Here is a 69,036-nt window from a genome sequence, read left to right as displayed (position 1 = left end):
ATCAAAATTCTAAAGATGGACTTAAATTCCACGTTGCATTGAGTTTTCGATTTAATATTATATTTGTCTTTTTACAAACTTGATGTTGATAAAGATGGTGAGTGTATTATTCTTAATTTTATATAATTAATATGCATTTTCTGGAGATAAAATGTTTAGTTTACAAAAATATGGTGACTTGGAAGGTTTTTATTTTTTGAAGAAACCCTCAATATGTATTTTTAAGTTAGGGATTAAGTGTACTCAAAATTTTTTAATACAGATTTTGTAACATTAAAAATTATTGAAGAGTCCAATTAAAATAAGCAAAAGAAGATAAAGAGAAAAAAACAGTTAATGTGTCGGTTCCTGGTAACCGTTCTCTCTCTCCTCCGTAGAGTCTCCCTCCGGTGTCCCCGATCGTGGCTAGTCTACCGGTTTTCCATCTGGAACTACTCCCACGATGTTGGATGGGATTATTGGGAGTTGAGATTCTACCCATTATCAATTGCTCCACAAACTATTCAGAACCTCCCTTTTTCCGACAATTACTCAAATTAACTGTTTGACAGTTGCAATCTTCCTTCTTTATAACCAGTGTCGGATTTCAATGTTTCTTCACTCAGATTTCTATCAATTTTTTCTTCAAATATTGCTATTCACCTTTTCTCAATTTTTCCTTATCCAAATGGCTGATGTTAACATGCCCGCGGTTGGTGCTTTTGAGATCCCGGTGAATCTCTGTAGCCAGGCAACGAGAGTCTCCCAATCAAGTTTACTGGTGCGCCCTGCAAATCCACGAAGACAGAATCTCCGCGCGATGATCCGCTTCTTCCCTCGTCTTTGGGGGATGGATAACTCGGTGACGGGTCGTGTTGTGGAACACGGTTGGGCCCAGTTCCTGTTCCAATCCAATGAGGCGTTACAAGTGGTGTATCGTAGGGGTCCTTGGAGTTTCAATGATTGGATGGTGGCAATGGAACCATGGCAACCAAATCTTCCTTCTGAAAATCCAACCTCAATTAACTTTTGGATTCAAATCCGAGGCATTCCCCTGCAATACTTCACACCTCCAATGGTTCGTTACATTGCAGAGACTCTAGGTCTCGTGGTTGAAACAGAACTAGAAGATCTCGCTGGTGGTAATGCTGAATTTGCTCGTGTGTGCATCCAATGGCCCCTTGATCAGCCTGTGGTTTTCAACGCAACTTTCGTTTTGGCAATGACTGGGCGATGGTCTCTTTCCGGTTTGAACGCCTGAAAAACTACTGCTTTCGATGCCAGTCCTTACGACACGACATCGCAGAATGTACTGAAGATGTTCCAGAGGATGCTGATATTCATCAACAACCACCTGCTCCGGATGCAATCATCAATGCCCCTGCAATGGTACTTGTAAATCAACCACATCTGTATCCTGTGAATGCACAACCTGCAAACAACCAAATTGGTCACCAAGAGCGGTTGGCACTTCCGGCACCACAACAGTCACAAATACCATTAACAGAACTTGTTCCAGTAAACGGGCAACTGCTCTCCATAGGCGAACTTCGTACTCTCTACCACAATTATACTGCTGTCTCCGATCCTTCTGAAGCTGAAGCTCGTCGTCGTGGTTTGATCCTTGCTTTGGAACACACTGGTAACAGAATCCTAGAGGCGGTTATGTGTCCACTTCCTGAACTTCCGAACCAACAGAGGAAACGACGTAGAGTTTCTTCCCCAATGGATGCAAGTTCATCTAATCATTCAAACAGCAGAGGCGCGGCGGGCCCGGTTCCGCCAGACGATCGATGAGGATAGCCAGTTGGAATTGTCAGGGAATGGGGAAGTTCCCTACGATTCTACGCCTTAAGGAGATAAGTCGTCAATATCTCCTGGACGCAATCTTCCTCATTGAGACGAAGCAATCACAAGAATATGTTTCCGATATTGCAGTTTCTTTAGGTTTCCCTAATTTTAGTATTGTACCGCCTCATGGCCTTAGTGGTGGATTAGCTTTGCTTTGGAAATCATCTATCAACATTGATGTACTGCACCAAGATGCAAGACTTGTAGATTGCTCTATTAATGACAAAATCTCTACTTTCTACTTGTCTTGTATTTATGGTCACCCTGAGCCACAATACCGGTCTGAACTTTGGGAACGTTTGCAACATAACGCTGTCAGTCGTAATGAACCTTGGTTAATGATTGGAGATTTCAATCAAATCAAGAACAACAATGAGAAGATTGAAGGACATAGTCGTGATGAAAGTACGTTCAGTGATTTCAGAGATATGCTGTCTACCTGTGATATGGCAGATTTGAAACATATTGGTAATAAGTTCAGCTGGAGTGGTCAGAGAAGTATTATGATCAATGGTGTTCGAACCAAAGAGCTTATACAATGCTGTCTCGACAGAGCTATGGCGAATACAGAATGGTTCTCCTATTATCCTGCTTCAACGGCTGAATTTTTGGAACCGATCGAATCAGACCATCGACCTGTTGTTATTGATATTCTGACAGAAACAAGAGTTAAGAGAGGTTTGTTTCATTATGATCGACGTCTTGCTGACCGGGAAGGTTTTATGGAAACAATGAAACATGACTGGCTTAACCTCCCTCCAGACCTCTCATTCTCGGATAAAATCAAGCTGTTACGTTCGAAGATCTCAAGATGGAAGCATTCCAATCCAACTAATTCTGCCGCAGAAATCAAAACTCTAAAAGCTCAACTTGAAGATGAGTTTTGTGATGTTCCTCCAGATTATTCCCGTATTCGTGACATCAAAAAATCCCTCAGCAAAGCTTATCTGCAAGAAGAGATATATTGGAAGCAAAAGAGCAGAAAACAGTGGCTGGATGAGGGTGATCGGAACACATTATACTTCCACGGAAGTGTAAAAGCTCGCAAAGCTAAAAATAGAATACTTTCGGTCTATGATTCTGATGGGTTTGAACGTGTTGGTGATAAGAACATTTCTCATATCGCAACAGAGTATTTTCAGGAACAGTATCAGAAAGAAGCGAACACAGGCTAGGGAAATTACTTTACTAATGTTCCTTCACCAGTAACGACTGATATGAATACTGTTCTCAGTCAAGAAGTAACTGATGAAGAGATTCGACAAGCTGTATTTGATATCAGAGGAGATCGTGCACCTGGTCCTGATGGAATGACAGGGCACTTTTATCATCAGTTTTGGGACATATTGGGAACAGATATCTCTACTGAAATCAAGAAATTCTTCCAGACGAGTATTATGCCGTCTCAACTCACCCAGACACACATTTGTCTTATACCAAAGATTGATCAACCGAGTCGAATGAGTGACTACCGCCCCATCAGTCTCTGCAATGTCTCCTATAAAATCATTTCTAAGATCCTCACAAGCCGTCTGAAGATCATCCTCCCTGACATCATTTCGATTGAAGAAACTGCCTTTGTTCCTGGCGACTTATAACTGATAATATCCTGGTTGCTCATGAGTTATTACACTCTTTAAAATCCAGGAAACGTCAATCTAAGAGTTATATGGCTATTAAGACTGATATCAGCAAAGCCTATGATAGAGTGGATTGGGACTTTCTTGAGAGAACGATGTATCAGTTTGGATTTAGTGTCACTTGGATCACATGGATTATGGAAATGGTTCGGTCTGTCTCCTATTCAGTATTGGTTAATGGCAGTCCTTCTGATAGGATTCTCCCACAGCGAGGCATTCGTCAAGGTGATCTTATCTCCCCGTATCTGTTTCTTTTTATTGCTGAGATGCTGACACAAAAACTAAGACAAGAGGAATCAAAAGGCAATATCACGGGCTTATCCATAAGCAATCATGGTCCATGAGTTACACATCTCCTATTTGCAGATGATTCACTCTTTTTCTGCAAGGCTGATATGCGGAATAGCAAAGCTCTAGCTCGAATACTAAAACAGTATGGAGATTTATCAGGCCAACGTGTGAATCATAATAAATCTTCAATCACGTTTGGTTCTCGTGTAGAAGAAACAACACAAGAGATAGTCCGACATCATATCAACATTACCACTTCAGGAGGTTGTGGAAAATATTTGGGCTTACCAGAAGAATTTTCAAGGAAAAAATGCCAGATGTTTGAATATATAGTCCAGCGGGTACAAGGAAGAACCAAGAATTGGAATACCAAGTTTTTATCAGAAGGTGGAAAGGAGGTTCTGTTAAAGTCAATTGCACTAGCAATGCCAACTCATGCAATGAGTTGCTTTAAGCTTCCACTTACCATTTGCCAAGAGATTACTTCTTTACTTTCACAGTTCTGGTGGGGCTCCGATGATTCAAAAAGAAGAATTCCCTGGGTAGCCTGGAAACGAATGAACATCCCGAAGGCAGAAGGAGGTTTAGGATTCCGAGATATTGAGAAATTCAATGATGCACTACTCGCCAAACAAGCATGGAGAATTCTCACATCACCAGATTGTCTATTAGCGAGACTCTTGCAAAGCAGATATTTTCCTGACACAGATATCCAACATGCAACTTTAGGCAAGAAACCATCATATGGTTGGCGATCAATACTACAAGGCCGTGATTTACTTATTAAAGGCCTTCGTTTTCAAGTCGGTGATGGTGCAACAATAAAACCTGCTTCTGATCCTTGGATACCATCTCATCCACCTCGACCTGCAACACAACACTCTTTGGAAACAGACTCGCTACTTAACGACCTGTGGCAATATGGGGGACGACAGTGGGATGAAACAAAATTGAGACAGCAACTTTCCATTGAAGATGCAACATATGCACGGCGAATTTATATACCACAACACCACTGCCCTGATAAACTTATTTGGCACTACACCAAAGATGGATCATACTCAGTAAAGTCTGGATACTGGCTAAGTCTTCATCTACCGGATGTAGAACACGTTGATCCACCACCAGGTAACCCTTCACTTAAGAAAAAGCTTTGGAAGACATCTTTACCGCCGAAACTTAAACACTTCTATTGGAGGGTATTATCCTCTGCTCTGGGAACTGGTACGGAACTTAACCGTAGAGGCATACCTGTTGATGCCAAATGCCAAAGATGCTCTCAAGATGTCGAAACTATCAATCATCTTCTATTCCAATGCCCATATGTTTCAACAATATGGAGCTTAACTAATCTTCCAGCTGGACAACTCTCTACGTCATCATTGGAAGCAAACATGGAACTGCTATTGTTGATGTACAACTCGACTACGGATAAAGACAAGAAACACCTTCCATTTTGGATAGGTTGGCAACTATGGAAATCAAGAAATGATCTTATTTTCAATAAGATTAACTGGGAAGCAGAGTCGGTGCTTCTCAGAGCCAAGGATGATGTTGTAGAATGGTTAGCTGCAACACAATCTTCAAGACAACAACCTAACCATAATCATAATCCATCTACCTCTACCTCGGCACGTTGGGCGCCACCTGCCACAGGAGTCGTTAAGGTAAATTTTGATGGAAGTTTTCAATATCATAATGGCAGTATAGGTGTGGGTTGGGTTATCCGAGATGACAGAGGCACATTCCTCTTAGCCGGAAGTTCCAAGCTCAAGCAAGCATCAAACGCCCTGGAAACTGAAGGACTAGCTCTTCTTCATGCTATTCAATCATCATGGTGCCGTGGCTACCGTAAAGTGATATTAGAAGGAGATTGCAAGACTCTAGTTGATCTACTACACAAAAAAACCAAGAGTATAACTATGGAGAACCTCCTAGTTGATATCCGCAGTTGGGCGGATCTTTTTACTGACGTATCCTTCTCGTTGATACGACGAGAATGCAATCAGGTAGCTGATAAACTTGCTAGACAAGCTCACTATCAGCAGGAAACTACTCGAACCTTTTTTAATCCTCCTTCGTATTTGAGGAGTTGTTTATTTCATGACATTGTATAAATCTTCTAATATCAATAAAGACGTTAAAAAAAAAAAAAAAAAAAAAAAAAAAAAAAAAAAAATTATTGAAGATTACTACATTTTTGGAGGTCACGATTATTTGGATGAAATTAGAAGAATGTTTCTTTTGACATTGGTTAAGGCCAATCATGCTTGCATATATTTCTTTTTTTGTTTTGATAATGCTCTAGTGCTTTAGAATCCGTCTGAAAACCTACCTTATCACACAGAACGTCCTCTATACATAAAAAAAAAAAAAAAAAAAAAAAAAAAAAAAAAAAAAAACTTGCAGGAGAAATGTGAAGGAGATTACAGCTGCAAACCTATCTCTCTCTCTCTCTCTCTCTCTCTCTGCGGGTCAATACTCATCGAAGCCAGAATGCTAATAGATGTCGTCTCCTCTTAGCTTTTCAAGGATGATCTTCTCTTGCTTTGTGTCTGTTTGTTGCTTTATGTTAGGGAATACAAATACAAAAACTTTAAGTGTTAAATGCTCCAGTTCACGACTGTAAGTAACTAATTAAAGCAGACTTTGGACATATGTATGTAGGCACAAAAGTTAAGTAAGCTTGAAAAAGGATACATTCATGATCTGGTTCTTCGGAGAAATTAGAGTGCAGTGCATTCCCCATACTATCTACGATGGCTGAAATGGTCATCGATGATTCAATGCACAAGATTGCTGTTATTGCATCTAATCGTGTGACCTCTTTTCTGAACATAAGCCTTGCGTGAGCTGTGACACCATTATACCATTAATACCCTTTTTTCCCTTCTGTGTTTTGTAGTAAGAGTATTGATTAAGACTTTACAACCGAAGTGATACCTTGAGCCAGACGGATCAAGCTTTCCAACATCCGCACGGTTGTTCTAGCTGCAGTTCAGAGTATAATCAAATTACATGCAAATAAGTTCACCCCACCTTCGAAATCTATCTTTAGTTGGTTTTTCTGTACCCCGGAGACCTAGAGATTTTCTAGACAAGACTACAGAAGAGCTCATTCCAGCCATTTCGATCGGTGAATGTTTTTTATTTAAAATTGATACATTTATATCTTGGTTACCTCCTATATGAATGTGTTTGCAGATAAATTTTCTATATGAATAGAGGATTCAAAGCTGGACACTGTTCTAGTGTTCTACGATGGTCAGCTTCCCACACCCCATGTTAATAATACAAAAATAGCATCTGCGGAAAGGAAAGAGTATTCCTCAGGAGATACCTGCATTATGTGTCGATGATCTTCTTTGGAGTCGATAATAACTTGAAATAATTTCTTCTGCTTCCTTTGAAAGAACAGGCCTGAAGTTTTTTTTCACAAACTGAATGTATCTGCATAGGACAGGATATAAGAATTCAATAGCAACCATGAATGTATTATTAGCTAAGATCAAATGCATATGCCATCTCAGACTTCTACGCAAGGAACAATTGTAACGCTTCTAGATTACTGAATGATCTATGATACCTTTGAAGCACCGGTAGTGGCCAAATAGTTGTCAGATCATCCACATACCTATCTTCCTCTATTTGCACCTAGGTTGATGTCATCAAATTATCAAAGACATAAAAGTTATAATTTTTTCACAAACATAAACTCTGCTTTATAAGGGTCAACACGCAACACAATAGAGATTCTTTAAGGGAACATACCTCGGCAAGGATGTGAGAAGATACAACTGCATCCCATTCGGGATTTTTAGTATCTAAGAGAACAAGCACAATATCAAATCTGCTCAACAAGGGACCGGAAAGTGCAGTATTGACAGAAAGAGCTAGATTCAGTTAAGAAATTTCAAATATACCAAATAAAATTCAAATGCAGAGGGAAAAAAGGAATGCTCGACAAACTAATGATTCACGGAGAACATGTATGCATTTTTCAAATTGATATCACTAACTTGAATTTGAAAAACAGTAGGTATGTATGTAAAGCAAAAACATGTCTATACTTTGAAGTCTACTATTTCTGAAGTGGATACATTGATCAGGATCATATTGTCCTTTAGGATTTGTAGCACCAAAGACGATTGTCTTTGTGCTAAGAGTCGTTACAAGGCCAGCCTTCAAATTAGCAAGAAAAAATAAGACACAGTAGAGAGATAAGCTGATGTAGTTGTACAACTTGAATAATGGAGCTGATGCTGTAACTAGAGAATAAATATAAATGAAAATTATATAGAGTAGTTTACCTTCGCAACGCTAATACTTTGTTGCTCCATTGCTTCATGTATGGTTGCTCTGTCATGCTCTCTCATGCTTCCAGACAGAAATGAAAAAGACGCTTTAGCAGTTGGTAAGTCTCCCAAGGACGAAGCAATATAATCAAACTCGATGAAAAATAGAGCAATATAAAAAATTCAGAAAAAATCCTAGAGTGTTTGTCATTTTAAGTTGAACAGTTTCTACCAGGTACTGTTTCTTGTCTGTGATAAGAGTTTAATGATTCACAAGACCACAAGAACACTTCAAGTTCATCGAAGATCAAACTTTTCAAGCAGATAACACTACAGATTAATGCAAAATATCTTATAATAAATGTTTCTCCCCTCTGTCATCTGGAGACTACCTATCAAATTCATCAATACAGCAGAGTCCACCATCTGCAAGAACAAGGGCCCCAGCTTCCAACATCCACTCTCCTGCAAACAAATTAATAAGACTAAACGAGGGGAAAAAAAGGTGTTACAAAGGACCCAACACAAGAAGTAGGCAAAAGACTGCAGTGCTTACCTCCATCCTTCACTGCAGTTACAGTCAATCCAGCACTTGTGCTTCCTAGTCCCGTTGTGATCACAGCTCTGTTGCTCAGTTTTGCAGCAAACTTCAAGAACTGAGATTTTCCAGTGCCTGGCAGATATTAACACCGTAAAGGTGGGTCATTTGAAAGTGCACTTCCATACAGATTTTAATCAAATAGTAAAAAGAGAATACACAAGACCTTTGATTTTTTTTCGAAACTCAAGTAAGGTACTCAAGTTCCAAATCAATTTAGTTCCGGCGAAAACTTTGGAACTCAACCAAAATGTAGGGGCATGCATATACAGAAGAAAAATATACTCAGTGGTTGACAACAACCTGGATCACCAATAAGAAGCAAGTGAGATTCTCCCCGAACTTTTGTCCCAGAAGCATCAACATGCTGCACACCTCCAATGAGTGTTAAGGCAACTGCATATTACCAAATGCACACGCACCATAATGTTTCTAGACAATTCAATAAGAGAAGATGTTAGCACAAAAAAAAAATGCATACAGCATACCTGCAAGCTTAACAGTGAAGAGTCCAAAGACTTGGGGGCAGATACCTCGTAAGATAGCATTTCTCCCTGACTTAATCAAATATTAAAGAGTTAAGCACAAATTATACTTTAGACTTCCATATCTTACTTGGCTAATAAGATCAAAATAGATGGCAAGACAAGGGATTAGTTGTCCAAAATAATTGCAAAACAGGCAGAATAATTTCCACGTAGGAGTGAGTTTTTACCTTTCAAAGGGGTATCTTTGAAGTGGCTCCAAAAGTTCTTAAACTTCTCGATCAATTCATAAGATATATCAATTTCTGATTTAAGTTCATTAGTTCTTCTGGAGAGTGGCAGGGTTCACAGGTGAAAAGGGGGTAGAAATTGTGTCAATAATTTTGAAATTGTAATGCCTTCTAGTAACTCAGAATATGAGACAATGTAATCTCATCAAGACCAAAAATAAATCTTGGGGAAATTGCTTTAAGGGGAACTAAGAGCGACTTAATGGTTAATTTTTTGAGGCAAACAAACCAATACCATTTTTGAGTCATGGTTGGTAAAGATTTCCTTGATAAAATTGATTAAAACAGATTGATTTATCTTATTTGCTAAGCCATATACCTGACATGATTACCAATCAACATAGGTTCAAGGTCGCAGCGAACGTCTTTTAAGTCATGAGACCATTTTGAAGTCAAGATTCCAGAGACAACAACATCATCTGCATAAAAAGAAAACAATAGATATCTTACTGAGAAAAGCAAGTATCAGAAGGTGGAACGGTTATGTTGATACCTTTAGAATGGATGCTTACACAGAGGCTGGGAATTAAGAATATGTAATACATAGAATAAAACAAAAGCCATGGTGTTTTACCTCCAGCTTTAACATTGTCAACAAGGTCATCTTTCAGGACGACTAGAATGGACCTTGGGATAACCCCAACACCCAAAACCTGAGTATTTTCTTGGATTTTGATTTCTTGGTAATCATGGCGTGTTACTGTATCATCTACAGGATCAAAATTTGTGCCTTCACAAGATTTAGACCGCTGTCACCAAGAGTTAAAAGATTTGGTAGAGCTGTAAGATAATTTGCTTTGAAGAATATGAAAGCTAGGGACACGATTTCAGAGACGAGTGTTTTCGCAAAACAAAAGACAGATATCATGTAGTATGACTGCAAAGGAGCATATAGGGTAGTAAGTAGTAGTACAAAATGACAAACCTGAGAAGGACAAAAGGGCGGTTTCACAATTGAGTTAATTGATTCCAACTCAGGGAAAATAAGAAACCTATATAATAAGAAGGAAGCAAGTCAATCAGCCATAGGGACAAGAACAAGAGGAGTCAATCAAATGCATAAACACAGAAGAAAAGAAACATACATGAACTTGCATTTACGGCATCGGTACATCCTTTCTCCTTCATACATTTTGACAGCCCCGGAGCGAATCACAGTGCCTTTCAACATCAGAAGAATCCCACGGTGCTTTACTCTAACTCGGCCAATACTTGGGAAAGTCTCTGTGGAAACAGCCCAAGAATCAGAAATAAACAAAGAAATCTCTTCTAAATCCCAATAGAACAAAATAAGAGAGAGAGAGACACACACACACACACATACCAGAGCTTCGTTCTAGAGGAGATCCACTAATGTCGATACGAACATGTATAAATCTCTTCTCAATCCCAATCTTGTTCTCAAATTTCTTCATATGCTCCAACGCAATTTTCTAAAAATTCGTAAGAGTTAAAAATAATCGAAAGCAAAATCAGGATTGAGTTGAGTTGAGCACATACGTGAGCTAAAATGGCTGATTCGTCGAATTGACGAAGATACTGTTCAGGATTGGAGAAAACGAGACGCGATAGAGAGGGATCATCGTCAACCAGTTCTGCGAATCTAAAGATATTGTGTGTGTTGTGTGAGGTGAAAGACGAATCATGGAAAGATTAATTAAAAGGGAGGGAGGAGAAGTGAAAGCGTACTCGATGAAGAGAGGGTAGTGAAGCTTTGGATCGGGAGATAGAGAGATGTCGCGGAGCTGATCCGAATAGTGCTTCACTAGAAACTCAGTCATTGACTCTATTTGCTCCGCCGTCAGTGTCGGCGATTCCATTCCCACCATCGACGAGTGCGCCGGCGAAATGAGAAAGGTAAATTAGGTTGATTTTGGCGGCAACTTAATACGCCGTGTAAAGGGATAAGGAAATGGTTACATTAATTATCATAACTTTCCATAAACGTATTTTATATTATATAAACCTTTTCAAAGTTACTAATCCATATAATCACGCCATCATGGCGTCGCCATGTGACTATATCGATAATAGTTTTGAATTTTTGACACATGTGAAAACAAAATTTTATCTAAAAATTATAAGAAAAATTAAAAAGATCTAAAAAATAAAAAGATTGGAAGTCATATTTTTAAAAAGTATATAAAACCAAAAAGTAATCTATATTATATGGCTAAGTGTAATAGGAAAGTTATCTATTCAATTACTAACTTTAATAGGAAAATATGTGCAATTAATAAGAAAATATGTCCAATTTAATTGTAATTATGATTTGTTATAAACAAATAGTAAAAATAAATTTATAGAGAAAAGTGATTAAAGTATACAAAATTTAATGTGTTAAAATTAGTAATTAACATAATAAAAAGAAATAAGAGAATCAAACTTAAGTTTTTCGATCGGTGAATGATTTGATAGCATATTCAATATTATTCTAATAATTATATGGATGACTTAACTTAATTTTCAAATTTTATATTTGATATATTTAATGAATTTAAAAGTTTTATAGCATAAACCACAAATAAGTGGGATTTAATCTAGTATATATAATCATTGCATGCTAACAAAGATGTATTGTTTTACCATATTATATAAATGGTAGTAGCAAAATAGTTAAGGAATTTGATAGTTTTTTTTTCCACTTGAAATTAGCAGATTAAGTTGCTCAAGTTCATCAAAGTCAAATTATTTTTCAGCATCAGAGCAGCAATTTACAAGGTAAAGCATTAAAATTCCAAGATGATCTTAAACCATCTTGAACACTGCAAATATCTAACGTATTACATAAGTGACTAAAAAATACTTCGGGGTGTATTCAACTTGACATTTTAAGTGATTTGTGTAAAAGTTACAAATCCTATGTTATTCAATCATGAATTTTAAAAAATCTCATGAAATTCACTGTTATTAAACTGGTGATTTAAAAATCTACTTTAAAATCCACTGTTATTCAAAATAGTTTGTCGATTTGGATTTTAATAAGTTTTAGGAATTCTGGAGGATTTGAGAAGATTTGTTTAGTTAAAAATACAGAAATCCAAATCTCATGATTTTAGTTGGGATTTGAAAGAATTTTACTATAAATCATATCAACTTCCCTAAAATCTATCAAAATTCCAAATTTTTTAAATCCCATCAAATACTCCAAAATCATTGTTTGAATACACCCCTCTTAGGTTCACCCCTAGGGGTGAACACTCTTGTTCACCTTCTCCATTTTCAACCAATCATAATCTTCTATATTATATTTCATTTAAAAATAAATCAAAACTAAATTAAAAGCAAAACAAATTTTGTATACTTTTTAATTAAAGAAAATTAATAATTGGTTTGGTTAAGATTTTACAATTAAACGAGGTTATATATCAGTTTGGATTTATAAATGAAAATTAGGGTTTAGATTTCACAATTAGAACAAAATTATGTGTCGGTTTGAATTTACAAATGAGCTGATTAGGGTTTAGATTTTACAATTAAAACAAAATTATATGTCGATTTAGATTTACAAATGAGCTGATTAGGTTTTAGATTTTACAATTAAAACAAAAATATATATGTTGTTTTGGGTTTACAAATAAGGTGGTTAGAGTTTAGATTTTACAATTAGAACAAAATTATATCTCAGTTTGGGTTTATAAATGAGGTGGTTTTTTTTTTTGAAAAAACTTGACACTTTTCGTGCCGGGGTTTTGGTATAAATGTGGTGGTTAGAGTTTAGATTTTACAATTAGAACGGAATTATATCTCAGTTTGAGTTTATAAATGAGGTGGTTAGAGTTTAGATTTTACAATTAGAACGGAATTATATATCGGTTTGGGTTTACAAATGAGGTAGGTTTATATTTTATAATTAAAACAAAATTACATATAAATTTGGGTTTATAAATTAGGTGGTTAGGATTTAGATTTTATAATTAGAACGGAATGATATATCGGTTTGGTTTATTAAAGAGCGGTTTGAATTTTTATTTTACAATAATGTAAACAATTTTTTTTCTTATTTTATAAGGGGGTGAATAAAGAGGTTCACCCCTAGGGATGATTAGAGTTTAGATTTTACAATTAAAACAAAATTATATGTCGGTTTGGATTTACAAATGAGCTGATTAGGGTTTAGATTTTACAATTAAAACAAAATTATATATGTCGGTCTGGGTTTACAAATAAGGTGGTTAGAGTTTAGGTTTTACAATTAGAACGAAATTATATCTCGGTTTGGGTTTACAAATGAGGTGGTTTGAGTTTAGATTTTACAATTAGAACGGAATTATATATCGGTTTGGGTTTACAAATGAGGTAGGGTTTATATTTTACAATTAAAACAAAATTATATATCGATTTGGGTTTATAAATTAGGTGGTTAGGATTTAGATTTTACAATTAGAACGGAATTATATATCGGTTTGGTTTATTAAAGAGCAGTTTGAATTTTTTATTTTACAATAATGTATACAATTTTTTTTTCTTATTTTATAAGAGGGCGAATAAATAGGTTCACCCCTAGGGATGAATAAAGAGGTTCACCCCTAGAAGTGAACCCATATACTGTCATTACATATATGCTTCTTTTTCATAGAAATCTTAGTTGATGACAACGTCCATTGAGACGTTGTCATCATCCTCATCTTCAACGAAGCTCTTCACATAAGAGTCATCATCCTTAGCGAAGCACTTCTCATAATCTTCAGCGAACCCATTCTCATAATCCTTAGTGAAGCCATTCTCATCATCCTCAGGAGCGCCATTCTCATGAGCAGGCATTTCTATGTCAATATTCGCTGAACCTGAAATGTGTGTGGTGCCGAAATCGATTAGGAGTAATGGCTACTAATTCTTTCAAAGTAGAGCTCTCAAACTGATATCGCGTCCGTGAAAACGAGGATGTTGTTAACTAATATTATGATGAAAATACAATCTTGATTTACAACATTTTTTTTTATCTACACCTTAATTAAAATAGTACTTGATACCTCAAGTACGGTAAGAAGAGTTTACAAAAGTAACTTTTAAATTGAGTGATCTCGACGATCCGCATTTGAATAAACAATTCCAAGTCACATAAACAAATATTGAAATAGAAAAATACACTATGTATTAATTTTCTGTCAACCTAATTAGTTAAAAAAACACATACCACATAAAAAGAAGAAAAATAAGGCTTTCATTTTGCCTTACATATATATATAGATATATATTTTTTGGTCAAGCATTACATAATCGTATACAGTGAATTAAAATAAGAATTTACAACTTGTGTTATGAGTAAGCATATGAATATCTTTGGTACATGTTAATATTTGTCAAATTTCTTAGTTCTTTTTTGCAAAAGGATTACAATTATTTTTATTGATATTATTCCTACATTCTTTTAAGGTGCTATGACACCTATATGTCGCTTGAAAAGTAAGATCTCGGCAGCAGTACTCTTTATTTCTTGTTAGATAGCACGGGTCTTTCAAAGGTGGACTAGTAAAGTCTTTGAAGAAATTACCTATATAGAAAAATCATTTGAAAAAATTATGAAGTATTCAATTGGGCACTTACCACTAAAATTAGTTTTTTCCAAAAAATACCACTTTTTTTTTTTTTTTTTTCCAAAAATACCACAAAAATGTATTTTTTTTCTACAAATACCAAAAAATTGAACTAATTTTTTTCTATCAAAAACTAATCCTTAAATCCTAAACACAAAACCCTACCCCCTAAAAACTATACCCTCAATCTAAATTTGTCAAACTAAACCTAAAAAAAATTCTACCCAATGAAAAATCAATGTTTTGTGTTTGTGATATTTTTGAAAAAAAAATATTTTGTGGTATTTTTGGAAAAAAAAAGTTAAGTATTGCAGTTTTGGAAAAAAAAAAATTAAACTGTGTTATTTTGAGAAATTCCTCTATTCTCAATTGTGGTTATAGAAGTGGCCATGATGATAAACAATAAACCATATATAACATACATTCAGCCCCGGCTCTAGGCATGTGCCAGAGGTGCTAGAGCACAGGGTCCATTTAAATTTTTGTTTTTTTTTTCTTCACAAAAAAGGGTACAAAAATTTTTACTTCAGAAAAACATAAGGAAAAGGGTCCTTTTTCTATTTTCGAGCTCAGGGACCTCAATTTTCTTGAGCCGGGCCTGCATACATTCATAAAGGCTAGCGAGGGAAACAAAGACGATACAAAAGACAGCAAATTTGGAAAATGACATTGTGGTTTTTGTGTTGGAGATACGTTTTGTTGTTTTAAACTAAAAAGTTTGCATGTAAACACACACACACTTGTGTATATATATATAATAAAATTCTAAAAGTAGTAAATTATTTTTTAGGGTAATCCGAAAAAAAATTAAATTAGATTTGTTTGGTTAATTTTTTCTTATCTCCTCGACTATCGATGGTTTATATTTTATTGTATATTAACATATTTTTCATTTTTTTCTTCAATTTAGAACAACTTAAATTTTTTTTACCAACATCCACATATTGATTAGCGATAGACTAGCTACGAAGTTTCTAAAATTTGTTAAAATTAATTAGCCACAGATTAGCTACAAATTTTCTTTTTTATAATGTATCTAATTAATGACGATCCATTTTTATTTTTTTATTGGTTATTAATTTGAAAAGAATTATTTTAATCAATTATATAAAATATATTTTGATGAATTTCTACCGTTATGAAGAATGACAAAGATGAATTCTCTCATAAAAAAAAAAAAAAAGGAATTAGAATCCTTTTCGATCACAGGTCACATGTTAATGGAGCGAGACACATCTAACTGCAAATTGCAAACAAAAATTTATTCTTCAAAACTTGTATCAATTCTAAGCCAAACAAAGGAAAAATCTAACAAAATGTCTTATTCTGTAATAGTTCTGAGCCAAACAAAGGAAAATATAACTCCTCACCAGGAGGCCGAACAAATATAATTACAAAACATCTGATATTCATATTATTCATATTATTCAAATTACAAATCATTTTAATTGAATTTTAAACTAATATTTGAATATTAGTCATTTCTAATAACATTCTACACATTTCAAAACTAACAACACTTAAAAGTTTGGAGACTCAAACAAAGAAATGGTCATTATGCCCTGAAAGCTCATGTATGCGTGGTTTTGTTTTCTTCGTTTTTTGTCTTCTTCTTCTGCTGCCGTAAATGGAAACCGAAATGGCATTGATGGAGATGGAAGAAAAGGGAATTACATGTACAACCAAGAAGGAAAAAAATTAGTGTTGAGGAGTGACAAGAGTCGTGGGTTGGTCTTCACGGGTCTCAGGTTCGTCTGCATCATCTTTGGAAGAGTTTCGTGAATGCAAGTTCTTCACCTCACCTAACTGCAAACGTTAATCATATACTGAATAAGCCACAAACAGATTTACACACTTTTGTTTTGTTTTATGACAAAACTAATAATATGTAGTCAACAACTATAAAGATTATTGAACAATCAATACCTCTCTCAGGGTTTCTTGATGTTTAGCCAAAAGCTCATTGTACTTTATTTGCAGATCAGACTTCTCAGCTTGAAGCTTCTCATACTCAGAAACAGATGGACCACCTAGCTTTTGTTGAATGAATCTGAAGAAGAAAACCACAGAGATATAGACAGAACAGAAGTATACATTCAAAAGCCCCATGCGAGAAGGCTTGTCATTTTGCTCGTATAGAGAAATCAGAGACTTACTCTAGAGCAGAGGAAGGCTTGTCATTCTGCTCATATAGAGAAACGAGAACTACATTCAAAACCCACCCCCATCGCGTTGCAAAACATACAAAAGAGTACAAAGCAAGTTATTTTGCAAGAACAGGTCAAATTATTCGATTAAAGAATAAAAACAATTTACAACGGAAATAGAAATTATACCTTTGGTGAGTGAATCAAGAACTCCACTTGACTCCAGATACTTCCTGAAAGCTTCCTTTTTAACCTCTTTCTCCTGATTCATGCAGACACAAAAAAATAAGTTGAAAAGAGAGAAAAATAACTTAACTGAAGAACATGACAAGTTTCAGTGAAGAAAAAGCAAACTTGAAATCAGACTTAAATTTAGGTTAAGGCAAGTTATACATACCTCTTTGTACCGCATCATCGCCTTGTTCGTGAAAACACAAAAGACGAAATTTTTTCTAGTAACTCTTATATTAAACCTCTTCTTTTCTCCAGTTGGGTGAGAAACTTGGAACTATTTTAGATCCTGCAAAGAGTAAAACACACAAACTTTTATATCATTACACACTCAGGATCATACCTTTGTTAAGACAAAAACATAAAAATCAGTTTTTAACATAAACATAACTTAAGCAGAGCCACTTTATCCAGCTATTGAGAACAAAACCTTTGAAATTTCCCATCTTCTTCATTCCAAACATATCATATATCTCATCAGGACATTAACCTCTTAAGTTGCTAACTAAACCTATCCACCCTTAGAACTCCTTTTTCCCATATTTCGATTTTTTGTTCGTAGGGACAAAGCCTTATGATGGCAAAGAATCTATCTTTACACTCCAAATCCAGTGGTACGTACGGGTCCATAAATATTCTCAAGCAGGTTCTCTATCACATATTCTATCCACTTAACTGACAAACGAGAAACAAAGGGCCAGCTTTGTTAAGAGAAAAACATAAAATTCAGTTTAACATAGACACAACTTAGCAGAGCCAAGCTTCAACTAAACCAAAGCTCCCACTTTATCCAACTACTTTAGAACAGAACCTTTCTACTCTAAAATATCATATCTCATTAACCTCTCAAAGTTCCTAAACCATCCCACTCCAGGAAATTTTTCCAATTTCCGAATGTTCGTTCTTATGCCTAAAGCCCTAAGGATGATGGCAAGAGATCTATATATTTTATTCTACAAATTCCAGTAATAGCGTAAACAAAATCATACATTTTGACAACAATACAAGTAGAACAAAGACATCTATAATCAAAATCAAAACCCAAAATGGGATTTACCTCTTCAAATGGTTGGAAACTAGACACAATTTGAGATCCAAAACTTGTGTCTGTCGGTCGGTCGGTGCTTCAGTACATACTTGAATTGAAAATAAGAGAAAAATATGGAATACTCACTCTTTCAACTATGGAATAAATTCTATTAATATTGGTTATCTAAATGACTACATTTCCAATTGAACCAATCAATAAACCGGTAACTATTTAATTCGGTTTGATTGAATCAAATTAATTTAATCCAAATTTGATCAAATATGTAATATTTGACCCGATCCATGGTTATTTCCCCACTATAGTCTCTTCCATCTTCTCCGACGGCAATAAGTAAGACCGACCACCCGGCGCTTCTAAAATCCAATCCTCCATATTTAATACTACTATTTTGGTACCTTTGCCCTAGTCCCCACAATCGACTCCAACCATGGGTGACGAAAAGAAAAGGGGGGCGAAGAAGAAGAAGAAGAAGCGTGGTAGTGGTAGTGGTAGTGGTAGCAAGAAGAAGATGAACACTGATCAAACAGAGGCTTTCAAATCGGTCTGCGATTGGCTCTTCGTAGGTTCTTCTTCCACATCTCTCTCCTCTTCCTCTGATGACTTTTCCGTTACCATCAATAGTGGCTCTTTGAGATGTGGTGACAAATTGGTGTTCGAGCTTCACTCTCATTCAAATCGCAGCGATGGGTTTCTATCCCCTTGGAAGCTCGTCGAGAGGGCTCATCACAATGGGGTTAGTTTCAGATTTTTTTTTTTTTTTTTTTTTTTTTTTTTTTTTTTTTTTTTTTTTAAAAAAAAAAAATTTGAATAAGAAGAGAGAAGATCTGAATTAAATTGAGGATAGAAGATCTTAAGACTAGCTATTATTCTGATTAGTGTTTGTGCATCACAACCGATTCGATGCACTAAATGGTTTTTGTAAGGTAGATTTTTGACCATAAAGATTATAGCTTTGTACCTCTGTTTTAGTGGGTCAGCTTTGGTTTGTTGTATATTTGGTGATTCCTTAGGAATGATATGATATGAAACAAGGGTTTATATCTTTCCAGCATGATTACACAATTGCGCATGAGTTTACTGCTATTGGCATGATGATATTTGAGGATTTGATTGCTTCTCAATGTGATCAAATAAGCAGGTGAAAGTTCTTTCGCTAACGGATCATGATACTATGGCTGGTATCCCCGAAGCAGTCGAAGCAGGACGTAGATTCGGTGTGAAGATCATTCCGGGTGTTGAGATCAGCACATTATTTGGTTTGAGGTGTGTCTTTCTCATATTTCCCTGACTTCCTTGTTCTGAATCATAATTTAGTCCATTTTAACATTCCAACAAAAGTATATATGAGAGATTTAAATTGCCAAATTCCAGAGACTCTGGTTCTGAGGAGCCAGTGCATATACTTGCTTACTATGGCACTTCGGGTCCAGCTATGTACGACGAGTTGGAAGATTTCTTGGTGAAGATAAGGGATGGGCGTTTTGTCCGTGGCAGAGAGATGGTCTTGAAACTGAATAAGCTCAAGATACCTCTAACATGGGAACATGTCACCAGGATTGCAGGCAAGGATGTTGCTCCCGGCAGGATGCATGTTGCCAGAGCTCTTCTTGAAGCAGGATACGTGGAGAACTTGAGACAAGCTTTCACTAAATATTTACATGATGGTGGACCTGCTTATGCCACGTAAGTTCTGCTTCTTCGCTATGGAACCTTGTGGATCTTAAGTGTTTATTATAAAACCATATGCTAGTCCATTCCAGGAGCATTGTAGTGGATTTCAACAGTTTATCAATTATATTAGAATTGGTCAACTAGAGATCTAACATGCTGGGATAAAGTTTAGGCTGTAAGAGTTTGGGGTATTCTGGATTGGTCTTGGATATTGCTTTAGGCATTGTTAGAGACTCATAGATAAATCAAATATCTTATCTGGTCTAGTTTGTTGGTACCGGTTTAAAACCTATCAGTATCATTCTGTTTTTGCAGAGGGAGTGAGCCTATGGCCGAGGAAGCAGTAAAACTTATATGCAAAACCGGTGGTGTAGCTGTGCTTGCACATCCGTGGGCATTGAAGAATCATGTCGGTGTTATCAGGAGATTGAAAGATGCTGGACTTCATGGGGTCGAGGTTTATAGGAGCGACGGCAAGCTAGAAGGTCTCTCCTCCCTCGCTCTCTCTCTCTCTCTCTCTCTCTCTCTCTCGATATATCTATCTATTTGGGTTCACTGAATTTGAATGTTGATTGAACAGTGTTTAGCGAGTTGGCTGATACGTACAGTCTGCTGAAACTAGGAGGATCAGATTATCATGGAAAAGGCGGACGCAACGAATCAGAATTGGGGAGCGTAAATCTTCCCGTGACGGCACTGCAAGAATTCTTGAACATTGGACGTCCTATATGGTGCGAAGCCATTAAAGCAACCATGATCTCATTCTCTGACCAACCATCTGATTCAAACCTCTCCAATATCTTACGGTTCGATAGGGCAAGGATTCTGAAAGGAAACTCAGCTTGGTCTTGTGGTAAGGAGTTGATGGACCGATGTCTAGCGGTTTGGTTGACGCGTGTTGAGAGAGAAAGTGATGAGTTTGAGGCTCTCAGAACGAAGCTTTCTTTTGTACCAATAACGTCAAATGGATCATGTATCACAGTTGGTCCTTGAATATTTGAGTCTCTTCTTACAAGTTACAATGCTACATATTGTGTGGTCTCTCCACATCAATCAAATTATCAAACCAACGAAAAAAAACTAGCAAGACTCAAATCCGTAAGCAATCTTATATAATGCCTAAGCTTTCACAATCTTTGTAAAGTTTTTTTTTTTTTTTTTTGAACAAAGATGTGTTTTCATTCTATTAGAATAAAAAGCAACATACAGGCAGCAGGAATTGTTTAAAGAACAACATAAAGGGAAAATTACCAAAGCTTACAACAACAAGGTTACATAGATAGATAAGGGCAGTCGATAGTAGGAACTTGAGAGCTATGAACCAGAAGCTAGAACGCAATTTGGAACCTGTGAGATCAAGAAGTATCGATGCATCATTCATGAGCAAGTCACTAAATGGAAAGATGGCCACTGTCTTGAGTAGAAGACGGAGCAGCGTTAAATGAGTCAGAGCTAGAGATCTCATCGGGATGAGACAGTCTACACGCAGTAGGGCTTTGTCTAGGGGTTGAGCAAGGTGGATAGAGCTCAAGTTAATTGTAACTGGTCTGGAGGTTGCGGTTTGAAGGTTGGGTAGACTTAGCTTGGAGAGATTGAGGTAACCATTACTTCTAGGCGTTGAGGTCATAATGCCACAATTCTTCAAGCTTTTATGTAAGGACTTCAGCAAGTTGATAAGATGCAATTTAACTAGCTCAGAAATTAGGCGGGATGGAGGGGAGAGACTGAAGGCACTCCGGTAATCACCGCTCCATAGGGGCGGGATCATAATGTCGGGTTCCATCGAGTTATCTCCTTCAAAAGGGTCTTCCCTAGATGACTCTAAAAACAGGGTTTCCAAATAACTCTTGTACCAAACTAAGACCACTGGTGGCTTAATGTTCAAATGCAGTCTTCGAACAAATGATACCATAAAGCTATACAATAGTTGATTAGGATGGCAAAGAGTGGAGTGCAGACCAAACCTGGGTAGAAGTTGGTGTTGGAAGAGTCGTTCTGATGGTGGTAGATGGGATACAGAGGCCAAGGGTGCAAACGACAAAATCGAAACCGCTATCGGTTCATGCTCACTATGACAGCTTAGTGTTGCAGCCCTCCACGCGAACGTTGTCAGCTGGCATCGACTCAAATATCCATCAAGTGAATCAAGAGGAGCCATTGTTCTGCTACCGAGGAGACCTCGACTTGACCAAGCATGAACAAACAGACCCAAATAGATAATACTCGACAGAACAGCAGTATAGGCATCTCTGATTAGACAAATTCTACAATCAGATAAATACGGTCGAATGGGTGCCATCCATAACAAGTTATCGCAAAACATCACCAAAGAGTGTTGAGACCACAGGATTTCAAACTGGTTTAAACAACACCAACTCAGCAGAGGAACTTCGCAGCTCAAACGGTTTTCGCCATAAGAAGAACGAGGATCTAAACACTGAGATGTCGGTTGTATTAAGAATAGAAGAACAGACCTGGGCTTTAAGGCTTGAAGCCGTAAATTGAATCTTTTGGTAATGGGCCAGACACTGGGTAATGGGCCTAAAGGTGGCCAAGGGTCCATTAAAGGTAACCCTAGTTCCTCAAAGGCAGCAAAGAGGGTAACGATGGTGGTGCGGCGGCGCTGGAGCAGATACGTAGGCAGATCGGAGCCGTAACACACCAGTGAAAGAGAGGGCATTGGAGGTCTGAAGCATAGGGGCTTCAACGCAAATGGGAGGTTGGGAAGAAACCGGGTTAGCCTCTTCAACGTCGGCTCAGCTTCTCGTTGCCATGTACTTCCACTCCGGAAAGCAAAACCTCCCTGCAACTTCGCCGCTAGCTTTGTACTGAGGGAAACCTCATCCTTCTGAAGCAAATTACCAGATCTGATAGATTGGTGGGGCTTTATAGTTGCGGGATTCGACATAAGGCTTGGGAGAAAGGGTTGAGTCGGGATGAGGGTCACCGGAAGATTTTCCCGCCATCTATCTCCGGAGGAGGATTGGATATTGAAGCTTATCGGCAGGAGAGATGGGATGTGGACATACTCCTGAGAGTTCCAAGTTGATTGAGCAAAAGGCCAACAAAAAAGAACTAGGGAACAAAACGTGAGAGAGGATAACGCTATAGGACCAAAGTCCCGACGCCAGCGAGCCGAAACATCGCCGGCGTCAGAGAAGTTTAGTTTCGCGGAGTTCTCGATATTCGGGACTGAGAGAGAAAGAAAAGTTTTTTTTACAATTTTTGTAAAGTTACGTTTATTTTTTTGGGAATAATTTCTATTTTTAAATCGAATAAAGAAAAGAGATTTAGAAAAAGATAAAAGTATTTTCATTTTTATTTTATTATATAGGTGTGTAAAAGGAAGATATTTGAAACTTTGCATTCATTCTTGGCACTCTCTCCACTCTCACCCATCATTACACTCGTTTGTGTACAGTTCATTGTTTCCTACGCATTTATTTTTATTTTCTAACTATACACTTTCATATTTAAGTCACTTTTCACTTTCACTACCCATAACATCGAAGTCCAGATGGATGTTAGACCATTCACATCGGTAATACCATGAAATGAGGTCAAATTTTAACAATATTAATATTTTAATATAATTGATTTATTTAGAAATGTGACCACTAAAAAATAAACATCTAGCAAATGAGAGTCTGAGTGTGTTTTAATGTGTTTGTGCAGAGACACTATCACACTCTTTCTCCTATTTTTCTTTTTCTTTTAAATTAGAAGGCATTCACCAAGTATGACTAATGAAGATGCCCTTATAGTTTTCTTCTTGTATCAATAGATTGTGTAATAGTTGAGGGTGAAAAAAACTGTGGTTTGCATTCATTTTTGTCAAACTATGCAAATGTTTTAATTTTTATTTTTTTACAGTTTTCTTATTCCAAATTAACTCTGCACAAAAATATGCAACTGTATACAACTTTTTTTAAAAACAATTCTTACATAAATACATGCATATTTCTATCACATGACTTAGGTAATAATTATGTTATTTTACCATAGAACAACATATTGGATGTTAGTTTACAAATAGTGTAAAAAACCTTATTTCTCCCTTTCTAAAATTCAAAATTTTCAGAAATTATCTTGTGTTGTGTATTTAAAGATAATTGAAATAATTAGTACACCCTCTGTTTTAAAATACTTGTCATTTTAGGCCTAATTTTTTTTATTCATTTTAATTGTTGTTCTCACTTTCTAATCTAATGTCATTTTTAATAGAAAATCATCTTATTTGCCCCTTATTAAATGAACAAAAAATTAAATCCTTTAGAATTCTAATAGTCACCACAAGGGTATAATATAACATTTATCTTTTTTCTTAATTTGTGTGAAAAACTCTAGAATGACAAGTAAAAAACGGAAGGAGTATTATGTATTTAAAGACAAACTTTCACTTTTGGTAATTGAAATAATTATTATTATGTATCTAAAGATATTTAAGTTTTGTGTTGATGTATACATGTAATTAAAAAAATTATTAATGAATTCTGACTTTCAATTTTGTTCGGATCAATAATTTCATTAAAAACCGGTTATATAATTTATACAAAAATTTGTTTAAACGTTATTTTAGTTATCAAAATATCTAATATTATTTCTAAATTTCAAATAAAAGTATTTTTGATATGCATATTTGAAGAAAAATCTCTTTAAAAATGCATTAGTTGTGAAACGACCTGACCCGTTTTTTTTTAATAAATAAATAATAAATAATAATAATAATAATAAATAAACTACAACTAGTGGTCTCATACCCACTAGCCACCTAACCACAATCACAACTAACAGCGGAATAACAAATACCAGTATCCAATAATAAAACCAATACTATAACATAAACATTATCCAATATTCAACCAACGGGAAACATAGAACCAACAACCTAGCAATGTTTCTAATGACCCAACTCTAGCAACCTAGCAATTCCAGACAACAACCAATCGTGTCTCTAGAACATCCTCCTCTTCATCGCCTTGATTCCACGATCTCACTTTGCCTTTACCTGCACCACAAACACAAATTACAATGCATGAGTATTTTATAAACACTCAGTAAGGCAATCCTCCCATCTACTGGGCTATACACACAAGCAATAGAGACATTACTAACCATCAACCAACAATCAACAATCAACAATAACAAACCAGGACCCTGCATCACCGACACCAAGCATGCATCGACCGACACCAGTTGGGGTTGCGTCGACCGACGCATGATATGCATCGACCCGATGCGTTCACTTGCATCGACCGATACTCCCATCACATCGACCGACGCATGCTCGACATAGCACGAAAACCCTAGGTTTTACGCGCGGTCCTTGCACTTGCATCGACCGTTGCACATGCCGAGCATCGTTTTCCCCCGAAACTTCTCGCCGGATCTTTGTTCCTACAACCACAAAACTCGATCCCAAGCAACAAGAAAGCTTCCTAATGTCCCAAATAACAATCTAACAAGCCTAACAACACATAACAAGCAAATCAGAGAGATCTCCAGCTTAGATAAGACATGGTCATGCACTTATCTTTGCCAAGACGATTCTGAACCTCAAACAAGCAAGAAAACACTTCCAAGAAGCTCCTACAACGATCCCAGCTACAGATCTCTACAGGAACAAGTTCCAATCTCCCAAACTCCGCAATAACACTCAAGAACACTTAGAAAACCTTTTGTCTCTTTTCTATCTCTCAAAAGCGGCCAAACACGACTAGTGAGACAAAACTCGAGTTAAGGATTTTCCTAACCCAAAACGCAGCGTTTAACTTAAGTCGAACCGCAGAAAACCAACCTTGCATCGATGTGCATCGACCGATGCAACCCCTAAACCGAGATTTTGGTTCGCGGATGTTACAACTTGTCTCTCTAATACAAGAATTTTAAAGATTATAAAGTTTTAGGTAAGATTGGGAATGACAAAGGTGAATTCTCCTCCATTAGAATGCACTAGAGTCCGTCTTCGTCACACGTTACTGGAACGGGAACTAAACACATCTAACTACAAGTGCAACCAAAATGTATTCTTTTAAATTTTGTAATAGTATAAAAGGGTGAATTAGGTGAGTGACCAAAATAAAAAATCATAGAAAAATATAACAGTATAATTTGAAATATTAGGAAAATAGGATCGTGGTGGAGTAAAATTACCAATTTAGTGTTTGTGGTAGTGGAGAGCAGGGGAAGCTGTTAATTTCTACAAATAAAATAACAAAACATCTACTATTCATATTATTCAAATTACAAATCATTTCAATTAAATTTTAAACTAATATTTCAATATTAACCATTTTAAAGAATATGTTACAAATTTCAAAAAACTACCCAACAATACTAAAAAAATTTCATGAACGTATTATTAATATCATGATGAAATCTTGATTATTTTTTTCAATACACTCTTCAATGGTAAAAATTTATAAATTTTAGTTAAATCCTTAAATGGTAGTGATTGAGTTTGAAGCAAATCAAAAACAATTTCAAATCACGCAAAACTTGAAATCAAATAATATAGTAATTATTAATTTATTATTATATTATTTAATTTTAAAAACAAATACCACATAAAAAGAAGAGAAAAGGAGTTTATCATTACGTATTACATATTTGTATATGGCAATGTCAAATGAACATTTACAACTTGTATTTGTGCTATGGTTGAAAATTTTGGTATGTATATGTGTTTGTCAATTTTTTTTTTTCTTTGCATAAGGATTACAATTATCTATGTTGACATAACTCCTACATATGCTTAAGCTCTCATAGCAAGTGGACCCCAATCTCGGATTAATATGTCGACAGCAATAACTTTTATGTCCTGAGTGATAGTAGCAAGGATCTTTCACAGGTGAACTGATAAGATCTTTGAAGAAATTACCTACATATAAAAAAATATCCATTTAGAAAAACTATAGGATATTCAAATGTGATTGTAAAAGTGGTGATGATGGTTGAAAAAAAAAAAAAACAATAAGCCATATATAACATACATTCATAAACGCTAGCGAAGGACACAAAGATAATAAAGAAGAAGACAAATTTGGAAGACGACATTGTGATTTTTCTCTCCAAATATTCTTTTTTTAAAAAATAAAAAGTTTACATGTAAACACACAAATTCATAAAAGACTTATATATAAAAATAAAACTCTAAAAATAGTATATTATTTTTTAGGGGTAATCCAAAATTGTAGTTATACTAGGACCAGACCCGTGCTACAACACGGGGGAAAATTCTAACATTGTTGGAGCTACTAACATTATATAAGGTGTTGTAGTCTCTGTTTATTATATTGTAGTTGTTTCTCCTATCTTCTAGTGCTTTTAAAAACAGATTAAAACAAAGCAATCTTTTATATCAGGAAAAATACAAATTTTATACAATAAAAAGGAACCAAAGAGAGTGAAGTATATAATGAGATGGGATATAAATAGAGTTAAATAATAATTTACTTAAGTTGTGAGATGAATAATATTTTAAAGTTTATAGGTTGGAAGTTTGGAGGTTGCTATCATCATTGTCGCGAAATGTGTTTCTGTGGCATTTTTATCTTCATATTCTCCCCGTATAAGAAAGATGATCTTTAGTACTTGTGACTTTAGAGACGGCTAAATAGAGGTTTTAAATAATATTTTAGAATATAAACCGTTTTAATCAGTTACCACAATCTAGTCTTAGTAGATTAGAGTTTTTAAGAAACCTCATTAGATTGAAACAGTTCAATGATGATCTTTTGTGGAAGCAGAAGAAAGTAGTCAGTCTTTTATAAAGAGAGTCAATTCTTTTACTTGCTTATTTTCAAGAAGATGTCATAGCAAAACCGTTTTTTGGTAATCTAACGCATAAATTGTTGAAGTACAAATTATAAAACTTGTAGATCTTGAAAATATGAATTAAAAAAAGAGCTCATCTATATTATATTTCTATAGACTTACAATAGTTTACATGTTTTGTTTAAGATTACCTGCAAAACACATAAAATGTTTCATACCTTCACAAATCATAAAACGTGAAATTTCATATAACAAAAAACAGAAATAGCACAGAGTATTGTATAAATCTAAAACATTCATAAACATTCATACAATTCTGCCTAGGGATGAGAAAAAGTTAGTAACCTAAGAATTTTTTTCATATCGAAGTAATAGGTGGTTTGGTTTGTGAATCAATAATAATAAGAGTAGTACTTATTTATAAGGAGGATCAGTCAGCACATACAAAACTTAGCAGTAAAGATTGTTAACGACGTTTTAGGCAATACATTAGATTATTCCGTTTTTAAAGATTTTTAAGGCTGATATATAGATTTTTTGAATTTTGTTATTAATTAGTAAGATTTGCAAACTTTAAAGATATTTAGTTTAAAAATTCAGAAAGATATTTTCCGTAATATTTTACTTCGAAACAATATAGGAATATACAAACTATCATTAAATTCAATATATGAAGATACTGTAAAAAAAATATGTTTGAATTCCTAAAAGTTTGATGTTATGAATATTATGTTATGAACTACTTAGGAGAAATATTAAATTTAGAATAAGAAAATACTACAACTAACAAAATATTAATAATTGAATTTTGTAAAAATGGAAATTTGATAATTTGAAGTATAGTTTGATTTTATTTTTATTAATTCAATTAGGTAATATTCTTAAAGATTTTATTTTTATATATGGTTAGTTTTTTCAATTGATTATTTGGTATGAATGATTTGATGAATGCTTTTTATGGAAAAAATATTTAGGATTAATGCTCACAGCTAATAGCTACGGATACTGATTTGGATTTGATTTCCGTAAATTTTTCTATTAGTAATATTTTCAGTTTAAATCAAATTTATATCTAGTTTTTCGAATGAGATATGAGTGATTTGCTATTAATGCTCTCAGCGAAAAATTAGGAATACTGTTTCGATATTGATTTCCTTAAATGTTTTTTTGGCAAAGATTTCCTTAATTGTTTATATTAATAATTTGTTTGTGTAAATTTTTTTTCCAGATTTGGAATCTTTTTGGATCCGAGTATATTGATTCCAGATCCGATTAGCACTACATGATCCGAATTCATATATATCGGGTAACAAATGGATCTGCACGTTTTACCAACTTAAAAGATCCGATTGCAAATTTTCGGGTTATTTCAAAAATTAAACCCGACCCAATAACATTTAAATGTCACATTTAACCTTTATTCAATTGTTTCTAATCATTGGCGTCAGGGGCATTTTCGTCTAAAGGAGAAGTTGTACTTCTCTTTTACTAATATAGGGATTTGTTTGGTTAATTTTATTTCCATAGATGTTTTCTTTTTATTTGATTAAGAAATTCCTAAAATGTACAGTAACAACAACCACACAGCCAAATGGATTGTTGCTAAATTTAATTAATTAGCTACAAACTTTCTTTTCATAATTGATAAATAGTATTTATCTTGAATATTTGATATCTATTATGTATCCAATTAATGACGAATTAATTTTAACTTTTGATTCCTTATTATTTTGAAAAGAAAAATTGAAATATAGTTATTTTCAACATATATGTTTTATTTATTTTTTGATAAATTTCTACCAATAGTGGTTATATGAATTACAAAATTGGAAATAAAGATAAATGTGAATTCTTGTCAGTTAGAATGCACTAGAGTTCTTTTTCCACACACGTTATTGGAATTATAACCAAACAAATCTAGCTGCAAGTGAAAACAAATTGTTGTCTTTTAAATTTGTAATTTTAAACCAAACAAAGAAAAATATAATTTATGTCTGGGAAATATAATTATTAAGATAAAAAAAATTTATGATACGAAATTTTTATAATTATGAATTATCCTAAAAATATAGTTACTCAAATTATGTTATGAATAACAGATGAATGCTTGTTAGAAATCCCATATTCTAGAAGTTCTTATAATTACTTGTAACTGAAATTTTTGTTTGTCACCAAGTTGAGAGAAAGAGCTTGAAAATTACTGTAACCAGTAGTGCAAAGACAATTGAAAGCTCTGAAAGAACAAATATATCATTGCCTATAGAGCGAATACCTTCGAATCCCAAGTAATACCCAAGTCTTTTAAAAATATTGTGGAAAAAATTGCATGCATTCTTCAAAGAAAATGCTATCTTGACGGATAACGCTATCTTGATACCATAATAAAGTGAAAGTTAATCAAAAATTCATGTGGACATTAATTGAAAGATCCGAAGATTCTTTGAAATGATTTGATTTGTTTTTTTTTTGTTAATAACCTCATACTTTCTTTCTTTTTTGGCAAACACTTACTTATATTACTCTTAAATTGGAGTTACAATATAAATAATCGAGAGACACTTTGCAAAAGTGCTTGATAATAAGTAAAACTCACTTACAACACAATGGATAACAAAAGCATAAACATAATTAAAGGTAGATAACATGATAAAATCACGGGTGGACTCCATCACGAAGGCTTCAGATTGATCATTTTGAAGATGGTCTTCAGAAGTTCTTCCGCCAAAGAAGGCAAGTGAATAATAACTTAAGCTCATGACTCCATCGAGATTGAGATTTTAAAAACATTTCTCAGAAAGGAGAATGGAGGTGGTATGGTTCTCTCCATAGAGGAAGATAATGACATAGATCTTTCCACAAGGGAGGAAAGCGATGAAATAGGTCTCTCTACAAGAGAGAAATCTGGTTAAAATGATCTCTCCACAAAGGAAAAAACGATTTTTATCGATTGAAAAGAATGTAGACAACAATAACTAAATATAAAATATTTATAGAAATCAAGACTACATCTGCAACTAAATATTTTTGGCGGACTTGCCCGACCCATGAAAACATTACAAAGATCAAGCCTATTTCGGAAAGGTGTTGGGTGGGAAAATTATCTAAAGTGGGTTTTGTAAAATTCAGGACCATCAAACAAAACCACAATTGGCCTATCAGTAGAAACCCTAGTTTCACTACGGTTGGAAGGATGCTGAGGAGAATGTGGCGGCTGGAAAATGCTTGAGCTTTGCAGCGATAGTGAAAAATTTGATAGCGACTTTGAGACTTTCATCATCGAAAGATGTGGAAAATTATTCGAGGTTTGAACTGTATCCAACAACAGTACGGGAGAGATTCTGAAAATATTTTATACCATAAGCTTCAGAATTCCAGAGAAGGAGCATCATGTGAAAGGTGTCATCAGTGACGAAGCAAAAGGTTAGAATGTGGGAAGGTTTCTCACTGGTGACGAAGCAGAATGATGGAAGCTGGAAAGGTGCTATGAATGGAATAATATCGTGTAATAAGAGAAGTATTTATACTGTAGAGATCCTAAATTTACGGGATACGTTCTAATCATAAACAATATGTATATACAACAATATGTCTTTAGCCTTATCTCTATACCCCCCTCAAGTTGGCGTGAAAGATCTTGAATCTCCAACTTGGAAAGAAGATACTCAAACGTCAGATCAGGAAGCGCTTTAGTGAGAATGTCGGCCGGCTGCTCTGTAGTGACAATGTGGTCGGTAGTAATGAGTTTTTCTTGGATAGCATCCTGAACAAAGTGACAGTCAGACTCAATATGCTTTGTACGCTCATGGAAGACCGGAATAACAGTGATACTAGGATTTTTGTGTCTCCTAGTAGGTCTCAATTAACCTTATGCGTTGTAATACTTAAGGTGTCAATCCAGTTGGGAAGGTTCACTATCACTCAAGATGCAATCAAGAAGTCACAAGTTAAGCCAATTCAAAAGAGTGTTTTTCTAATAGTCCTAGAATGATCAAAATGCAAAACTGAAATGAATCACAGAACTAGAAACGAGAATGCATGACAAGAAGCAAAAATGAATAAAAACATAAACGAGTTTAAGCATGAACTAAAAGCAAGAAACGAAACTGTTCCAGGAATGTAATAAAAATCAGAAAGAAAGAAGTCCTACGGATGGGGTAATTGATGTAGGTGGAGTATCCTAGTCTACAGAGTATTTAACATACCACAAGCAAACTATCCCTAAAAAATGAACATCACAACCTAGCTAATCTAATCTCTTGGCAAAAGCTACTCAGACTCAACCACTTCCATACCTAACTCTCGCTAGAGGATCATGGTTGAGCAGGCATTACAAACAAGTTCATTCATGTCAACAAACATCCTAGACAACTAATCTCTTAGGCTAGGAACGTAAGTCTCTGACACTAGTTGGTCAGACATTTCATCAAACACCTTTTGGGTGTGGAAATGTCTCAAACCTAGTCCCAATTGATCAGAGAAAGACTAGTATTTCTTACTCTAGTCCAGAAGGGAATGATGCAATCAACGCTTAAACACTCTACATCCTAAGATCCTCCACCTAATCTATCCCATCCTCAAGAACTAACACACTACTTAGATCCGAAAATCATAGTCAATGATGCAAACCCAGAAAACATTGAAACAAGCATTCTTAGATAGATTAAAATGTGAAGGACAATTTTGTAGAAGAAATCAAATCAAAAATACTGAATAAGTTCAAAGATTTCGGGATACAAAGTCAGAGTACGTTTTTGGTGGCTAGGGAAACCTTACAAAAGAAAACGAGATAAAAACTAAGATGTCCTCAGCCAAGACTTAACAAAATGTATTTATAGTAAAAACATGTAAATCCCTAAAACTTAAAACGACAAGGTGAAGCGCCGGTTTGGGAATCTCCTGAAGCGTGTAAGACTTAACGTCTTCCTGACATGTGCGGTCGAGTGGAGTGAGTAGGAGTGGCTCGAGTGGAGTGAGTGAAAATGGTTCGAGCATGGTCAGTGAAAGTGGCTCGAGCTGGGTGTATACGCATCCACTAAAACGATGATAAATCTTGAACCACACCTCCGATTGGCTTGAAATAAACGGCATTGGAACGATGACTCAATTATCTACAACTTTGATGGAGACGTCAAAAGCTGAATCCCTAGACCGGTGGCTTGAGTGATGGCTCGATTGTGGAAGTGAGGATAGCTCGATTGTGGAAGTGAGGATGGCTCGATTGTGGAAGTGAGGAGTAGCTCGATTGCGGAAGTGAGGAGTAGCTCGATTGCGGAAGTGAGGAGTAGCTCGATTGTGGAAGTGAGGAGTAGCTCGATTGCGGAAGTGAGGAGTAGCTCGATTGTGGAAGTGAGGAGTAGCTCGATTGCGGAAGTGAGGAATAGCTCGATTGCAGAAGTGAGGAGTAGCTCGATTGTGGAAGTGAGGAGTAGCTCGATTGCGGAGGTTGAGCATGACTCGATCCTCTGCGCTTCCAACGTCTCCTAGACACCTGAAAAACTCTGAAATGCGCAATGTATGCAAGGAAGATGCAAAAACTTCCTAAACATGCAAAATGTACGAAAGAGGTTCTAAAATGATGCAAAACGACTAGTTGTACTAGCTAAATGTACAAAGCAGACTTACTATCACAAAACAAACGCATAGGCGCTGTGTGTGAGACGCCAAAACAAACAAGTAACTGCTTCAGCCATTTTAGTTCCTTAAGAGTAAATGCCATAGAGCGGGATTCGGCTTCAGCATACAACATAGACACGATGTCCTGTTTCTTTGTTTTCCAAGAAGTTGGAGAAGTACCAAGCAAAACTACGTAAGCGCTGAGGGAACGCCATGTCTAAAAACAACCATTCCAATCGGCATCACAGTAAGCAGTGAGTCGAAGATCAGAGTCGGCACGAAGAAGAATACCTTGGCCGGAAGAGCCCTTGAGATAATGAACAGTACCTAGCTTCGTGTCCCTATGAGCTTGACGAGGAGTTTTCAGAAACTGTGATAAGATATGGACTATGTAACACATCTCCGGTCGAGTGAAGGTGAGATATATAAGACGTCCAACCAGCCGGCGATACGCTTCAGGATTTTCAATGATGGGGCTATTATCACGAAGTAACTTATGATTCAGCTCAATAGGAGTAGAGACAAGCTTAAAGCCAAGAAGACCAGTTTCAATTATGATATCTAAAGCATGCTTCCGCTGAGAAATAAAAATGGCTTCATTGTTCCGAACAACTTCAATGCCAAGAAAATACTTGAGCTTCCCCAAATTTTTCATATGAAAGCACTGGCTAAGATAATTCTTAAACCGTTGCATAGTAGAAAGATCATTGCCAGAAACAATAAAATCATCTACATAGACCAAAATATTAAGAACCGTCTTCCTATTGAAAAATGAGAAATGAGATTAATCTGTCTTGCTTTGTTTGAAACCATATTTCTTCAAAGCATCACTCAATTTAGCAAACCAACAGCGAGGTGCCTGTTTAAGACCATAGATGGACTTTCACAGACGACATACTTTAGTAAGATCAAAAATCTCAAAACCCGGTGGTAACTTCATATAAACTTCCTCATGTAAATCGCCATGCAGGAAAGCGTTGTGAACATCCGTTTGATGTATCTCCCATTTCTTAGCAGCAGTAATCTCAAAAAGCATCCAAACAGTAGTAGGTTTAGCAACCGGAGCACATGTGTCTGTGTAGTCAAGACCTTCATGTTGTTGATTACTAAGAGCCACCAGCCGAGTCTTGTAACGAGCAATCTTCCCATCGGGTGATGTTTTATTTTGTAAACCCATTTGCTACCAATGGCCTTTTTTCGGGAGGAAGAGTAGTCTCATCCCATGTTTGTTGTGACAAGAGGGCAGAGTATTCATCGGACATGGAATCTCTCCAAACATCGTCCTAACTAGTCTTTTTAAAACTAGTCGGCTCAACCGCGGAGGTGACAGCTGCTATAAAAGCCCTGTGACCAGGAGAGAAATCAGCCTGAGGAAGATAATCAACGATGGGATAAGGTGTAATACCTGAGACCGAAGTAGGAGAATCGGTATTGGTAGCCGATGGAGCGAGAGAGGGGGAAGCAAGAAGATGTGAAGTCTTAACAAGATAATTTCTGAGTAAAACGGAGGGTTGTTTCACATGGTGACCTCGACCAAGTAACTCAGGAAGACCAAAAGAAGGAGCATCATTTGGAGCAGAAGACAAAGGTTCAATGGTAGGCGATCCTGGCTGGTCAGTTGATGTACTAACCGAAGAGGTTGCAGTAGGAGACGTGGAAGTTGGTGCAGGAGAATCACTAGTGTGTGCACTAGGAGATGAATCAATAGCCGGCTCTAGAGACGAAGGACTGGAAGGTAAAAGACCAACCGAGGGAGAAGACGTAGAGGGAGTAAGTACATCCGGAGCAACAACAAGACACGGGATATGAGTAGGAGGTAGCCAATCATCAATAGTAGTATCTAGATGATAGACAGGCGGTGTAACGGAGGTAGTGTCGGGGACACTTGGGAACTGATCTTCCGTAAAAATAACATCACGGCTGGTAAGAAATTCATTAACCTCAATGTCGTACAACCGCCAAGCTTTCTTGTCGTACAACCGCCAAGCTTTCTTGTCGTACAACCGCCAAGTTTTCTTGTCGTAAGGGTATCCAACAAAGAGGCATTTGTGACTCCGGTCACTGAACTTATCTTTGTCTCGGGGACACCTATGACCATAAATTAAACAACCAAAAGTGCGGAGAGTATCATAAGTAGGAGAAGACCCATAAAGCATTTCATACAAAGTTTTACAATTAGGATAGACGTAGGGGTACGATTGATGAGATGAGCGGCGGTCAGGACACTCTCTCCCCAAACCGGGAGCTTAGCTTGAAAAAGGAGTGACCGTGCAACATTAAGAATATGACAGTGTTTGCGTTCAACACGACCATTCTGTTGTGGTGTGTCAACACAAGAAGTCTGATGCTCAATCCCATGTTGACGAAAGAAAGTAGAAAAAACCATGGACTCAATCCCATTGTCGGAACGAACAGCTTTTACGGGTTTGTCAAATTTTTTGGTGCTCATGGCACAAAATTTTTGAAGAAGTCCTTTAACCTCGGATTTGGCTAGCATGAGATAAATCCAAACAGCCCTTGAGTAGTCATCAACAATCGTTAAGAAATAAGCATCTCTACATGATGAAACAGTACTGATAGGGTCTCCAAACATCTCAAAGAATTAAAGCAAAAGGTGCGGAAGGTTTATTAAAACTCTCATGAAAAGTAGAACGTGTTTGTTTGGCACAAAAGTAAATATCACAAGAATGTGTATCGCCAAAATCAACTTGTAAACTATCAAAACTTGGTAACGTAGAAAGCACTTTGTAGGACGGATGGCCAAGTCTTTGATGCCATAAAACAGAAGGAGAAACAGCTGCTCCCTTGCTTGCTTGATGAGCACGTGAAACCCAGACTCCTTTGAAATAGTAGACCCCCTCTCTCTCTTCACCGGCGCCAATCAGGGTCCTCGTAAAACGGTTCTGTAAAACACATTGAGTGTCAGTAAAGATGGCAATACAACCCGTCTGCTTGAGAATTTGTGCCACCTAGATAAGCGTACAGTTTAAATTAGGAACATAGAGAACATTGGATAAAGATTAATCATGATTCAACTGTAATGTGCCTATCTTGGTAGCAGGAGAGGCTGTGCCATCAGGAAAGGTCACCACAAAGGGTATTATATCAAGAGCGTTCCTCAACAATGACAAATCTCCGGTCATATGATGAGATGCACCAGTGTCTATAATAACATCAGTGAATTTAGTTTTAACAGACAGACGTTCGGTAGAGAATTGACTTTGTTGGTTTTGAAGCAGGTTGATGAGTGCGGAAATCTGGTCGGTAGGAACAGAAGGAACATAAGCGTTAATGGAAGCAGAAACCGCATTCACATTGACGCGACCACGCCCGCGGCCACCAGAAGAAATGGACCGACCACCACGACCACGAGTTGTAACATCCCGAACCCAATTTTTGGTGGGTGTCGATCGACACCAAGGAGGGTGTCGGTCGACACCACTAAATTGGTGGTTGTTCGGTTTTTTTTCAAAATCGATTAGTTTAGCTTGGTTTAGTTTGAAAACCCTAAGTCTCGTTTTAAAAGGCACGAGCAGCCTATTTCCTAGGGGTGGTGGTCTTTTGGTAGCTTCGAGGAGAGAAGGAGAAAGAGAGAGAGAATGTGAGTTTGATCCTAAGAGTTAAGGGAGCCTTGAAGAGGGTTAAGAGGAGTAGAGAGATCTGTTTTGGTGGTTCTAGAGGAGAAAAGGAGAGAGAGTTGTGGTGCTCTCACTTGGAAGGGAGGAGAAGGGAGATCCATCATCTATATGTGTGTGGGAAGGATGTGATTACTTGGTGGTAGATTAGGATAGTTAAGGAGTCTTTCTTATGGTTGTTGTCTAGATAGACTGTGCGGACTGGTTCCAGATTGCTACTTTGGAGCAACTTTTGGAGGATGAAACAGAGTCCGATTTAGCTGAAATTTGGCGAAGAGCTTTGTGGTACTATGGGCTTCATATCCAACGGTGGATTTGTGGAATGAATGGTTAGTTTGTATTTTATTAGGAATTTATTATGGATAGTTTTCATGGTTGTGTTGTGGCAATGTTGGGGTGTCAGTTAACACCAGCATTTTGGTATGTGTGTTGCATTACAAGGGGTACGATGGGTAATGATTGACACCAGTTGGAGGTGTCGATTGACACTGGAGGAGTTGTTGGTGAATTGGAGTAATGGGGAATTGTTGCATGTGGCTGGACGAAATCAAATATTCCAGCCCACCTCTCTTGATACTCGGTCGCTAGGGGTGGTTGGTTGTGCGACTCAGTAATAAGATGAGGTGGTGTTTTGTGTATTTATGGGAGTTTTTGTGAGGAGTGATTTCTTTGCTGGTCGTCTCATTGGAATTATGGGGTTCCAGTGAGATCGTTTCCCGTGGATCCTGTGTGAGGATTAGGAATCTGTGTGCGGTCGTTTCACAAGTGCTCTGTCCAGAAGAAGAAGAGCGTTGTTGTTCAAAAAACCAATCAGGATATCCATGTAAGATAAAACACTCTGAAGCTTCATGTCCTTTACGCTTGGAATGAGTACACATGTGGTTGAGATCAAGAGTTCGAGCATTAACGACAACAACAGCAGCAAGGGTAGACATAGAAAGAGGGGCAAAGTCGGTTTTGACTGAAAATCCTACATCATCTTGTTATTTTACTTGAGCGCTTGTTGTTGAGATGTTGTTCAGCCCGAATAACTCGTGAATAGACAATGTTTAAGTCTGGTAGTGGTTCCTCGTCAATAATCTGAGAACATATGTGACGGAACCAAGGCTCATCAAGACCGAAAAGAAATTTGTGAACCTTTCTATCTTCACGCTCTTTCTCAAGGTAAGCCACAACAACACAAGTACATGTAGCAGTAGATTGAAAAGCTTGTAATTCTTCGCAAAGTTTAGAAAGACGGTTGTAGTTCTCAAGAACAGATTGACCGTTCTGTTTGTAGTTGGTAATTTCATCCTCAAGAAGATGTTTGCAAACACCATTCATGACCGAGAACCGCCGCTTGAGAGACTCCCAAAGCTTGAAGGCGTCCGAAACATGAGCCACAGTAGAACAAACTTTGGGACTAATGGCAGTGTTTATCCATCCCACAATCATAGAGTTGGTAGAAATCCATCGGGCATGATTAGGATTAGCGGTTGGTTTTGGAATAGAACCATCAATAAACCCAATCTTTTGTTTAGCTTGGAGTGAATTCCAAAGCTCTGTAGCTCACTCCTAGTAATTATCACCACGAAGCAAAACAGGGGTGATAAGCGAACCAGGATTATCCGAAGGATGAAGAGTATATGGAGTCTCCAAAGAGGTGTTCTCCGCCATAGTAGAAGTAATAGTATATGAAGTAGAAATGAGCAAGTTTGAGTTGTGATGATAAAAGAAACAAAAAAAATAGAGGATCAAAGCCAAGAGAAACAAAACAATGCTAGGTCAAAGATCGCTTGTTTAGGCCTGATACCATACTACGAAATGAAATAATATCGTGTATGGTATTGGTAGAACAAGAGAAGTATTTATACAGCAGAGATCTTAAATCTACGGGATATGTTCTAATCATAAAAATCTGTAGATTACAACAATATGTCTTTAGCCTTATCTCCATAAAAGGGTTCTCATCAGTGATGAAACAAACCAGTGAAAGGTGGGAATGGTTCTCGCTAGAACAACACGCCGGCGGATTGGTGCAACATGAGCAAAGTCTCCAACCACTAGAATTAGAATTCTCATGAAAGCGTAGTAGTCGGGAAAGTTGGAAACTATTAGAAAATATTTAAGAGAAGTAATATTATTGTAAAAAAAAAACACAAGAGGTGAGTGTGGTGCCTAGAATCCCCGAAAAACAAAAAGAAAAAATACCCTAGTTTTCTCTCTGGCTGCCTCCTTTAACACAAAGCTTTCGTTAAGCCTTTGACCGGCGCGTGGTGGCTCATATAGCACCGGCGTCGGTCACCACCTTTAAATTTCATGCTTAGTTTCTAGCCTTTGTCTTTGTATTCTGCGGTTGAGGAAGCGTGGAGATTTTGGCGATGTGAATCTGAAGATTTTGAGATCGAGAGCTAGTGAGATATTGTCCTTGTTTCCAGATTCTTTAGATCTGTGGGTTGTTGGTGAGCTCGGGTCGCCGCTGCTGTTCGCTATTCACGGAGTGGAGGCTCAGATCTTTTCGCTGGTTCACTTTGTTTGAGAATACGTGGCAGTTGAGATTCTTGGTTCCTCCTGCGACGGCTCTTATTCCTTCCTTCATTGACAAATCTATGCATCATTGGATCTCTGACTCTCCTTTATCTTGGTATTTTGTTTGCCTCTCCTCTCTCCCTTCTTGTGTCTCCTGTTTGCTCTGATCAGATTGTAATCATTTAAGATCTGGTATCATTAGAGCTCAGGTTTAGTAGCCTCCCTTGTTTGGGCCAGTCTCTCTCGTTTGGGCTAAGTTTCTCTTCCTCAACTATTTCTCTTTGTTAGTTTGGGGTTGAGCTTTGGTTATGTTTGGATTAGTTCATATAGTATTAAGCTTCGTTTAAGCTTAATTACTTGGTCGTTGTGGCGTTGAAAGGTTCAAGTGGGTCTCGATTATCTTACGGTTACATCCCGAGAGACCCTTGACAAAGCACTTATAGAGAAAGATGCATCTTATGCGGAGAAAGCCAAGTTCCATTCTCTTGTTTTGGCTATTTGTGTTGAAGTCCGTTAAACACCAATTTGGTATGCGGAAAATCCCTATGGTCCTTCGAGAGCTAATTCAGTCCGGAGACAAGATGTTTTTGGCTTAAACAATGTATCGGTAAAATCCTTTCCTCTTATGTAGGTTATAGAAAGATCATTGTGTCTCTCTAATTTCACTCTCGTCTTTTATCTTGTGATTTGTAATCTTTCCGAATTTTATCAATATAGTCCGTTCAGTGAAAAAAAAAACAGAGTGTGGTGCCTAGAAGAGTTTTTTTTAAAGAAGATTACTTTGATAATTAACTTCATATTTATGCATTTTTTTGTCAAATTGTGAAAATGTTTCTTGTAATTTTTTTTTATAGATTTTTCGTATTATTAACTTTACACAAAATAATTTTTTAAAAACAATTATTACATAAATTTGTGCATATTGTTAACACATGACTAGTAATAATTATGTTATCTTATTATATATAACAACATATTGGATGTTAGTTTAAAAATTACGTAAAAAAACTTCAATTTTACCTTTTTAAAATTTTCATTTTATTCTCACAATCAATCTTAATATAAATAGTTTTTTGAAAAGAAAATATGATACAAACCTGGAATAACGTAACGACCGAATTTTAAACAAATGTAATTAATTCCATAAAGCATAATACACTGAGAAAGTAATGATTCATGTCTTTGCTTTCGGCGAAAAATATAAAAATAAACAATAATATATGAAAAGGCAGTGGACTGTGGCATTGATGTCGGGCGATAGAGTTTATATTGCAAGCCAGAACCTTAAAAGAGACGCATCATCATCATCACAATGGCGTCCTCAACTATTCTCATCATGATCTTCGCGGCTGTGGCATTGATGTCGGGCGATAGAGTTCAAGCAGCAGTGGACTGCTCGTCGTTGATACTAAACATGGCTGATTGCTTGTCCTTTGTGACGAGTGGTAGTACGGTGGAGAAGCCGGAAGGGACATGCTGCTCAGGGCTCAAGACTGTGGTTAGGTCAGGACCTGAGTGTCTATGTGAGGCTTTCAAGAACAGTGCTTCTCTTGGTGTTACTCTTGATCTCTCCAAAGCAGCTTCTCTTCCCATTGTTTGTAAAGTTGCTGCTCCTCCTTCTGCTCGTTGTGGCCGTAAGTTTCCTATTGTTTCATATTGGTTCATCATTTCTATTAATTAATTTGTATTTTTTGTTGAATGTTTTGAAAATGTTGTGTTGTAGTTTCTGTCTCTGGATCTCCTCCTGCTTCTGCCCCTGGTATGTGATCTATTAATACTTAGACTAAATCTTTCTGTTTTGTTGAATTTCTGAAACAGAGATTTTGTTTTATGTCAAGTTTGCGAATTTTGATTTAATTTGGTTATTTGGTTCTGTTTTAAACAGGAAAAACTGAAATAATTACTATTATGTATTTAAAGATATTTAAGTTTTATGTTGATCTATTTACATATGTAATTAAAACAGTTATTAATGAATTCTGATTTTGACCACAAAAAATAGATGAATTCTGATTTTTCAATTTGGTTCGTTTATTGCATAAAAACCGGCTATATAATTTATACGAAAATGTGGTAAAATGTTATTTTATTTATCAAAATATAGAATAGAAGTATATTTTCGATATGCATATTTGCAAAATTTTATCTATAAAAATGCATTACTTGTCTCTGTAATACAAGAATTTTAAAGATTATTGCTGAAAAAATGAAATAGGTAATTTGTTTCTTTGGCTTGTCAAATAATATGTAAAATCTCTAATGAATTAGTATTTTGGGTTTTGGATGTTAACACTTAACAGGTTTATCTCCCACGGCCGCAGCAGGTGCGCCGGAGTTGTCTAGTGGAGCAAATGCGGTAACTCCAGTTCCGTCCCCGAGGGGTTCGGATGCGTCCTTGCTCAGTGTGTCTGTCGTATCTGTCATCTTCATGGCACTCATCTCTTCCTGCTATTGAGCCTTATAATTTAATTGCTTTTGTTGAGTTCATTTTATTTAGTTTGGTGATCACATTTACCTTTCTTTTTTTTTTTTTTTTTTGAAAAAGTCACATTTACCTTTCATGTGTCAATTTTACTGAGATTTCTCTCTCTTATTTTTAGCTATTTAATATTAATTTACATTTTGAATTGGAAAAAAATCGTTCTTATATATGTTCTTCACCTCATTTGTATTCTATATGAAATTTTCCTCACTCTTCAAACACCAAATTATTAACAGTTTTAGCTTTTATTATTTCAATAATATACATTATGGTACAAGAGGTGTGAGAGATTATTCAAGACGATGCACATAACACGAGATATGTCTAGCCTAATTGGTATCAGAAGTGGAAGAGAGATATGTAAAATGTTTGGTTCGTGTATTAAAGAAACTTCGCAGCCTCTTTGATGCTTCAACCATGTCGTCTCTGCGTCCAAACCCACTAATCCTCAAATACTCATCTCCACCTGGTCCGAAACCTGAGCCCGGTACTGTTATTATATGAGTGTTTTCTAGGATCTCAGCAAAAACGTCCCACGACTTTGATCCCTTAAAGTGCACCCACAAGTATGGAGCATTTACACCACCATAAACCTTGAGACCAAGTGAGACTAGAGTGTCCATCAGTATCTTCCTGTTCTCTTTGTAGTAATTGATCACCGACCGTATGTCCTGTCAAAGCCAAATAAAACTTAACCATTTCATTAGTGAGAACACACATGTAACTTAACATGTCATTGGTTAGTAATATGGGATATTTAAGATATTTTAAACAAATGCTATACATTTTTATTACCTTAAGGCCACCGGAAGAAAGGCATGCTAGTCCACCCGCCTGAGCAATATTTGACGCTCCATTGAAAGAAGTGGTTACAATACGATGAAAATCGTTGATAATGGGAAACCCATTAGAGTACAATAGCTCATCAGGGATGATACTCCAACCAAGCCGAACACCAGTGAAACCAGCAAACTTGGAGAATGATGAAACTTCAATGGCGACCTAGCAAAGAAAGTAATATGATTATTGAATGCAAAAGACCACAAGGAATAGACATATAAATATGTAAACTCCTCTCACCTCCCTAGCACCAGGAATTTCATATATAGAGCGCGGGCTACCATCTTCGATAAAAGCAGCATAAGCAGTGTCAAAAATAATAATGGAGCCATTTCTCTTTGCAAAATCAACTAGTTGGCGTAGTTGTTTCCTGGATGCTACATAACCAGTAGGGTTATTAGGAGAACAAAAGAAGATGACATCAGTCCTTGGGGTCATAGTCAGATCAGGGAAAAAACTATTGTTAGGTCCACATGGCATGTAGACAACGTTTTGATACTTCTTGGTTGATTCATGGAAATGACCAGTCTGACCAATTATCACACTTGAATCTATGTAAGCCTGAATCCACACACACAAAAAAAAACAAAAAAAACAAAAAAAAAGCAGCATAAGAAGCAAAACAAAACAGCTTCTCATCATTAAATAGGGAAGATGTTAACATAAAACATTACCGGGAAGGTAGGATCTTGCACTGCAATTGTGACATTTGAGCCTAGGAGTAGCTGAAGATTCCAAAACTCAAATCAGCATAACGTCGAAAGATTGTGTCAAATATCCAAAAAAAAAAAAAAAAAAAAGACTCCCTAGCTGCATCCTACCTGAAGTCGAGAAATATCACTTTGTGCACCATCTGATACAAAAACTTCATTGCTTTTTACACGAAGGTCTCTATAAAACGTTTCAGCAATAGCTTTTCGCAGATTCTAATAATAATAATTAAAAAAATCAATACAAAGAAATATAACAGTGTCACAGAGTCATGCTATATAAAGTAACAACATATATAAAATGATATGATTACCCTGACCGAATAAACAACAAATTAAATTGGTACGTACAACTTTAGTCAAAGCAAAATGAAAAGAGAACCGGTCCTTGATTACCTTATTCCCTTGTTCAAGTCCATAGCCTCTATATCCTTCTACGGTCGATAGGCCATGCGCAAACTGAATAATCAAAACCCAACCACACATTGTCACTAATGATTACTAATCAGAAGCACTCTTTTTCCCCCGCAAAAAAAAAAAGAACATATAATACTTTAAATTTTCTGTTCTTTGGTTCAATGACTATATTTACCAACGATTTAATCAAGTAATAGTTTCTTTTTCAGAAAAAAAAAACAAAAAAAAAACAATCACGGTATAACAGCATTCAAAGTCAATGAAAATCAAACTAACTAATACTATATATAAAAGCACAATGGAAAATAAAATTTACATAGCATATATACTTCACAAAAAAGAAACACATAGCTTCTCTTGTTGCACCAGAGAAATATAAAATTAGAAAAATAGAGACATTGACAAAGGATTAATTAACATGATTTTTCTTCTTATTAAAAAGTTTTCATATCATCCTATTAATAATATATATACGAAACAGATCACATGCACGTACGCATACACGACCAACCGATCAACAAAAAAAAAAGGCCGATACATGCGTCGATGACCAAGAGTTTTTTATTTATTTGCATGAAAACAAAAACGATGACATTATCGAAAATTTTGAAAAACCAAGAAGAGAACAACATTTGACTTTTGAGATAGCTTGTATGAGTTGACCAGTTTAAGCATTCATGTAAGAAAATAAGACTATTCACGTCGGTACATAGGATCATCCATAAGTTTTAGGGCTTACCAGTTACCACAAACACACAACACTAGCTCGAAAAAAAAAAAGCAATGAAGAAATGTAAATTATGCTAAAGAAGAAAAGAAAATTCATACGCGAGACATGTGTGAGCTTATGTGCTCTGGAATAGGCTCTGTTGTATCACCAGTCCCAAGGCTTATCACTTGTACATTTGGATGCTTTTCAACGTGCTCAAGCTCACGTCTGTTGATCTATATTTTTTACACATATATAAACTGTCAGTTAAATATGGATTCCCACAATATTGGAATATATATTAACAAAAAAAAATCAAGAAAGATGATAAGATTAAGATATTACTTCGGGAAACAAATAATTGTTCTTTAGTTTCTCCAAATTCACGTTACGAACAAGTTTTGTTGTGCTACCACCTGAGCAAGCAAGCATGATCATCAGACAAGAGACTAATTATGATAACCAAATCTAAAAACTATATTCTGCTAACTGTTTTGAGAGTCAAGGTGGAAGAACTTTACCAAGTTTCTTGATCTCGAAGTCCAAACTTCATGTAGACAAAAGAATTGAGTTCAGTTAGTGTACTAATAAGCCGATTGTTATATAATTAATGATAAATAGATCGAGTAAAATTTTTGAGTAGTGCATGTATCTTGCATTATAATTTTAAAACCAGTACCTAGCCATGGTAATTTTTGATGGAGAAGAGCGTAAGCATGAGGCCGAACTAACGAACATTAGACTGACCATTCTTGACTTCCAAGTTGTGACAGCTTCAAAGATGCAGACAATATATAATACAACCTGATCTGATATGTGCATGTATATATACTCCAAGCAAAGTACCAATTACCACTAATAAAATGTGTATATGTCACCTTCAAGTGTATAGAGTGCAGAAATTTCTAAAGCAGCCAATCCATGCACGGCTAGTGAGTCAGATGAATTCACACCATGTCTTCTTATTGTCCATTAAATGTTAGACAAATATAAGTTAAAATATAAAATTAAATAGCTTATTATTTGAAGGTACTTAAAATATCATTTGGAAAAGGAGATATATCATTTGGAATCTCCAGAAATCAATGCCATCCTTTCTTTGGTGAGAAGCCCAAAATTTTAATACTCCTAATTTGTTCCATTTTATTAGATGTTTTAGAGATACTATTATTTATTTAAAGTTATCTGATTTTCTTGTTTTTGGTGAATTAATGTTGAATTAATTAGATATCATACAAAATAGAGTTATTTGATTTTGTTTCAAGTACCAAGAAAATTTAATTTAGTTTGATGTTTTGTTACCACTTGTGAGCTGTATGTAATGTCTTTTATTACCGGTTGAATTGTTTTTAGTTAGATATTAATTGATATTTTTATGTATAATAATGTTAATAGACAAGAGGCAAACATGATAACTTCTGTCATTTAGCTAAAATGGTATACACTGAAACGGAGATTACAAAGAAAAAAAACGATATTGATGCCACAACAACTTATGCTTAAATTATATGTTGTGAATTGCAATCTGATTTGATCTTTGGAAATTATAGATTTGAAAAATACTTCAACTCTTACGACGAAGCAACATTTAGTAAGGAGTTAGGCTAACATTCAGATTCCCAAGAATCGGAGTCATAAGAGATTCCGGTGGCTGACTTCAACAGAGACTAAACTACATGCCTTAAGATCACTTGCATGCAGGGAGCTCCACGGGTAAGTTGCGCCATGATTTCTAGATCGGATCTAGCTGAAATCATTTCAACTTGTTGATTTCGATGCATGTGTGGGACTTTTCATGCACACGAACGCATGATATAATTAAATTTAAACGCACAGCAGTTGAATTAAAGGTTAGGTGTTACAAACTTTGTTAGCTACCTAGCTAACTTTTGTTTCCACACGTAACCCCATATATGTATTTTTGCGACAAATGGGCCTCTTGTACAACCAGACCAAGTGCAACTAATGATAGATACAGAATTAATGGTTATGTTCTTAAACCAATATGACACTTACAAACATGTCATCATCAGGCGTATACTAGTACAAGCTGTATAAAGTATTACAACTTTTTCGACAAGTCCTAAGAAATATTCTTTCATCAAGTTACGGGATTCCTTATTTACCACTCATAACTAAGGCAAAATACAAAGTACCTCTAAGTTTACCGGACAAAGTTTGGACCAAATTCTGTTGTCTTAATCTATGAGAGAGGGGTGCAAGAAAGTCACGTATGAACGTACTTAAGAAATGACTAAGAAGCCTCATAGAAACCTTCATGTTTTTGCCAAAAAAATGTATTGAATATATATCTCAACATCATTATATGCGAATCGCAAAAAAGAAAGGAATATCACACCTTGACTCTCCAAACCAAATCAGACAAGGGTTTTAATAATTAAGAGGAAGATCAATCAAAATAGTCAATGTATAATATTAAAATAAATTTTGGGAGAAAATTTCTCAAAGAGAATAACTCGTTTTAAAATTCAGTTAATCGGTCAGGATTCAAGATATAAAGAAGAAATATAGTTTTATTGGCTTACGACTATATCAATAGAAAACTCAACACTCCTTATTTTCATCCACCCATTTGTCATGAAAATCAATATATAAATGTAGGAGGAAAAATAAAATAATAATTCTACCTTATTATAGTATTTGACAATGTGGAAAATTTTTATCCTCTGTTAGGGGTGGATCTCACTCCTACAATAGGTCCGGTCCAGAAAATATCCAAAAAATCAATAAGCCGCGGAGGGTTATTTTGGTCTTTTTGGAGGATAAACCGACACAGAAATCTATAAATAGTGACTGTACGGCGTACGGGCAAAGGACAAAATTAGCGAACTCGCAGCTCGTTATTTGTCTTCCTTTCGTCATTTCTATTTCGTAAAATACGAATTGTAGCTCGACTTTTCATATAATAAAGAGAACTTCGATCCCATTAAATACCGAACTAAAATATATCAATTGGACCGATCTGGACATCAACAATTTGGCGCGCCAGGTAGGGGGAATCAAGTCGAAGTTTTCTTACGAATAGACCAGCAGAGTTTGACGAGATGACTAGACTCGCGAACGATGGAAACAAGGACGCCAGCACGTCAGGCGGGACAGTAACTCCGGGAACAGAGCAGGCCGAGCCCACTGTTCTCCCCACTCCGGACGCCCCGAGAAAGGCCGTCGAAGCGGAAAGCCCAGAGACGTTTGTTATCGCGACGAATCTGACGACCCCGGCAAGCGCCGAGACGACAAAAAATCCCGCACAGCTCACCACCGTCAACACTCAACCTGTTTCCAGTATTGATGAGCTCTTTTGCGGGATACTGATGCGTCTCGAACAACAAGAACAGCGAACCAACACTCGTCTGGACGCGTTAACCATGGCACAAATTAATGCCCAGGAAGAAATCGACCACCTCCACACCGATCGATAGAACGCTACATGCTACCTCCAGGTCGGAAGGATGGCAAGGCCACAGACGCAAACCTGCGAGATAGAGCGACACCCGGTCATACATATTGACGAGACAAGCGAAGAAGTGAAAGCAGCAGAGTTGAAACAAATGAAGGAGAAAATGCAAGAGATGGAGGCAATGTTCCACAAGGTGACGAGCAAAGCCCCAGACATGGACCTCGTACTTGAGGCAACCCAGCGAACCCCATTCTCCAGGCGGCTCACAAGCACGCCAGTGCAACGAGCTGATCAAACCCAGATTGGGTTATTACGACCGCACGGTCGATCCAAGAGATTTTTTGCTGACATTCGGAGTAGCACTCGGTCCTTTGCAATTCAGCCCGATAGAGTACGACGCTGGAGCATGTCAAGTTTTTGCCGAGCACTTCACAGGAACGGCCCTAAGTTGGTTCTCACGGCTTCCATCTGGGTCAATTGACAGCATTAAAGATCTAATGACCGAATTCATGAAGCAATTTGCCGTCCTAAAGGAGAATAAGAATTTGCACGCCGATCTATACTCCCTGACTCAAACTCGCCAAGAGTCGCTCCGGTCATTTATTTCACGATTCAAAGAGGTCGTCGTTAACGTGTCGTTCCCAGATGCGGCGGCAATTGTCGCACTAAAGAACACATTATGGTATGAGTCACGATTCAAGGAAGAACTGTACCTAATGCACGTCGAGACAATCGCTGACGCATTACTCCAAGCTGCATAACACATTGAGTTAGAAGAGGAGAAAGCTGTCAATGCCAAGAAACACGCACCGGAGAAGAATACCACGATAAAAGAACCAGCAGTCGCCGCCCCGAAGACCGATCACGTCGAGCCTCGACAGCACTTCACTCGTAACCAGGATAGGAACCGTCGGACCTTCGCGATCAGCGACGATACGCAACAAAACTTACCTTGGAACAAGTATGTTCGAAAGGAAGGAGGCGAAAGCAGCGCGGGGCAGTTTTTTGATTATCATCAGAGCAACACCCACGCGATCGAAGAGTGTCGTTACCTCCAAACCATCCTAATGGAGCGATACAAGAAAGGCGCAATAGTCGTTGAATCCGACAGGGCCAAGATACCGCAACCAAGCAAGCAGAACAACAAGAGAGCCGAGAATGTTGCTTGGAAATTCATTAGAGAGAAACAGCAACTCGGCAAACAAAGTGGGGACGAAGCCGAAATGGCGGAAGTTGCTGTCCATGAAAAAAGAGCGCGCGCAGAACGACAGACTGAACAATCCCCTCCAGCGCCGAGACGCCGGATCAGCATGATCATGGGCGGATTGGGAGGATGTAATGATTCAGTACGATCGATAAGGGATTATACCAAAAAGGCAGAGATGAAGAAGTCCTGGCCGTCCAAGGTTGGGTCCCCAAATTTGCCAATTTCATTCGATAATAGCGACCTCGAAGGGCTGGACCTCCCACACAAAGATCCCTTGGTGGTCGAGCTTCTGATCAGTGAAAGTTAGGTCACGCGAATCTTGATCGACACTAGAAGTTCAGTAAATGTTATCTTTCGGGATGTCTTGGCACAAATGGAGGTTAGCGAATGCGACAAAAAGCCAGACTGCAATTATCTGACTGGCTTTGATGGGGATCATATCATGTCGATTGGCACTATCGACCTACCAATCTTTGTCGGAGGCACGGCACGATATTCCTGATTCGCCATTATCGACAAACCGACCATCTACAATGTCATCCTTGGAATCCTCTGGCTTCACAAGATGAGTGCAGTTCCGTCAACATACCATGAGTGCGTAAAATTAACGACCTCAAAAGGAGTATACATGTAACGTGGAAACCAGCAAACTGCGAGGCAATGCTTTCTCATCGAACACAAGATTCGTGCGGCAAAAAAGTTATAGCAATCAAAGCATCCTTCTGGTGATAGCAGTCCGTCGCCGACCGATGGGCCGGCGACCCCGATCCAGCAAGGTGTTGCCGCAACAGAAGAAGTAAATATTGACGAGGCCGATATAAAGCGTTGCGTCAACATTGGAATAAAGATAACCCCCGAGATGCGCAGCGAGCTGATAAACTTTCTTAAGGTCAATATCGCGACTTTCGCTTGGACAGTCACCAACATGAAAGGAATCGATCCAGCTGTAACAACTCACGAGCTCAACGCCAATCCGACACACAAGCCTGTCAAACAGAAACAACGTAAATTGGGACCCGAGAGGTCGCAAGCAGTAAATGACGAAGTCGAAAAACTCTTGGGATCAGGATCAATCGTGGAGGTAAAATATCCAGAGTGGCTTGCCAATCCAGTTGTCGTCAAAAAGGAAAATGGAAAATGGCACGTTTGTGTAAATTTTACCGATCTGAATAAAGATTGCCCAAAGGATAGCTTCCCACTACCACGAATCGATCAGCTCGTCGAAGCAACCGCGGGAAACGAACTTCTGATCTTTATGGACGCCTTCTCAGGGTACTATCAGATCCGCATACACAAGGATGACCAAGAAAAAACATCGTTCATTACGGATAGAGGAATTTATTGCTACAAAGTTATGCCTTTTGGATTGAAGAACGCTGGCGTGACTTACTAGCGATTAGTCAACAAAATGTTTGCCGAGCAACTTGGCAAGACCATGGAAGTTTATATAGACGATATGCTCGTCAAATCGCAACATGCCAACCAGCACATTAGCCACCTCCGCCAGTGCTTCGATATTGCTAATCCAAAGCAAATAATGGCGATCATCGACCTACCATTACCAAGGAACGCTAGAGAAGTACAGCGGCTGACCGGACGAATTACTGCCCTAAATCGCTTTCTCTCAAGATCGACCGACAAGTGCCTCCCTTTTTACCAACTTCTCAAAACAAAAGGGAAGTTCGAATAAAACGAAGCTTGCCACGACGCATTCAAAAAGCTAAAGGATTACCTCTCAACACCCTCGATTCTAGCCAAGCCGGAGCACAGAGAAATTTTATTCCTCTATATCGCAGTCTCGACATCGGCTGTTAGTGGAGTCCTGGTTAAAGACGACCGTGGGGAGCAGCGACCTATCTTCTATATAAGTAAATCGCTCGATGACGCCGAGACTCGCTATCCGATAGTCGAAAAGGTTGCCTTGGCAGTTGTCACCTCGACAAGGAAGCTTTAACCATAATTCCAATCCCATACCGTCGCCGTCCTGACAAATCAAGCTCTGCGATCTATACTGCATAGTCCGAGTCAATCTGGACGATTAACGAAGTGGGCAATTGAGCTCAGGGAATACGACATCGAATACCTCACTCGTCCAGCCGCCAAATCCCAAGTTTTAGCCGACTTCTTGATCGAACTACCACCAGAAGGGACCGAGCCGACATCCGCCGACCCTGCTGATGGACAATGGATTCTGAAGGTAGATGGTGCATCGTCACACCTAGTGATGTGATCGCAGGACGCGACCTCAGCCAAGAAGACCAAGACACACCGGACGCGACCGAGACGCCTGACCAAGACGCATCGGACGCGACCAGGGCAACCTCTTCAAACGTGGCCAAGGCTCCAACGATCCTTCCCGGAGCCACCACACGTTCCAAGAGCTCAGGAAAGGCGGCCAAACAACGGCTCAACCTATTTGTCCGAACCTACGTCCAACACCAGCCACCCAACGAAGACTCCGAGGGCTCAGTCCGCTTAGTCTTCACTCTTACCCAAGAGTGAAGACGGTCAAGTCGTTAAGCGAGGAAGTGTACTCTTTTTCCTCACTCCGGGTTTGTCCCAATGGGTTTACCGGAGGAGGTTTTAACGAGGCATGGAGCTAAACGCAAAACGCCTAAAGGCTAAGTTGCTTCACGCGCAAGGCCAAGGCGGTTATCTCTCTTTCCCTCTTATTTTTGGTTTAATTTTGAACTTGAGAATATTCTCTTTTGATCCTATGTTTGTGAACGTTGGAGAGTGTTTGTGGCTAAGCGTGTTAGTCAAAAGGTGGCGATGTGTTCTCTTTGTAAAGGGGACACGTCAAAAGGACGATGTGCGGATCAAGATGAATCCGCGTGTCCTTAAGCTCCTATCTAGACCTAGCTATTTAAACTCTCTTTAAGCCCTTGTTCCTCCTTAGACTTGTATGAAAATAAAACTTTTCCTCAAGAGAGATTCTTGAAACTTGTCTCACTCTTCTCTTTCTTCAATCCGGGATTGAACCTTGAGAAAACCCTAACAAGACGCGAACCGGGTTCGCCCTTGTTAGCGACCGTATCAAGAGGAGAGCCAAACCTCTTGTGTCGTCAATCGATCCATCCGTACTTCCCCTCATCTCGTTTCCATCTGTCCTCTTTCATCTTTCTCGAGTCCCCTCGAACCATCTCAAATCATTCCCGCTATCGTTTCCCTCGAAGACGTCCACCCGCTCGTCCCGCATCCGTACTGTCCGATTGAACCGTTCGTGGCTTCCCTGAGTATCTCCCGAACGGCTTGTTTGAATTCCTTCAAACTCCGTTTCCATCACTTGATTTTCCCCTAGATCCGAAGCCAAGAACCTCGGCCGTGAACAGTTTCACCGATTGAAAGTTGGCCGAGAGCTTAAGCCGCGTCCGTACCGCGAACGTAGACGACCGCGTCCGGCGGTCACATCAGCTTGGTATCAGAGCTTCAAAGCTCCTACGAGGTTGTTTCTTTCCAGAACTCTCTGTTCCTTTAAAGTTTCAATATTTGAGTTTAAAGCTTGCATCTTTTAGCTCCATAGGACTCGCTTGTTCTTTTTGGTTTAATTTGGTGCATGTTTAGGATTGTCTTTCGTCCGCTTAGGGTCTTAGAATTCGCATGTGTTCTTCGTGTTCATATCTCTGTTCCTTTGTGTTCTTGCGAGTTCACTTTTAGATCCATAAAGCTAGTTTCGCGATTAGTTTTTGTGTTTCCGGTCTTAGGCATAAAGCAATTCTTGTCGCGTAGCACTTTTACTTTTGCTTTTCTTTATTTGTTTTAGTCATAGGATTGCATGTGTCATAGCTGTCCTCAATCATTGTTAGTGGAACGAATCTTTGTGTGGTCCTCTTGAGCGTGTGAGACTCACGTGTGGTTTTCTTTTTGCGAGGTTTAAATTCAAACCTATACCGCGGAGCCACGCCACGTCACCAACAACCAGTCCCTACGATGGCCGAAGAAATTCCACCAGCGCCACCAGAGATTGGTGTCACCCTCGCCGCATTACGAGCCGGCCTAGAGCAACTAGCTGATCGCCTCACGAGGATTGAACTTATGAATCCTCCTCGCGAAGATCCGTTACCCGCGAGGCGACCACGACGCGAGCCGGCGAGTGATCAGTCCGATGAGGACTTTGAACCGAGGCCTAGACGACGACACCGCTATGATGATGAAGACGACGAAGGTCCGAGATGTTATGAGCCGAACCACAAGATGGTCCCACCAACGTTCGCGGGCAAGTCAGACCCCGAGGCCTATCTTGAATGGGAAAGTCGCATGGACCACTTATACTCGTGCCATGCCTATCCAGAGCTACGAAAGGTCCAATATGCGGTGGCACAATTCACCGATCACGCCCTTACCTGGTGGGATCGACTGGAGGCTGAACAACGACGCAACCGCGACCGAGCTATCACTGTTTGGGAGGTCTTGAAAGCAGAGATGCGAAGGCGCTACGTGCCTCCCTACTACCACCGCGAGCTCCAGAAGAAGTTTCGGCGACTAACGCAAGGCGCACGGAACGTGGAGGAGTATTACGAAGAATTTGAGCACTTGCGCAACCGGTTGCAAGTCGATGACTCCGAAGAGTCCCTCATGGCTCAGTTCTTGGACGGATTGCAAGAACGCATTGCACGCAAGGTCGAGCGCCAACCCTATCAAACTTTTGAGGATTTATTGCATCTCTCGGTGCAAATTGAGACTCAAATCAAGAAGAAGAGCGCCTCTGCGCCTCGTGGCCGAACTCAAGGAGCTACCAATTGGACTCCTAACGCGTCGCCATCAAACCGATTGCCGGAAAAACCAAAGGCGACCAGCACGGACTCGAGATTCAAACCTAGGGAGCCGGCCACCAATGAGCGCCACGATCCGCGACGCAACACCACCGACGTCTGGAGCCGCGACATTGTATGTTTCAAGTGTCAAGGGAGAGGCCATTACGCTCGTGATTGTCCGAACGCACGGACGATGATACTGACCGAGGCTGGCGAGATCGAGTCCGATGATGAGGCCGCTGAAGAAATGGTGCAAGGAGAAACCGAGCTGGAAGAAGCTGTTGCGGAACCCGAGGTCGGAGAACTGCTCATGATACGCCGCATCCTGAACGCCGGTGTAGCCACGGATGACGCCAACCAACGTGACAACATTTTCCACACGAGATGCACTGTAAGTGGTCGCGTTTGTGGCTTGATCATAGATGGAGGTTCTTGCACTAATGTGGCAAGTTCCAGTCTTGTCAAGAAACTTTCTCTTGAAACCACAAACCACCCTCGCCCTTATCGCTTGAGATGGTTAAATGATAAGACCGTGATCCAAGTAAAGGAACAAGTCACGGTCCCATTCAGTATCGGTCCGTATAAGGATCAAGTTCTTTGTGATGTGGTGCCTATGCAAGCCAGCCACCTCTTATTGGGGCGCCCATGGCAGTTTGATAAGCGCACCACACAGTGCGGCCATACTAACCAATACTTTTTCGTTCATGACAACAAACGTATTTGCTTGAAACCCTTGAGCCCCACGCAAGTACATGAAATGCAAGACAAGTTGTCTAAAGACTCGAACGATAAAAAGAATTTCCTGATTCAATATGGTGATGTTAGAAAGTCCCTTAAGGACTCAGCCCAAGTGATTTTGATGTTGTTTTGAGATGCATTGCTTTCAGGTCTTGATGGTTCACTAGAAGCCTTACCGGAGGTCATACGCGGCGTCCTCAAGCGATTCGCCGATGTGTTCCCCGAAGAACTCCCCGAAGGCCTACCACCGATCAGAGGCATCGAACATCAGATCGATCTAGTCCCGGGAGCGCAGCTTCCCAACCGGCCGGCCTACCGTGTCAACCCCGAAGAGGCGAAGGAGCTTGAGCGGCAAGTCAAAGAGCTCATGGCGCAAGGTTACGTCCGGGAGAGTTTGAGTCCGTGTGCTGTACCAGTGCTACTAGTCCCGAAGAAAGACGGATCATGGAGGATGTGCGTTGACTGTCGAGCCGTCAACAACATCACCATCAAATACCGCCACCCCATTCCACGCCTTGATGACATGCTAGACGAGCTTAGCGGCGCCAGTGTCTTCTCAAAGATCGATCTGAAGAGCGGCTACCATCAAGTCCGGATGAAGGAGGGTGACGAGTGGAAAACGGCCTTCAAGACAAAACAGGATTTGTACGAATGGCTGGTAATGCCATTCGGTCTTTCTAACGCCCCTTCTACCTTTATGCGTCTTATGAACCATGTTTTGAGGTCGTTTATCAATAAATTCGTAGTGGTTTATTTTGATGATATATTGGTATATAGCTCTAGTTTGACTGATCATGTAAAACACCTAGAGGCTGTCTTGTTTACCCTCCGCGAAGAGCAACTCTACGCAAACTTGAAAAAGTGCGTGTTTGCTGCTGATGAATTGGTCTTTTTAGGCTTTGTTGTGAGTTCGCAGGGCCTCAAGGTCGATGGAGAGAAGATACGCGCAATAGAGGAGTGGCCCACGCCAACGAGCATCACTCAAGTCCGGTCGTTCCACGGCCTAGCCAGTTTTTACCGGAGGTTCGTGCGAGATTTCAGTACGATCGCCGCGCTTCTAACCTCTGTGATCAAGAACAGCGAGTTTCAATGGGGAGAGGCACAAGACAAGGCGTTCACCGAGCTCAAGAAACGCCTCACGCAAGCACCCTTGCTTACATTGCCCGACTTCAACAAAACTTTTGAGGTTGAGTGCGATGCGTCGGGAGTTGGAGTCGGAGCTGTCCTGACTCAAGGAGGCAAACCGGTGGCGTACTTTAGTGAGAAGCTTAGTGGAGCTACGCTTAATTACCCTACTTATGACAAGGAGTTATACGCCCTCGTTCGTGCCATGGAGGTTTGGCAACATTATCTATTGGCGAGAGAGTTTGTGATTCACACTGATCACGAAACTCTCAAGCACCTCCGCGGCCAGACCAACCTCAAGAGACGTCATGCGAAATGGTTGGAGTTCATTGAGTCGTTTCCATACGTCATTAAGTACAAGAAGGGCAAGGAGAACGTAGTCGCTGACGCCTTGTCAAGACGGCATGCACTAATCACCACAATGGACGCGCGCGTATTGGGTTTTGAAAGCATCAAAGATGCTTATGCTGGAGATGCTGAGTTTGGAGATTGCTTCCAGAACCATGGGAAAGGAATCTACACCGAGTTCTACATTCACGAGGGTTTCCTGTTCAGAGGTCGAAGGCTGTGTATACCAAATGGTTCTATCCGGGAGTTGCTAGTTCGTGAAGCCCATAGTGGAGGTTTAGCGGGTCATTTTGGCATCACCAAGACCTTGGCCGTGCTCAAGGAGCATTTTTACTGGCCAAAGATGCGAAGTATGGTAGAAAAGCACGTCGGCCGTTGCATAGCTTGTCGCACCTCCAAGTCGACAACTCACCCGCATGGCCTCTACATGCCTTTGCCCGTGTCCACCGCACCATGGATCGATCTCTCCATGGATTTCATCCTCGGCCTACCCCTCTTGGCGCATAAAGATAGTATCATGGTGGTTGTTGATAGGTTCTCGAAGATGGCTCACTTCATTCCATGCAATAAGAACAATGATGCTGTGCAATTGGCGAACTTGTTCTTTAGTCAGGTCGTAAGGCTTCATGGCGTTCCGCGCACCATCATATCCGATCGGGATCCCAAATTCCTTGGTCACTTCTGGTGAACTATTTGGCGCAAGCTCGGGACGAAGTTACTGTACTCCACCGCGGCTCACCCTCAGACCGACGGCCAAACGGAGGTCGTCAAAAGATCAATAGGCGCCTTACTCTGCACAGCTATCGCCAGCAACAAAGGCTCCTGGCTCGAGTGCATTCCGGTCATCGAGTTTGCATACAACCAAGCGGTGCATTCAGCTACGAAAAGGTCGCCATTCGAGGTCGCATACGGATTCAAGCCTTTGACGCCCCTGGATCTCCTCCCTATACCACCGAATGAAGTCGAGAATCAAGACGGAGTCGCACGAGCAGAAATGGTCAAGGCTTTGCACGAGGAGGTCCGAGCCAACATAGAGCGAAGGAACGAGCAGTATGCACGCTTCCTCAACCGAGGACGTAAACCGATGCTGTTCAAACTTGGTGATTGGGTCTGGTTACACTTCAGGCCGGAGAGGTTCCAGCAGAAACGCAAGGACAAGCTCAGCCCGCGAGGAGATGGCCCATTCCGAGTCATCGAGAAGATCAACGATAACGCCTACCGACTTGAGCTTCCAGGTGAGTTTGGTACATCCACCTCATTCAATGTCACTGACCTCGTTCCGTTTGATGTAAGTGAAGACGAAGATGTTTTGGGGACAAAACCTTTTCAAGGGGGAGGGAATGATGTGATCGCAGGACGCGACCTCAGCCAAGAAGACCAAGACACGCCGGACGCGACCGAGACGCCTGACCAAGACGCATCGGACGCGACCAGGGCAACCTCTTCAAACGTGGCCAAAGCTCCAACGATCCTTCCCGGAGCCACCACACGTTCCAAGAGCTCAGCAAAGGCGGCCAAACAACGGCTCAACCTATTTGTCCGAACCTACGTCCAACACCAGCCACCCAACGAAGATTCCGAGGGCTCAGTCCGCTTAGTCTTCACTCTTACCTAAGAGTGAAGACGGTCAAGTCGTTAAGCGAGGAAGTGTACTCTTTTTCCTTACTCCGGGTTTGTCCCAATGGGTTTACCGGAGGAGGTTTTAACGAGGCATGGAGCTAAACGCAAAACGCCTAAAGGCTAAGTTGCTTCATGCGCAAGGCCAAGGCGGTTATCTCTCTTTCCCTCTTATTTTTTGTTTAATTTTGAACTTGAGAATATTCTCTTTTGATCCTATGTTTGTGAACGTTGGAGAGTGTTTGTGGCTAAGCGTGTTAGTCAAAAGGTGGAGATGTGTTCTCTTTGTAAAGGGGACACGTCAAAAGGACGATGTGCGGATCAAGATGAATCCGCGTGTCCTTAAGCTCCTATCTAGACCTAGCTATTTAAACTCTCTTTAAGCCCTTGTTCCTCCTTAGACTTGTATGAAAATAAAACTTTTCCTCAAGAGAGATTCTTGAAACTTGTCTCACTCTTCTCTTTCTTCAATCCGGGATTGAACCTTGAGAAAACCCTAACAAGACGCGAACCGGGTTCGCCCTTGTTAGCGACCGTATCAAGAGGAGAGCCAAACCTCTTGTGTCGTCAATCGATCCATCCGTACTTCCCCTCATCTCGTTTCCATTTGTCCTCTTTCATCTTTCTCGAGTCCCCTCGAACCATCTCAAATCATTCCCGCTATCGTTTCCCTCGAAGACGTCCACCCGCTCATCCCGCATCCGTACTGTCTGATTGAACCGTTCGTGGCTTCCCGGAGTATCTCCCGAACGGCTCGTTTGAATTCCTTCAAACTCCGTTTCCATCGTTTGATTCTCCCCTAGATCCGAAGCCAAGAACCTCGGCCGTGAACAGTTTCACCGATTGAAAGTTGGCCGAGAGCTTAAGCCGCGTCCGTACCGCGAACGTAGACGACCGCGTCCGGCGGTCACATCAGCTAGGGTCCGGCATAGGAATCCGGTTAACATCCCCAACTGGAGAAATACAGGAGCAGTCATTTTGTCTTAGGCTCCAGGCAACAAATAATGTCGCTGAGTATGAAGCACTTATAGCCGGCCTCAAGCTCGCTAGCGGGATGCAAATCAAACACATCCGAGCATACTATGATTCTCAGCTCGTTGCTAACCAGTTTAGCGGCGAGTATGATACTCAGAGCGAGCCAATGGCTGCCTACCTCGATGTGGTCAGAATTCTCTCCAAGCTGTTCGTCGAGTTCGAGCTAATCAAAATCCCCATAGGGGATAACGCTCCAGCCGATGCTTTGGCAGCGTTCGCGTCAACCTCCAATTCAGACCTCCAACGGATTATCCCGGTCGAAAGCATAGATACTCCAAGCATCAAAGAGGCGCAAACAGCAGCCTGTCTTGCACTCCATCAGCAAGACGAAATCCGTCCTACTTGGCAAAACGAGACATCAACACAACAGTTTGAACCACCTTCAGAGGAAGATAAGACGGACTGGCGAGTTGAAATACGCGCGTACTTGGCCGATGGTGATATACCGACGGATAAGTGGGCAAAACGACGACTAAAAACGAAGGCTGCCCATTACACCCTGATGAAAGAACATTTACTTTGATGGACCGCATCAGGCGCCCTCCTGGTAAATCATCTAAGAACGCCTTAGATAAAACCCAAAGAAATTACCTGTCGAACGAGAAGTCTTTTGTTTTCCTGAAGGAGCTCGTTGTTTCCGTGGACGACCTGCTTTCCTCCGTCCAGTACCGGGCCAAATATAAGGACCTTCCGCCCTTATCGCGTTAATCTCGGCTCGAAAGATAGCAGGATAGGGAAGAAGACACCTTGGAATGACAACTACAAGGAACAAACAGAATGAGATCAACGAAAATGTACAAAGACAAGAATAAATCATGAAGAAGGATGAACTACCAGGTGAACGGTTCCACCCAGAAAATAAAGGGATCGCAAGATCTTCGACGACACCCGGACCCACTTTTAGAAAAAAATAAGACACTTCCCAATTGTGGGTCTTCCCTTTCGCTCATTCGACAAGCAGGGGGGGTCGCGAACTGACATAATAAACGCCGAGCTTTTTCTTTCTATCGGATGCTGTTAGGCGGGTAAGCTCCTCGAAATGCTCAACTGAAAGTTGAACTCCTGCTCTCTTTGCTAAAATCGAAAAACCCACCGCATTCCGAAATGTGGCCGGAGTAAATTGAGACATTGCCATCTCGCGCTTGGCAAAATACGACATAAGAAAAGAGGGGAGGGGGAAAGTAATCCCGCACTCGAGGAAGAGTTTTTCAGAAAGACAAATAAATCCACTGGGAACATCCCAAGGATGCTGGTCTTCTCCAGGAATAATAATGACCGGTTCGGTCGATAATTCGCCGACCTGGACTGCCTCGAGAGCCAATTCAAGTTTGGAGGAAGTTTGAGGAACGAAGGAGAAAATATGCTCTCCAGCTCGCGACGAACCAGCCACCATTGGGGAGGATCGAGGTCCAATAATGCGGTCCGCCAGAATGACCGTATCGTCTAGATCTTCGTTGATAAGGGAAGGAATTTTACACGGAAGGGCAGACGAGCTCGGAGCGACTACATCAGAGGAGAGCCGACGGTGGAGTTCGGCCAAACTAGTATCATCAGAGCTAGTCGACGACCCCAAAGAAACAAGGCTGCCCGTAGGAGATCTCGCCTTACGACGATCCGATCTAGTTGAGCCGCTGGAATCAGACGAAGTGTTTTGGCGAAGATGACTCACCGCAGAATCAGACGAAGTGGATCCGGGGGAAGCCATAGAAAACTTCAAGGAAATAAAATATATAGACAAGCTAGAGGGTGAGGGAAGAGAGTACCTGAAATGACGAGCTGAGGAAACAGTCGATGAAGAAGAATGAAGCAAAAATGAGGAAGGAGTGGGATATCCCGAAGTAATCATCATTACCAATCAAAAATCGAGGCGACGTTACAACTTTCGGACATCATGCGCACCAAAGTGGACGCGTGACGATGTGACAACACGCCCTCAAAAAAGGGATATCTCACGCGCGACCCTTTAGTTTCCGGATTTTTGTCTATGAGGACTTTTCGAGTTCCCACCACCTATCCATCTCAAAGCCAGCTCGTCATTTAAATCCAAGAATTTAAAGGTCGTAGAAAGTCGCCATGACCGAGGGACCATCAAACAGCATAAAGTTCTCCCCATAACTACGAACTGAAGATGGGGGGGGGGAATACTGTTAGGGGTGGATCTCACTCCTACAATAGGCCCGGCTCAGAAAAGGTCCAAAAGAATCGACAGGCCACGGAGGGTTATTTTGGTCTTTTCGGAGGACGAACCGACACAGAAATCTATAAATAGTGACTGTACGGCATACGGGCAAATGACGAAAAAAGAGAGAGAGAATTCGTACAAGAGAATAGATCCTCGAAGGATAGAATTAGCGAACTCGCAGCTCGTTATTTGTCTTCCTTTCGTCATTTCTATCTCGTAAATTACGAATTGTACCTCCACTTTTCATATAATACAGAGAACTTCGATCCCATTAAATACCGAACTAAAATATATCAATTGGACCGATCTAGACATCAACATCTTCTTAACAGAATATATTTAGGAGTCGGATGATGACTTGATGAGACAAGGAAGAAGGAACAATAAAATTCATATACGTAAATCGAGTAATTATGGAGGAGTTCAGTGCATTTTCATGGAGCTTGTGATAACTAAATGCGATTACCATTGTGTAAAAGTTACCTACATCCTACATACAAAAGATGAAAAAAAAAACTCTGACATCTTGTCAAATATATTAGAAAGCATAAGAAAAACTAACATGTGTCTAGCTTGTAATTACATATTGAAAACTATTTACTCGATCTCAATTAATTTTAAAACGCAAACGAGAAAAATCGTTAAAAAAAAAAATTGTAAAAATGTTATATACTTTTGAAAAATTTTCAACAAATTCCACCAACATTATATCATCATGTTATTTCTCGTCACCAAAAGTGAAAACTAGCGACCATGCCCCAAACATGACATCTCTAGTTATAAACGGAGAAAACAAAACTACAAATATAAAACTCAATTAGTAGTTAACCAGTCTGGCGTTAAATGTTTGGCCATCAAAATCTAATATGAAGTTTTTTCATGAGCTGATTGTATTTCTTGGGCAAAGTATGAGTTCGATCAAGATTTATTTTTTTCAATGGTACCACAAAGCAAGCTTCTTTGTGGTCTAACATTCTTGCGAGTATATTATATTCATTTTGTTCTTGACTGTAATTTCTAATTAGAAAAATATAGCTCTATGAACAAGAGCTTCTGTCATGATGAAGCTTCTGTCATGATGAATCATGTAATGTATTGGTGGTGGGTATATAATGCAGCTTGAGTTGTAAAACCTTATGCACATATATGCGGATATTAGCCTAATTAATGGAAGTGGAGGGTCTAAAAAGTATCGTAGAGCTGATTAGTATTGGAGTACGTACTGATGTTTGAATGTGAATGTGGGTTTTTGCTTCTTACAACTTCATCAATCTTATATAATATACACTTGTATAAGAACTCACATGGCATCATGACCTTTTCTAAAAGGTTATCTTGGACCTGAAGGGTAATCGTTTTCGATAAGGGAATTGGAATATGGGATGAGCCAGTCAGTGCCAGCTTGAGGATAGGCTTGATAATTGAAATCGTGCGTCTGCATCTCCTCCTTTTGCCACTCTTCCCATCTCTGAGCTAAACCATCTCCTTCCAGCATTCTCACTACCTCTGACATCTTGGGACGTTCCAGTGCAGAACTTTGAGTGCAGAGCAGAGCCATTTGGATCAGCTGCTCCACTTCTGTTTCCACGTACTTTCCTTCTAGCTCTGCGTCTACAAGGCTTTCCAGCTTCTTCTCTTTCAAAACCTCTTTCACCTAATTACATCCACAAAAGAAATACTCTTCTTCATTTCACTATGACAATTTGGACTCAATAAGACGACTGGGAAACCATAAAAACATACCCAGTCGAGTAACATGATATCATCATCATTTGCAAGCCGAGCTAGATCAAAAGCTTTCTGTCCAGTTATGAGCTCGAGAAGCATGACCCCGTACCCAAAAACATCAGTTTTCTCAGAAGATTTTCCTGTCGAAAGGTACTCAGGAGCTATATGGCCAATCGTACCGCGTACAGCAGTTGTCACATGGGAGTCGTTATAATTCATTAATTTTGCCAGCCCAAAATCTCCAACAACAGCTTCAAACTCTTCATCTAACAATATATTCGCAGCTTTCACATCACGGTGAATGATTTTTTGGTCGCAGTGATCATGTAAATATGCCAGCCCCCTTGCTGATCCCAGAGCAATATGCTTTCTCTTTGGCCAATCAAGTGCTGGATTGCCTTCAGCACGTTCTAAACAGGAAAATAATCGAAGATAAGATAGTTTCCAGTCAATACAAAACTATATTGTGATCAGAAAATCTTATTATAGATACTGACTGCTATGAAGCAGGTTGACCAAAACTATTTATGCAGCAGAGCAGCTGGAGAGTAGAGCAAACTTTAACCGCCTGTGGTATGTATATGCAATCGAAAGAACAGAGAATGAGGTACCTCTTAAACAAGAAGCAACACTTCCATTAGCCATGTAGGGATAAACAAGCAATCTTTCAGTTGGTGTCATGCAAAAGCCACGAAGCCGAAGCAAGTTCCTATGAACGGCCATACTTATCATCTCAACCTCTGTTTGAAATTGCAGTTCCCCACCCTTGGTACGTTCTTCTTTTAGCCTTTTCACAGCCACTAGAGAGCTATCAGCTAAACGTCCTTTATACACTTTACCAAAACCACCTCTACCCAAAACATTTTTATTGCTAAAGTTATCTGTAGCAACTAACAGTTCACGCAAGGTAAACCTTTTGAGTTGTCCTAAATGAACCTCTGGGTCTTCTTCAGCTGCAAAATAGGTTTTATCAAAACAGTTAAAATCGGCCAAAGAAGCTTCAATGAAAAAATAGATGACGAGAGTTGACTAACCAGGTACATCAAAAAAGCGGTCATGTGGTTTTCTTCTCAGCCACCAAGCTAGCGCAATGGCTGGAACAGCAAATAGAAGTGCTGCACCTGCAGCAACTCCCCCTGCTATTGCTGCAGTCATTGGTCTGCCTGAGAGCATGAGATTAAACAAAAACTTTTCTTAATACAGAACTCAAGTACAATTACATATGTCATACATTAAGAGTTTCTAGAAAAAAATTGTTGAATCATCAATCAAGTGGAAGTTTGAGCAAATGTGAACGAGCTAAATACAATTTCAGATCAAAGATTGTTTGTACTGTGTCTACTAACCCTTCTTTTATACTTTAGCAAACTAGCAAGTTCACACTTGTTTCATAATTTATTTTCCCCTTATCAGCAATGTCCATGAACTTCTGTTTCTACCAAAGTCAAGCTACCAGTTGAACTCTAAGACGTTCTTGTCTTTTTTAACACCGATCAACGAAAAAATGTTAACAACTCTAGTAAGAAGTCAGCTTCGTTCTTTCATTAGCAGGTTATTATCCCGAGTAAAGACATGCCAAATATATTACGGAATACTATATCAAAAAATAGAACATGAAACAGTCAACAAATAAATAATCACTACATGCCTTTTCACATTCGAATGTGCAAAACCATATATAATAAGAATATAGTGTAGTTAACTTTCCAGAAAGTATTTTTGTGCCAACCAGAACAATACGCATAATAAATCACAGGCTAAAATGTGAAAATGCAACTAGTAAACATACGAATGTCGAAGGAAGTTAGACACTGAAAAATATAAAAGAACTGACGAGAATCAAAACTAATAGAAGAAAACAGAAAGCCCGAGATTTTAAACCTGAAGGTTGTGGTGGCGTAGGAGCGGTAGAAGTAGGCGGAGGTTCAGAGAGTGGCGTTAAATTATTATTGTAAAAACTGCAGATAACCTTCAGACAGTTAGTAATTCATTCTGACCACTCCATCAAGAATAAAGATAGGAACAAAAAGGAGAACCTAATAGGAGTGAAGAGCGAAAAGGAACCATTAACAGGAATATCTCCAGTGAGCCGGTTGTTTGAGATATCGCTACATTTCAGGATGACATCATCTTTTGTCAGAGCTCAAGATTACACCAACTAGTATAAACAAAATAATTCAGTTGAGACAAAGTTACACTCACAGAACTTGCAGCTGCACAGAAGTCAATTCCATTGGAATTTCCCCAGATAAGCTATTGTTGTTAAGACGCCTAACCACATATAGTAGAATGCCAAACATTGATATTAGCCACTAAAGAGTTCAAAATGACAATCATCCAGCAAAATAACATTTATCTATAAAAAAAAATAAGGAAACAAATGCTGTTTTGAAATCTTATCCAACTGCTTAGTACTTTCAGGGCAATGAGTGAATTTAATCGAATTTGTACAACTAGTCTCTAACCACTTCTGAAGCATTCACACTACACATGTACACTGAAGTTTCTGAAATGACCCAGCATCGTTCTATCCAAACCTAAGGCACGATATTATCAAATGTCTCCTTACAGGCGCGGACCAATAACATACAACTCAATTCATCAGTTCGATAGCTACCATTGAGAATCACAATGTGACGGAGGAGTAAGAGGTGTATGTTCTCACACAGTCAATCAGGGTAAATTCCTTTTTTGCGGTGATATAATATATTCCATTATTAATCTTTTACTAAAGAATTTGAAATTCTTCTACTTGATTAAGAGTTGTAAAACAAGGCTGCCTGTAACAACGCTCTCCCAGAAATAATTACATGAGATCATGATTCAGTCTTGAATGTTAGACTCTACAGTTTGTTTTTTTTAATTATAGAAATACAACCAAATTTGGAAACTGTAAACAATGAAGCTGGATATTAAGGCTGTAAAAGAGAAGAAGGGGAGTATGGTACATACAAGAATCGGAGTTTCTCTAGTTTGCCAAGAGACGACGGGATGGGACCGCCTATGTTATTCGCATATAGATCCAAGCTCACTAGTTCCCTCAAGTCGCCAAGCTCTTCAGGTATCTCCCCAGTAATGTTATTGCTATAAAGCTCCCTGTCATTAAGCTTTGCTTAAATATATTTGTGATAAGATAATCTTTAGATTGGAAAATCTCTAAAACTACTTTACCAAATTCATGATACAAAAAAACATAATGAAGCATGTAGCAAACAAAATACCCAGTAACTTTGAACACTATATTAATCTTAGAGAGCTAAGATACATGGAAAGTGGAAGCATTTTGCAGCAGTAACACAAATATGTAGAGTTGAGACCACCAGTAGAGAGTAGAGATATACTAGATCCAAGCAATCCAGTTTCTTATCTAATTGACTTTAGGAGCATAGAGAATTGAAACGAGAATTTGTCTTTCATAATGCCATGGTTCTATTCTATTCACACTGAAAGATGATTGTGAAGGATTCTATTCACACATGCGTTCGACTCTGCAAATACATTTATCATCCACAATTACCTTCTGCATGCATAGGTACAGCTAAAAATTTCTCCAGACGGAAGCATTGTCAAGTTTTAAGAAATCAATGAAGATAGCTTATGTCACAGTTGATTAGAACAAGCAAAAATAAAACATAATCATAACAAATTGAAGCATAGTAAAACCAGAAATCCTGTAAAAGTAATCGGCTTTGAGGAAGATATGGCGTACAAGTACTGCAAGTTTGAAAGTTGACCAAGTTCTGGAACCAGTTTCCCAGATAGTTGTGCATTCCCAAGATCACTGAGCAAACATCAAACAGTAGATGTCAAAAGCTTGAATGGATTCATTATAAAAACCATCAAACAGAGAAGGGGACAAGAGGGAGAGAGAGAGAGAGAGAGTAGCTTACACACGAGTAACTTTATTCTGATTATTGCAAGTAACATGAAACCAGGTACAAGGAGTAACAAGAGTAGCATCCCAGCTTTGGAGTACATTGTTTGCAGTGTCAGCTGATGATAAACTGTTTTTCAGCATAAATAAAGCATCACCTGTATGTATTATCCAAATCCCAAAAACAACCATAAAGAAAGATAAAAAGTAATGAACTTTCGAAAAATCTAACAAATCATAATATCTCTTTCCAATGGGGCACTAATCGTTTGTATGCAAATAAAGGAAAAAGGTAAAGACTTTACAAGAGAGAAGCAAGGAAAGAAGAAGAACCTTCGGCGTTTCCGGCGACTCTGAGAGTAAAATTGAATAGTAGAATCAGCCAAAGGAAGCAAAGGAGTGGTCTTTGTTCCATTTTTCCAACTTGTCATCAGAGTAAAAGCAAATCCAGTAAAGGATGATGACCTAGCAAGGTTTATCTAACCCAGAGGGACCATTCATTCATTGATTGATTCACCCGTTGACGAAGACGAACGAGGTAAAGAGAAAGCTTTCTCCTTTGTAACGCGTATTCGACATTTGACCACATTTCGAAAGAAACCAAAATGGATTCTATCGTGGACCAAAGGAAACGAGAAGACTGGAACAGAGAGTTAAAAGACTAAAGACTGATGATGGTCATAGCCAAATAAATTAAAAGCAAGCATATCCTCCAATAAAGCTGCTTAACTTTTTTTAGCCAAAAAAAAACTTATTTGCAACATTTGTGAAGTTTTATAATGCTCAAATGCAGGGCATGAAGATCTATTTATTTCTCCCTAACCTTTTTTTTTTTGTCAACCAAATATTAAATTAGAAAATAATTCTAAAATTGGTTGTCCAAACCGGATGATTTCTTCCTAAACTTATTTGCAACATTTGTGAAGTTTTAGGTGTTTGTTTGTTAGCTTTAAAGCTTATTATCTTTTCTGTTGTAGTTTGACCCGGATGTTGTGTACTTGTTCAAGCAACATAATATGGATTTATTTCCTCCAATGTAAGTTAGCTGGATGTATCATACTTCCTCTAGAAGGGAGTATCACAAACCTTGTAACTTAATTTAATTGAGAGTTTGTTGACAAAAAATAAATAAATAAATAAATAAAATAAAATAAAAAAACATTTTTATCACACATACTATTCTCACAGTGCATGTTAGCACATTATTATTATAATTAACCTAAGTGTGGCTTATGTTAGCTTACACTAATAATGTAGTATATAAGCAGAGATACACTGTACATTAACACTTAATGAGAAATAAACAAGTTTTGTATTATCTTTTTCTTATCCATCTTCTTTATTGAGTTTGTTACGATCAGAGGAAGAAGAATTTGTTATGGTATCAGAGCTTTCTCGATCCAATCATGAGTGTCTCTCGTTCTGAGCTTACTCTCATTCAATCTTTTGTTTTGATTCTTTCAAGGATCTGTTGTTCAATTCATCTTGCGATTCTTCAACTCGTGTTTGCGACCTTTTTCTGATTTCCTCTTTCGATTCTTTGACCTAATTGGCTACGATTCTTCAATTCTCTGTTCGATTGTTCCAATTTCTTTGTTAATCCTTGATTTTTTTGTTCTAATGGTGTCGGATTCAACTTCACACAGTACACAAGATACTCTAGTTCGAGCTATGGATCTTTATGAGAATCCATATTCTTTACACAGCTCGGATCATGTTGGGCTTCAATTATTCACTGATCGTCTTGATACAGGAGCTGAGTTTCATTCTTGGAGGAGATTTGTAAGAGTTGGATTGAATATTCACAATAAGTTGGGCTTCATAGATGGTACGATTCCCCAGTCTTCTTCTGATCATCCTTCTTTTGGCTCTTGGTCGAGAACACAGGATACTCTGGTTCGAGCTATGGATCTTTATGAGAATCCATATTCTTTACACAGCTCGGATCATGTTGGGCTTCAATTAGTCATTGATCGTCTTGATACAGGAGCTGAGTTTCATTCTTGGAGGAGATTTGTAAGAGTTGGATTGAATATTCGCAATAAGTTGGGCTTCATAGATGGTATGATTCCCCAGTCTTCTTCTGATCATCCTTCTTTTGGCTCTTGGTCGAGAACACAAGATACTCTGGTTCGAGCTATGGATCTTTATGAGAATCCATATTCTTTACACAGCTCGGATCATGTTGGGCTTCAATTAGTCACTGATCGTCTTGATACAGGAGCTGAGTTTCATTCTTGGAGGAGATTTGTAA

At 38.7% G+C, this 69,036-nt stretch overlaps 8 protein-coding genes, 1 long non-coding RNA gene and 1 pseudogene across 17 annotated transcripts; 4 read left to right on the top strand and 6 right to left on the bottom strand.

Moving 5' to 3' along the window:
* The first annotated feature begins 1,802 nt into the window (after positions 1–1,802).
* Positions 1,803–3,005, top strand: LOC147927064 (uncharacterized). The gene has a single exon (XM_087487284.1). It carries the CDS (start codon positions 1,803–1,805, stop codon positions 3,003–3,005), a length of 1,203 nt encoding a protein of 400 aa, XP_087343410.1.
* Positions 3,006–6,015: 3,010 nt separating this feature from the next.
* Positions 6,016–11,419, bottom strand: LOC104747295 (putative DNA helicase MCM9). 5 transcript variants are annotated; one of them, XM_087486734.1, is made up of 20 exons: positions 11,119–11,419; positions 10,930–11,032; positions 10,754–10,862; positions 10,515–10,653; positions 10,355–10,421; positions 10,004–10,178; positions 9,749–9,848; positions 9,370–9,467; positions 9,143–9,208; positions 8,958–9,050; positions 8,613–8,729; positions 8,449–8,521; positions 8,072–8,138; positions 7,862–7,943; positions 7,533–7,654; positions 7,348–7,415; positions 7,102–7,211; positions 6,705–6,752; positions 6,462–6,614; positions 6,016–6,316 (listed from the first exon to the last, which is right to left on the bottom strand). In XM_087486734.1, exons 1-20 carry the CDS (start codon positions 11,256–11,258, stop codon positions 6,261–6,263), a joined length of 1,986 nt encoding a protein of 661 aa, XP_087342860.1. In that variant the 5' UTR covers positions 11,259–11,419; the 3' UTR covers positions 6,016–6,260. The 5 variants fall into 5 exon arrangements, 4 of the variants coding, with proteins under 4 accessions (XP_087342860.1, XP_087342862.1, XP_087342863.1 ...); XM_087486736.1 differs by having other exon boundaries at positions 8,821–9,050; positions 11,119–11,361; XM_087486737.1 differs by lacking the exon at positions 9,370–9,467 and having other exon boundaries at positions 8,821–9,050; positions 11,119–11,307.
* Positions 11,420–14,572: 3,153 nt separating this feature from the next.
* LOC147927063 (uncharacterized) lies at positions 14,573–15,688 on the bottom strand. Its single transcript, XR_015581466.1, has 2 exons — positions 15,492–15,688; positions 14,573–14,923 (listed from the first exon to the last, which is right to left on the bottom strand). It is a non-coding gene; the product is annotated as an uncharacterized LOC147927063 (long non-coding RNA).
* A 669-nt stretch (positions 15,689–16,357) lies between these two features.
* On the bottom strand, positions 16,358–18,657 carry LOC104747294 (uncharacterized). The gene is made up of 6 exons (XM_010468908.2): positions 18,402–18,657; positions 17,511–17,633; positions 17,303–17,375; positions 17,123–17,171; positions 16,893–17,016; positions 16,358–16,772 (listed from the first exon to the last, which is right to left on the bottom strand). The coding sequence occupies exons 2-6, from the start codon at positions 17,526–17,528 to the stop codon at positions 16,665–16,667; spliced, it is 372 nt and encodes a 123-aa protein (XP_010467210.1). The 5' UTR covers positions 17,529–17,633; positions 18,402–18,657; the 3' UTR covers positions 16,358–16,664.
* A 9-nt stretch (positions 18,658–18,666) lies between these two features.
* On the top strand, positions 18,667–21,300 carry LOC104747293 (uncharacterized). The gene is made up of 5 exons (XM_010468907.3): positions 18,667–19,128; positions 19,534–19,658; positions 19,767–20,078; positions 20,382–20,551; positions 20,647–21,300. The coding sequence occupies exons 1-5, from the start codon at positions 18,823–18,825 to the stop codon at positions 21,057–21,059; spliced, it is 1,326 nt and encodes a 441-aa protein (XP_010467209.1). The 5' UTR covers positions 18,667–18,822; the 3' UTR covers positions 21,060–21,300.
* Positions 21,301–34,738: 13,438 nt separating this feature from the next.
* LOC147927062 (uncharacterized) lies at positions 34,739–39,151 on the bottom strand (annotated as a pseudogene).
* Positions 39,152–40,828: 1,677 nt separating this feature from the next.
* LOC147927061 (non-specific lipid transfer protein GPI-anchored 11-like) lies at positions 40,829–42,108 on the top strand. Its single transcript, XM_087488979.1, has 3 exons — positions 40,829–41,232; positions 41,322–41,357; positions 41,899–42,108. The coding sequence occupies exons 1-3, from the start codon at positions 40,911–40,913 to the stop codon at positions 42,051–42,053; spliced, it is 513 nt and encodes a 170-aa protein (XP_087345105.1). The 5' UTR covers positions 40,829–40,910; the 3' UTR covers positions 42,054–42,108.
* A 198-nt stretch (positions 42,109–42,306) lies between these two features.
* LOC104747291 (aminotransferase ALD1, chloroplastic) lies at positions 42,307–45,896 on the bottom strand. 2 transcript variants are annotated; one of them, XM_087488978.1, is made up of 11 exons: positions 45,610–45,896; positions 45,436–45,529; positions 45,278–45,303; positions 45,102–45,172; positions 44,876–44,992; positions 44,027–44,089; positions 43,742–43,846; positions 43,595–43,645; positions 43,161–43,481; positions 42,876–43,082; positions 42,307–42,751 (listed from the first exon to the last, which is right to left on the bottom strand). In XM_087488978.1, exons 2-11 carry the CDS (start codon positions 45,504–45,506, stop codon positions 42,410–42,412), a joined length of 1,374 nt encoding a protein of 457 aa, XP_087345104.1. In that variant the 5' UTR covers positions 45,507–45,529; positions 45,610–45,896; the 3' UTR covers positions 42,307–42,409. The 2 variants fall into 2 exon arrangements, with proteins under 2 accessions (XP_087345104.1, XP_087345103.1); XM_087488977.1 differs by having other exon boundaries at positions 45,635–45,896.
* Positions 45,897–48,226: 2,330 nt separating this feature from the next.
* On the top strand, positions 48,227–49,688 carry LOC147927060 (uncharacterized). Its single transcript, XM_087487283.1, has 3 exons — positions 48,227–48,480; positions 48,557–48,827; positions 48,945–49,688. The coding sequence occupies exons 1-3, from the start codon at positions 48,227–48,229 to the stop codon at positions 49,686–49,688; spliced, it is 1,269 nt and encodes a 422-aa protein (XP_087343409.1).
* Positions 49,689–62,359: 12,671 nt separating this feature from the next.
* Positions 62,360–67,663, bottom strand: LOC104747290 (somatic embryogenesis receptor kinase 4). Of its 4 annotated transcripts, none has more exons than XM_010468901.3 (12): positions 67,116–67,663; positions 66,799–66,940; positions 66,618–66,689; positions 66,426–66,446; positions 65,861–66,004; positions 65,111–65,179; positions 64,945–65,016; positions 64,790–64,866; positions 63,943–64,071; positions 63,520–63,861; positions 62,924–63,318; positions 62,360–62,834 (listed from the first exon to the last, which is right to left on the bottom strand). In XM_010468901.3, the coding sequence occupies exons 1-12, from the start codon at positions 67,195–67,197 to the stop codon at positions 62,511–62,513; spliced, it is 1,869 nt and encodes a 622-aa protein (XP_010467203.1). In that variant the 5' UTR covers positions 67,198–67,663; the 3' UTR covers positions 62,360–62,510. The 4 variants fall into 4 exon arrangements, with proteins under 4 accessions (XP_010467203.1, XP_010467204.1, XP_010467205.1 ...); XM_010468902.3 differs by having other exon boundaries at positions 66,799–66,912; positions 67,116–67,523; XM_010468903.3 differs by lacking the exon at positions 66,426–66,446.
* Positions 67,664–69,036: the final 1,373 nt, after the last annotated feature.

The sequence above is a fragment of the Camelina sativa genome, chromosome 15 (genome assembly GCF_030686135.1).
Source record: "Camelina sativa cultivar CO46 ecotype springtype chromosome 15, ASM3068613v1".
NCBI lineage: Eukaryota > Viridiplantae > Streptophyta > Magnoliopsida > Brassicales > Brassicaceae > Camelina > Camelina sativa.
The sequence above is the reverse complement of the archived record's forward strand: the minus strand, read 5'-3'. Positions and strand labels throughout refer to the sequence as shown.

Bases quoted from the DNA above. Each gene is read 5' to 3' on its own strand.
- LOC147927064 (XM_087487284.1), top strand. From the start codon at position 1,803: ATGGGGAAGTTCCCTACGATTCTACGCCTTAAGGAGATAAGTCGTCAA.
- LOC104747295 (XM_087486734.1), bottom strand. From the start codon at position 11,258: ATGGTGGGAATGGAATCGCCGACACTGACGGCGGAGCAAATAGAGTCA. The intron at 9,209-9,369 runs GTAAAAACTCAC...TGATTAAGTCAG, and splicing joins CAAAGATACCCCTTTGAAAG to GGAGAAATGCTATCTTACGA. The intron at 8,730-8,957 runs GTTGTTGTCAAC...AATATCTGCCAG, and splicing joins GCTTCTTATTGGTGATCCAG to GCACTGGAAAATCTCAGTTC.
- LOC104747294 (XM_010468908.2), bottom strand. The intron at 17,017-17,122 runs GTAAGTCTCTGA...TTTCTTCTTCAG, and splicing joins AAGCCTTCCTCTGCTCTAGA to ATTCATTCAACAAAAGCTAG. The intron at 16,773-16,892 runs GTATTGATTGTT...TAACGTTTGCAG, and splicing joins ATCAAGAAACCCTGAGAGAG to TTAGGTGAGGTGAAGAACTT.
- LOC104747293 (XM_010468907.3), top strand. From the start codon at position 18,823: ATGGGTGACGAAAAGAAAAGGGGGGCGAAGAAGAAGAAGAAGAAGCGT. The intron at 20,079-20,381 runs GTAAGTTCTGCT...CTGTTTTTGCAG, and splicing joins GGTGGACCTGCTTATGCCAC to AGGGAGTGAGCCTATGGCCG. The intron at 20,552-20,646 runs GTCTCTCCTCCC...TTGATTGAACAG, and splicing joins GAGCGACGGCAAGCTAGAAG to TGTTTAGCGAGTTGGCTGAT.
- LOC147927061 (XM_087488979.1), top strand. From the start codon at position 40,911: ATGGCGTCCTCAACTATTCTCATCATGATCTTCGCGGCTGTGGCATTG. The intron at 41,233-41,321 runs GTAAGTTTCCTA...GTTGTGTTGTAG, and splicing joins TCCTTCTGCTCGTTGTGGCC to TTTCTGTCTCTGGATCTCCT. The intron at 41,358-41,898 runs GTATGTGATCTA...AACACTTAACAG, and splicing joins TCCTCCTGCTTCTGCCCCTG to GTTTATCTCCCACGGCCGCA.
- LOC104747291 (XM_087488978.1), bottom strand. From the start codon at position 45,506: ATGGTCAGTCTAATGTTCGTTAGTTCGGCCTCATGCTTACGCTCTTCT. The intron at 44,993-45,101 runs GTAATATCTTAA...TAAAAAATATAG, and splicing joins ACAATTATTTGTTTCCCGAA to ATCAACAGACGTGAGCTTGA. The intron at 43,646-43,741 runs GTAGGATGCAGC...TGGAATCTTCAG, and splicing joins GTGATATTTCTCGACTTCAG to CTACTCCTAGGCTCAAATGT.
- LOC147927060 (XM_087487283.1), top strand. From the start codon at position 48,227: ATGGCAAGGCCACAGACGCAAACCTGCGAGATAGAGCGACACCCGGTC. The intron at 48,481-48,556 runs GTTATTACGACC...TTTGCAATTCAG, and splicing joins GCTGATCAAACCCAGATTGG to CCCGATAGAGTACGACGCTG. The intron at 48,828-48,944 runs GCAATTGTCGCA...TAACACATTGAG, and splicing joins TGTCGTTCCCAGATGCGGCG to TTAGAAGAGGAGAAAGCTGT.
- LOC104747290 (XM_010468901.3), bottom strand. From the start codon at position 67,197: ATGGAACAAAGACCACTCCTTTGCTTCCTTTGGCTGATTCTACTATTC. The intron at 66,005-66,425 runs GTAATTGTGGAT...GCTTAATGACAG, and splicing joins TGTACCTATGCATGCAGAAG to GGAGCTTTATAGCAATAACA. The intron at 63,319-63,519 runs GTACCTCATTCT...TTTCCTGTTTAG, and splicing joins TGTTGCTTCTTGTTTAAGAG to AACGTGCTGAAGGCAATCCA.